This window comes from Pipistrellus kuhlii, unplaced genomic scaffold (assembly GCF_014108245.1).
Source record: "Pipistrellus kuhlii isolate mPipKuh1 unplaced genomic scaffold, mPipKuh1.p scaffold_m20_p_1, whole genome shotgun sequence".
Lineage (NCBI taxonomy): Eukaryota > Metazoa > Chordata > Mammalia > Chiroptera > Vespertilionidae > Pipistrellus > Pipistrellus kuhlii.
The window spans coordinates 34,019,779-34,089,499 of NW_023425404.1; the positions used below are offsets into that span (position 1 = coordinate 34,019,779).

The 69,721-nt window shown below is 53.3% G+C and overlaps 2 protein-coding genes across 2 annotated transcripts in view; both read left to right on the forward strand.

Annotated features, from left to right (window-relative positions):
* The first annotated feature begins 4,493 nt into the window (after positions 1-4,493).
* RBPMS2 (RNA binding protein, mRNA processing factor 2) lies at positions 4,494-32,456 on the forward strand. The gene is made up of 8 exons (XM_036439173.2): positions 4,494-4,882; positions 21,102-21,179; positions 21,652-21,690; positions 22,575-22,637; positions 22,962-23,112; positions 23,572-23,723; positions 31,215-31,284; positions 31,531-32,456. The coding sequence occupies exons 1-7, from the start codon at positions 4,784-4,786 to the stop codon at positions 31,275-31,277; spliced, it is 645 nt and encodes a 214-aa protein (XP_036295066.1). The 5' UTR covers positions 4,494-4,783; the 3' UTR covers positions 31,278-31,284; positions 31,531-32,456.
* A 25,517-nt stretch (positions 32,457-57,973) lies between these two features.
* The window catches only part of OAZ2 (ornithine decarboxylase antizyme 2), a 13,503-nt gene continuing 1,755 nt past the window's right edge, over positions 57,974-69,721 (forward strand). Inside the window, 4 exon segments of the mRNA XM_036439277.2 lie at positions 57,974-58,137; positions 67,262-67,337; positions 67,339-67,419; positions 68,629-68,804. Of these exon segments, the coding sequence (XP_036295170.1) occupies positions 58,118-58,137; positions 67,262-67,337; positions 67,339-67,419; positions 68,629-68,804 (353 nt within the window). The 5' untranslated portion in view covers positions 57,974-58,117.

A 69,721-nucleotide genomic window follows, 5' to 3' on the forward strand; every position in this document is an offset into this window, starting at 1 on the left:
GCATTTCTCAGGAGTGAGGCCACCTGAATCTTTCCCAACCCCTAAAAGATACCCCAGATAATACCCCAGATAACCGAGAGGTCCCAGGAATGGTCCAGTGTCATTTCAGCAAAAGGTTATGGAACATCTACCACTGTAAATGCCCATCCCGCATCAAGCTCTCTGCAGAAAGGGAAAGGTGAGGCTGTATTCCCTTAGCAGGGTTTGTGGGTACTTCTCAGAGTCAGAGATCTTCGCACCTGGTAGGTGAGACCGCAAGACAAGGTACTCCCAGCTCAGGAGGACAGAGAAGGCCCTATGAGAGCGTTTGGGAAGGGGAGTGGGTGTGGAAAGACCGGAAGCTGGGGATGAGGTGGGAGGTGGCCTCAGGCAAAGGGAATCGAACGAAATGTGAGAAGCTCAGAGGTCCTGGGAAGCCTGGCACCGGGGGAATAGGGGGCACTGAAGAGGTTGCTAGAGGCTGGGCTACAGGTCAGAGTTGGAGGAGACTAAGTTAAAAGTTCTCACCCACCGGGCAGCTGGCCAGAGCTGTATACCCTGAACTCCTCTCTAGCTCCATTTATATCAACTGAATGTTCACATCAGGGTGGGTGGGACCTTTGCATTTTATAATCTCCAAATCCCTCTGGAATCAGAGATTTCTTTTCTTTCTTTCTTTTTTTAAAAATATATTTTATTGATTTTTTACAGAGAGGAAGGGAGAGAGATAGAGAGCTAGAAACGTCCATGAGAGAGAAACATCGTCCAGGTGCCTCTTGCACACCCTCTACTGGGGATATGCCCGCAACCAACGTACATGCCCTTGACCAGAATTGAACCTGGGACCTTTCAGTCCACAGGCCGATGTTCTATGGCTGAGCCAAACCGGTTTCGGCTGGAATCAGAGATTTCTATTTCAGGGGCTGTGGCGGATACAAGGAGGAATAAGACAGTTGCTGCCTCCAATGTGCTTAAAGGCTGGTCACACATCTAGGAGGATTTCTGAAGCAATTAGGATCTTCATATAAGGTATTTCTCATGAAGGCAAAAGAGAATAAAACTGGAAATGATGCAAATGTCTAATAACAAAATGTCTAATAACTGAGCTAGTTTGGCTCAGTGGATAGAGCGTCAGCCTGTGGACTGAAGAGTCCCAGGTTTGATTCTGGTCAAGGGCTCAGTCCCCAGTAGAGGGCATGCAGGAGGCAGCCGATCAATGATGCTCTCTCATCATTGATGTTTCTCTCTCCCTTTCTCTCTGAAATCAATTTAAAAAATATTTTTTAAAATTATGGCACATCTTATGGGGGTTAACAATAATAAACAATCATGAGTGAACAATTTTTTAAAATGTTCTTGACAAATTTAAGAAAAAAGGGATTCTGAAACTATGCTCAGCACAGATCGCAAATTTATGCACAGACAAAAAGATTGGGAGGAAATATTAATAAATTGCTCTCTAGATGCAGATTGTTTCCTAAACTATTTTATAGCTTACAACTATTCAACCATGTGCATATTTTGTTTTTATCATCAGAAAAATAATAGATATTTTAAAATAATCACCAGCTTCATGTCATGAAAAAAATACGGCAATGGGGGGGAGTGGGGTGTCAATGGATCCTGTGCCATTTGTCACTTCTTTGGGCCTCAGCTTCCTCCTCTGTAAAATGGAAACCTGAAGATGCCCTTCCTCTGAAAAATTCCCAACTAACAGGATGCCTGAGTTTAGAAAACTGGCTAGGTTTCTCCAGCAGGCAAAAAAATAAAAAATAAAAAATGGAGCTGAACTGAAGCAGGAATTTGAGGGAAGTGAGGGTTTGGATTGATAAGGCTGGAAAAGCAGAGAGGAAAGAAAGGGGAGGAGGAGGGAGAGGAGGAATAATCTTGGCAGGACAGAGCTGGTGGTATGCCTGCTGGGAAGATCCAGGGCAGGGGTGGGGGAGGTAATGCTAGGTGGACTGAGGCTTATGAAGGATGGTCAGGATATCCACAGGCTCACAAAGTTGGCTCCATCTGGAGGTGCCAGAGGCTGGAAGAAGCTAAAAACTGTGGGTAAAGTGAAGCACTTCTCATGGAATGGCAGAGCCTGCTTCCTAAGGGAGGCAGTTTCTCTTACATTAGAGCCTGAACCTATTGTTCACAGTGGAGGGGGGTGAGGGGAAAGAAAGAAACCATGGTGCTTCTGGCCTACCCACCAGCAAGCACATAGTAGGTGCTCAACAATGACTTACTGGAAGAACATGTCTTTGGGAAAGAAATTGCCTATTTCTGGCCGGGACCGGTTTGGCTCAATGGATAGAGCGTCGGCTTGGGGACTGAAGGGTCCCGGGTTCGATTCCGGTCAAGGGCATGTACCTTGGTTGCGGGCATATCCCCAGTAGGGGGTGTGCAAGAGGCAGCTGATCTGATCGATGACTCTCTCATCGATGTTTCTAACTCTCTATCTCTCTCTGTTCCTCTCTGTACAAAAATCAATAAAATATATTAAAAAAAAAAAAAGAAATTGCCTATTTCTAGGCCTCAATTTACTTAACTGTGAAGTGGCAGACTAGGGAGATTAAGATTTGTTGTGGAGCCCTAGCTGGTTTTGCTCAGTGGATAGAGCGTTTCAGGGTTTGATTCCAGTCAAGGGCACATGGCAGGGTTGCTGGCTCCATCCCCAGTAAGGATGTGCAGGAGGTAAACGATCAATGATTCTCATCATTGATGTTTCTAACACTCTTCCTCTCCTGTCTGAAATCAATAAGAACATATATATATTTTAAAAATATATATTTTTATTGATATTTTACAGAGAGAAAAGGAGAGGGATAGAGAGCTAGAAACATCGACCAGATGCCTCCTGCATACCCCATATCAGGGATGTGCCCGTAACCACTGTACATGCCCTTGACTGGAATCGAACCTGGGACCCTTCAGTTGGCAGGCCGACGCTCTATCCACTGAGCCAAACCGATTTCGGCAAGAATATATATTTTTAAAAAAGACTTGTTGCAGAGATTAAAGTCAGGAACGTCGTAGACATCACCCTAGAGACTCGCCCGTGGTAGCGGCAGCCTCACTTAGCAGGTGGGCATCGTGAGTCTCCGAGGGCTGAGCCGCTGGTCTGGGGGCTGGGATCCTAACTGGTTGCCTGCCCGCCCAACTTCGCTCCCCCGACCCAGTGCGTCGCGTCCAACGTTACAACCCAGGTGCGGGGACCGGGTTTGCCCGGGAAAGGGAACGGAAACGAGGTGCAGGGAGGCAAACCACGCCGGGCAACGCCGGGTCCGGATCCGGTCCCGCTGGTCTCTCCCGTCCCCACCGGGCCTCTGCCGGGGCTCCCCGGGTCGCCGCTCGCGCTCAGGGCCAGGGGCGCCCGGAGGTCCGGTCCTGGGGCGGCTCCCCGCTCTCGGGCGGCCGCGCTCCCAGAGCGCACCGCGGAGGGGGGACCGGTTTTCACCGGGAGGCGGCGGGGCCGGCCTCAGTCCCGGCGGGCTTTCCAAAGTCGGAGGAAAACCCTCCCTGGCCGCGCCCTGGAGACCGGGGTGGGTCAGCGCGCCGCGCCCCCGCCGCAGGTGGCTCTCCCTCCCCTGCGCCCCGGGCTCCGAACCGGAGGGGAAAAGGGTGTGAGTGGGGGGAGGGAGATGAGAGGGATGAAAGCTGCGGTGAGAGAGGACCCAAAAGCTGGAGGGTGGGAGGAGGGAGAGGAGGGGCGAACGAAACCTCCCCGGCCATGGAGGCACCCCCTGCTGGAGCTTGTAACCATTTGGGCCCTAAAGGCTCGCTTTCCCGCCCGTCCGGTCGGTGACCGGGATGGGGAAGGGAGCGGGCGACCCCGAGTTCCACCCTCGGGGCTGGAAGCCCGAGGCCAGAGGGGAAGTGATTTCCTCAAAGTCACGCCGCCCCTCTGCGCGCAGCCGGGGCCGGAGCCCAGGTGTCCGCGCACCCCCCGCCCCCGCCGTCTCCCCGGAACCCCGCGCCCTGCGCTCCTGGGAGCGCGGACCAGGTCTGGGCGCTGGATTTTGGGGTGACACGGGCGCACCGGGCCTTCTAATCCCGGGTCAGGGCAGGAGCGGAGCCTCCTTCCTGAAGCCGGCGACTCGGAGTCCAGCTGTGGGAGCCCCCACGTGGGGCCGCGGGGGCGGGGAGGGCGAGGGGCGGAGGGGCGCCGGGTGCGCCGCACCCGCTCCGCCGCCCGCGGGCCGGGGCAGCGCGGCCCCTTTAAGAAAGTTCGCCGGGCAAGTTCATCCAAGTTTAAAAACTTTGGTGGAGAAAGATGAGAGCCGGAGAGACAACGAGAGAGAAAGAGGAGGAAAGCCCCGCTGAAGGCGAGCGCGCCGCGGCCCGGCCAGGGCGAGTCCGCAGCGGGCGGCGGCGATTGGCTGCGCGTTCCCCCGGAGACGGCGCGGGGGGCGGGGGGCTGGCCCGGCCCCAGCTGAGGCCGGTTCCGGCCCCCGCCCCCGCCCCCAGCGCCCGCCCCCTCCCCCGCCGCCCGCCCCCCGCCGCCGCCGCCGCCGCGGGCGCACTCGGCGGTCGCAGTGAAAAGGCGGAGGCGGCGGCCGCTCCGGCTCGGCTCCGCGCGCAGTGCCTCCCCCGCCGCACCCCCTCCACGCCGCCCGCACCCGCCAAACTTGATGTGACCCCGGCCCGACGCGGCGGCCGCCCCTCTCACCGCCCCGCGCGCCCCCACCGCCACCCCACCCCGCCCCGCACCCAGGAGCGCACCGCTCACCGCGTCCCTCCCACCCCCTCGCCTGGGCCGGCGCCGCGCTCGCCCTCCGCGCTCCCTTCCTCTCGGCACCCCCCGCCCCCCCGCACCATGAGCAACCTGAAGCCGGACGACGAGCACAGCACCGGCACCGGCACCGGCACCGGCACCGGCACGGGCACGGGCTCCGGCGGCGCCCTGGAGGAGGAGGTGGGTCTGCGCCCCGGGACCGGCCGGGGGAAGCGCGCGGAGGTGGGCGGGAGGGAGGGCGCGCCCGGCCGGTCCGGCCATCGCTCCCGGAGCCTTCCCGCCGCTGCCCTTCGGCCGGGGAGGAGCAGCCTGTGTCCGGCGGGCGGGAGCGCACGGCCCGGACGGCCCCGCCGGGCGGGCATTGTCTCCCCGCCCTCCCGGGCTCGGGGCGGGCCGTGCGCCGGCCGCCGGCCGTGCGTCCCGTGGGGGGCGAGCGGCACCCGCCGCCCCGCGCCTCCCGGTGCCTCTGCCCGCGCGCCCCTCGCCCTCCACTCCCGGCCCCACTCGCTGCCCCTCCCCGGCGCCTCCCCGCGTGGCCGGGACTCCCACCGCGGCTGGAAGGAACGGAGCGGGGTTAGCTCGGCGGGCGGGCGGGCGGCACCGTCCATGCCCTCTCCACCCTGACCCTCCCCGTGACCTTGGAGGCCTGGGGCAGCCGCCGGCACCTGGAATCACCGGAGCTGTGGTGGCGGCGGCGCGTGGACCGGCTTCCCTCCCAGCCCCAGAACCTGGGCTTTGGCGGCGAAGAGGGCAGCCGGCAGTTAATTAAGAGTTGGGAAGGAGATGCCTGAAGACACTTCCCCGTTCTCCTCCCTTCGGTTCCGCCCAGGCAGCCAGGCGAGAACCCCGGAGCTGGCCTGGATGGATTCCGAAAGTAGAAGCGCCCATTTGCTGGCCCACCGACCATGTGCTAAGACTTGGGAGTAGGAGGTGGCTTCGTGGAATCTCCCGCAGCTGGGTGGTGAATGGGATCGTGAAATCAGGGATGTGTGTGTGTGTGTGGGGGGGGGGTGTGTGAGGTGGTGGAAATGGCTCTCAGTGGATGGGGACCAGGAGCTGGGCCACAAAGACAAAAGCTGGTGTAGACAGGGGACAGGGTTTGCAGCTCCCTGAAGGGCCTGGGCCTCTGCTGTGTCACGCCGGGGCCAAGAGACCCTTCCTGCCCCACCCTGCCATGCTCTTGCCCAGGAAACCAAGGACCAGTTATCCATCCTGAGCTCCCTTCCCCTTGGTCTGGGGGAGAAACCGCAGAGCCCCTTGGTGGGGGCTGGTGTTGCTACACCCTCCCCCCCTCCATTCCAGGGATGTAGCAGCTGGCCTGGCCGTGCTATAGGTTTGGTGCAGAATGGCGGCCACAGCCCCACTGCTGGGCTGGGCTCCTCAGAGTGGGAGGGATGGTGGGAGGGTCACACTGCCAGCTCCCACTCTTAGCAATTCAGAGCCTGCTGCCAGCCCCAGTCCACCAATGGCATGACATCTTGAGAATCTAGGTCTAAATTCTGCTTTTTTTTTTTTTTTGGAGCAGGGAGGGGGGAAGCGGGATGCACAACTCTTCACTCTGTGGCAAGGGACGGCCTGACTGTGTCCACTCGTGTGATGTGGGCTCTGGTGTGGTGGAGTTGTTTTGGCTCCTGAAGGTCTTGTCCTCCTTGGATCTTGATGCCCACAGGTCTTGGCGTTTTTGGACCTTAACCCCATCCTGACTCTACCTGGTGGTTCAGAATTGCCCCCTTAGAGCCGGGGGAGGGTGCCAGGGTTGCTGGTGCGTGGGGCCTCTGCTTGGCCTTCGGGTGGGCTGAAATGGAGGGAGAGAATCTGTCTCCTACAAAGCTGGACAGGGACCCAGAATGCCACTTCTGCGAGAGGGTTGACTTAAGCCGGGACCTCACACTGCCCACGAGGCTGGGCTAACCCTCAGACCTACCCCTTTGAAGTGGGAAGGGTGAACCGCGTGGCCAGGCTAGTCTTGGAGAAAACATTTCAGGTATCGGTCACCTTTTCTAAGTGCCTTTTCTGAGAGAGAGGGCAGAATCCTCAAGAAGTGGAATCCTTGCTGCTCCTTGGGAGTGGGGTGGCCGCAGCACCATAGGGGTCAGGGAGTCGGTGCAGCTGGTACTGGTGGAGGGCCCTGTCCATAAAGATCTAAAACTAAGAGCTCTGGGGATCTCCTGGAGCCCAGTGTCTGCCTGGTCAGGGAAGCACAAGGAGTGGCCCCCATCCCCAATTAGCCTTCTGAACAGTGACGGGGCCGAGAGCTTTCTTGCTGGGGTTCCATCTTAGAATGGTGGGTTGAGCTGGAACTGGACTCCTTCTCTTCAGCTTAGATGCCCCCTAGGCGGTTAGTTCTGCTACCTCTCAGAGCCCCCCCCCCTGAGGAATCGGCATGAGTAGTAGGGTTTATTCTCATCGCTCACCTAGGCTGGCTCTTCCTAGCTGACTGTGGAGGTTAACTAAAGCAACCCTAGAAAAATCCAGGCATCCTACTTGGCCCACATAGTACCTCAAATCCTAACAGTGTTAGATCACTGGAGAAGGGTGCATTATCATGGTTCCTGGATGGGGATTCAGTGGGGCTGCTCATCTTTGCATAGCCTTGACTCTTGGACAACTGCTTTGTCTTTATAGCCTGGGCTCTCCCTGCCCACCTTATCCATGGGGCCTTCATCCATGTCATAAATATGAGGTTCCTTTTCTGGATGAGGGTCAGGAATATAGGTGAAAGATCACAGACTGGGGGGTCAGGAGGATTTGCCAGCAAGTGAGGGGATGTTGAATACAATGGTATATAAAATAAGGGGATATGAGCAAGTGATAGGGTGGTGCCACTGAGAAGTTACGAGGTCTGCCCTCCCTGAGACGTGGCTGAGTAAGAGGTTGTTAGTCCAGTAAGGGTGGGAAAGGCATTCCAAAAAGAGAGAATCCTATATAATAAAAGCCTAATATGCAGATTGGGCAGTAGATTGACCTGTAGTTCAACTGCTCGCTATGACGTGCACTGACCACCAGGGGGTGGTAGAGTCCTGGAGGCGCTGCTGGCCTTGATGGGCCCCAAAAAGAGCAGGGCCAGGATCGTGGTGGGATGGTGGAGCAGGAGAGTGGGCAGTGCCAGGCCAAGGCAGGTGCGAACGGGACCCGGTTGCCTGCTGATTGCCCCACAGATAGCAACCAGTGATGGGGGGCGGGGCCGCTGCCCAGCTCCCAGGTACTGAGGGAGCACAGTAGGGGGGGGCGCGCCCCCTCCCCCACACACAGATAGCCCTGCAGACTGCAACCAGCTGTGGCATCGGTGGGAGGGGGAGTGGAGGGCCCAGCCCAGATCTGTTGCCCACACAGGCGGGATGGTGGAGCAGGTGAGGGGGTGGCACCAAACCAAGGCGTGGTGCCAGGCAGAGCTGCGAGGCTGGGACGTGAGCTGGAGTCCCCCACCCATGCACGAATTCATGCACTGGGCCTCTAGTAGCATGTGTAAAAGTGGAGGTTGATTGTGGAACCACAGGGCTCGCTTGGGTGACCACCAGAAGTTTGCCATGTTACAGCATTATTGGGGGGCACATTGTGCTCATGCAAGCTTCAGGGGGCATTGGCATTTTTCTGCCTCCAGGGAAGAACATGTGTTACCCTTGGAAAGCTCGGGAGAGCAGGAGGGATTAAGGGAAGGGTCTGAAGGGGAAGAGCTACGTGTCGGTCTCAATACTCTCCCCCAGACAGGCCATGCGTGGTGCCCAAGCTCTGGAAGGTGCGGGAACACAGCACATGAAGCCTGCTCAGGACTGGCTCTACCTCAGACACAAACACGTCCCGTGTTAGGGATTCCTGAGGGATGGCTGGGTAGTAGAGTGTTTCTGGGGAAAGATGTGTGTGGTTTGTAAACATTCTGTTTTGAAAATTTAGACTTTACTTTCATAACACAAGGTAATACTGTTACAGTAATTAGCCATTGGGGGCCGCCTACCGGAAGGGGAATCTTGGGTTGGAGTGGTTTGAGTTTCCAAAAATGAAAGACTTTGTTGCTGTTGTTTTCATTTTTATGTTAGCCTAGTGATAAACTATAGGAAGACCGATGGATGGCAGCTAAGGGGGTGACAGTTTGACTTGAGGGCCTTGGTCTCTTGCTGTTCTCTCACCCCCATCTTGTCCATTGTGTTTACTGTGGCTGGGTCCAGGTCTGGTACCTCTGGGTCCATCATGTGTCCTCCAGGGGCCTCATAAGAGCCAGCCACATCCCTCGCCCCTGGCAGGACGTCCAGAGTTAGCACTTCAGGTGCATGTGAAGGAATTCTGGGTCCAGCGTGCGACTTGGGCACCTCCCTGGGTTTGTTTTTTTCTCTGCCATCAAAAGATTTGAACAGAGTCTGGGGCTTCTGGGTGCTCTGTCTGCAGGCTTTTATTGGTGTAAGGTAGTGGTCGGCAAACTCATTAGTCAACAGAGCCAAATATCAACAGTACGACCATGGAAATTTCTTCTGAGAGCCAAAAACCGACTTCTGCGCATGGGCCACGAAGTTTCAATCGCACCGTACGTGCGCACCCGCATGTGGTATTTTGTGGCAGAGCCACACTCAAGGGGCCGCAGTTTGCCGACCACTGGTTTAAGGGAAGGGAGGCATCCATGCTTCTGGGCTTTCCCCTGGAGACAGGGCCCAGCGTGGATTCAGGCAGATTCCAGTTCAGGCTCTCCTTCCTGGGCGTTGTGGAAGTGTCGCCTCTGCTCAGATAACTTGTGGGAGAGGCCGTTCTAATAATAGGGAGCCCGTATGTCGTGTCTGTCGTGCCAGGCGTTGCTCTAAGCACGTTACCGTTTGAACTCCAACTCTTACCACAGCCTGTGACTCGCTTACATCATCACCACCGTTTCATAAACGAGGAGTGGACACAGAGGTTAGATAAAGCGCACGCAGCTCGGGAGTGGGTGAGCTGGGATTTGAACCCAGAGTTTCTCCTCAGCACACTGTGCCTGCGGTTCTGTGATGAGGGTTTTTGGTGAGGCGTGGGGGGCAGGGCCAAGCCTTGCAACTAAAGTTCTTGAAGCCTGAGCTTTGGGTGATGCCAGGGTCTCCATAGAAGCTCAGAGACGCCCCAGGCTCATTCCCTTTGCGTCCCAGGGTCGGGTGAGGGGAGCTGCTGGCCCCCGCAGGAGGAATGATTTATCACAGATATTGTTTAGAATTGCCATCTCATGATAATAAAAGCCAGGCCAGGACACCTTTAGTTTCCAGTTCTCTGCAGACAGTTTGCTGACTGCCTTCACACACCCTTGGTACTCTGTGGCTGCAGGCATCTTTTTTTTTTTTTTTTTTTTTAATTTTTTTACAGAGAGGAAGGGAGAGAGAGATAGTTAGAAACATCTATCAGCTGCCTCATGCACACCCCCCACTGGGGATATGCCCGACACCAAGGTACATGTCCTTGATCAGAATCGAACCCGGGACCCTTCATTCCACAGGCAGATGCTGTATCCACTGAGCCAAACTGGTCTCAGCGCTAAAGAAACCATGCTTGTTCTAGAGTGACTGCCTGTCAGTTGCAGGGGGTTGGGATCGCGGGAAGACAGTACTCTCTTGGTTCTCCTTATCTTCTCCTTCCCTAAACACTGACCGCCTGCCTGGGTTCCCCCAGTAAGAGCCGGCTTCTGAACCTCATTCAGTGTTTGCACATCTGACGTCTCCTCCCCATCTTCAGTGGGCAGCTGGCGACCACTGTAAATAGAGGCGAGGCGCGGACCTGCAGGATGCCGAGCCTTTGGCTCTCAGGCTTTGCACTGGACCTCCAGGCGGTCCTGAGAGGTGGAGAAGAGGAGGAGCCTGCCTGCCTGCCTGCCCTGACCACTGAGCGCCTGGTCAGGGGCCGCCCACCTCTCGTTATTCAGAGCTGAAGGAGCGTGCTAGCGTTGGCTGGCTGCCTCCGAAGGGCCCTCACGCCCCTGGCAAAGCCGTGCGGCGGTGGCAGGGCCTGTCCGCCATCAGGAACCACGCTGCTGTGAGGTGGGAACTGTAGACGAGAGTAGAGGCTTCGTGTGCCGGAACCCTGTCTGTGCCCAGGGACCAGCACAGGCTCCTCGGCTTTCTGCTGCTCCCTCTATTCTGTCCTTGGACGGAAAGAATAAGGTTGTCTCCAGGATGTGCCGAGGCTGGACAGGCGGCACTGCTGGCGACGGGTCCTCCCTTCCTGAAGACAGTCCACGGGTGGATCCATCTGTGCGGCAGGCCTCTGCAGTGTAGCGGGGGATTGCGCAGTGGGAGGGTCTGCGGAGGCCCACCTGCCATGGCCTTTGGTCATTTATGGCTGACTGAGCGGAAGCTGGTGGCTGTCACAAGTCATCAAGGCCACCTGCACATTGGACTCCCAGGGAGGCAGGGTAGGGCCTGACCTGGACCAGGCATGGGACATGTGTCTGCAGTATCTAGCTCTCCTTGGGAAGTGTCAACCCCTCCCCCCCTTCCCAAATAGGCTTTTACCGGGCTGAGGGTGGGGAGTCAGAAGAGGTTATTGGAATTGCGCCTCCAACCGTTTTTGAGATCCCTTGTCGCTGTGAAGGCGGAGATGAACTGCCCAGACTGGCCCTGTCCTCTATGGATAGCTGTCATATCCAGGCACCGCTGGGATGGAGGGATCCTGATGTGTCTGTGACAGGGGAGCTCCGACCAGAAGGCAGCTGCCGTCTCTGAATAGAGATCCTCTCTCAACAGGAGCATTCCGCTAGGAAACATCTCTTGTCAGGCATCATCTGCCTCAGTCAGATGACGGGCAGTGTGTTGGGCTCGGTGTTGTGTTCCCAGCACGGCCTGTTCACGCTGAAATAACATCACATGGTTTAAGGGTTAGAGGTATTGATTTGGAGCTGGGTGGGGGTGGGGGTAAGATTCCTTAGGCCAAAGCTTTGAGTCTGCGGGGTGGTGTGTGACCGTGGTACCAAGAACGGGACAAGCGGTAGGTCTGCATTGGCCAACCACCCAGCACCGGGAAGGATGGGAGGTGTATGGTGCCGAAGGGGAGGGAGCCTCCCCTGTGGGCCCTCCATTCTGGAAGCCCTGTGAGTCTGCCCCTCAGAAAGCCTTGGACCCCGGCTCTGCCTGGCATCGAGTGGAAAGCGGGCGCCTGGACATAGCACTGGGTCGTCTGCATGGCACAGTTCATACTGTTGGTCTGGTTCCCTAGATGAAGTATATAGGCTGGTGCTCACAACAGATGTGCTTCTAAGACGGTAAGCCTGTTCCTGGAGCTAGAATTAGCTTGGGGTGTGAGGTCTGAAGTCTTATTATTGAACACTTTATACAAGCCAGCCCAACAAAATATATATATATATATATATATATTCATGCTCTCCCTTTAGAGAACTTTATTATTATTATTATTGATTTTTTACAGAGAGGAAGAGAGAGGGATAGAGAATTAGAAACATCACTGAGAGGGAATCATTGATCAGCTGCCTCTTGTACACCCCCTACTGGGGATGTACCTGCAACCAACGTGCATGCCCTTGACCGGAATCGAACCTGGGACCTTTCAGTTCGTAGGCTGATGCTCTATCCACTGAGCCAAACCGGTTTCGGCTAGAGAACTTTTATCATCCCCGCTTGGTTCCCCACTCCAGCACACACACACAGTCCTGCACACACTGCAGGCTAGAGGGGAAGAGCCCCAACTTCCCAGGAACCTGGACTTGATCCCTAGCTCTGCTGCTGGCTGGCCAGGCACCTAATCCGTGAGCTGGTTTCCCCATCCGTGAAATGGGCCAGTACCACGCTTGCCTATCACATGGAAGGACTGCCAGGCTCATGTGCCAGTGGTAAGCGTGAAAAAGCTAGAAACCATAACGTGCCGCCCACAGCGGGCCTGAGAGCCAAGCCCTGATAATAAGTGATGTGGGCTGCAATTAGCAGGGGCAAGCGACGCTGGGACAGGCCCTGAGCCTGGGACCTTTCACGCCAGACCTGGCTGTCCGAGGGCATTGTTGGCGTCCTGGCCCAGAGCCCCTCGGAGGAAACGAGGGAGCACTGGGGCTGTGGGAGCCGGTGCGTCTAGGCCCCCGTCCACCGTCTGGCTGTGTCTGCTCGCTCTTCAGTCCCATGCTGTTGTTCAGCCCTTATAAGTCCTGGCTCCGCGGGCCATGTCGCCACATTCCATCCACCTCTCGTCAAGTGGCCTCGCTCAGAGGGACTTCTCTGCCTCGGGAGGGGAAAGAGCGACCTGCCCGTGCCAAGCCTAAGCATGGAGCCCAGGCGGAACCCAGCCCCCACCCTACCCCCTCACACAGACACAGAGGAAAAGTCCCAGCCAGGCGGTCTCTGCCTGGGAGGGTGTGACTGCTCTGAGCTTTCTGTCGGGCGGCCCCGGTATTGCTCCAGCAGAGACTCTTCCTCAACCCCCAGGCTCAACGTGGCCAGGGCCTGGCTTCTGACTGCTGCTCTCCTCCCCTCTCCTTCGCCAGCCCCTTCCTCGCCACTTTCTTTGTTTCCCTGCAGACAGAGGGAATGTGTTTAAAACTCTGAGCAAACGGAGGACACCTGCTTCCCGGGTACCTTAGGAGGCGGCGTGTGAAGGACCCTAAGGCCAGTCCACCCCTCTCCTGTGTTGCCCAGGCCGTGAGGAAGGCCAGGAAGCCACCTGACTGGCTGAGACTCTAACCTAGGGGTGTCGAACTCAATCAGAGAAGGGGCCAAAATCTAAAATCCAGCCTAAATCGCGGGCCGAATGGTTTACTGAACAGTCATAAACTGTCATTGTGATGGAAACGCAGCGGAGTGCAGTGACGACAGCGCGGTGCGGGCCACATTGCAAGGCCTGGAGGGACGGATTTGGCCCGCGGGCCTTGTGTTTGACACATGTGCTCTAACCCAAGCTCCCTGACAGGGGTTGAGGCTGTTTTTCTTTCGTGGGCAGGTCTGGTCAGCAGTTGTTTGCTGAGCAGGAGGCTGGACCCGAGTCCCCTGCCTTGGTTCTCAGAGGGGTCTCTTTGCCCTTGGAGGAGCCAGAGCTGGGTGTGAGGATGGCTCGGACAATTTCAAAAAGGGCCTTCACTATCTTTATATCAGGAAAGCTGTCATCTGTGTACAGTGCAGGCTGCACGCAGCTCATAAACCCTGTGAACTGGCTGGCGGGGGTGGGGGCGGGGTTGAGGCTTCCTGGAGCTGCAAGAGCCCAGCTGTCCTGTCCAAGGTGTCGGAGCGGCTTCCCATCCCCTCCCCTCCCCTATGAACGGGGCACAGGGCTCTGCACTCAGTGGCTGGGAGTTGGCAGTCTGGCAGTTTTCCCCTTGACCTCCCTCTAATACACTCTTGTTCGGATTAACCGTGGGATCGTCCAGCGGGACCCCCAATCAGCCTTCCGCGAGGAGCTGTTTCTGCCCTCGTAACTCAGAAGCTGAAGGCCATCTACCGATTCCTGGGTGCCCAGGGCCGACCCCCCTGGGGTCTGAGCGGGCTGGCAGTGTGAAATCCGCGTGTGCAGGAGAGCGTTGGCTGGCTCTGCTTCTGATGTGCTCGGTGACCGTGAGCAGCTCGCCGGACCCCAGGGCCTCGGTTTCCTCGTCTAACAACAAGGTTTCTTCCAGCTCTGATAGCCAGCATTTCAGTCGCCGCTGAGGGCTGGGAGCTGGGAAGGATGTGGGAGGGGCTTAGGAGAGGCTTGTTTTTCCCTTTTCGATTCCGCCCCCCTTCCCCAAGTGGTGTTTTCCTTCCAGATGACACGGGGAGAGCGCCTAAGCCGCCGGGAGGCAGGGACTCAGAGCAAGCGCATTACTTGAACATTTTGATGGAGTGGACAGTTAGGACAGTTTTTCCTTTCCGGGAGGAATTCTAACTTCCAGAGGTGCTAAGGGGTTGCTGCAAAGAGTCAATTTTCAAACACGGTCTTTATCTCTTCGGTAGAATGTTTCTGTTGCCCGAGCCAGGATTCCCCCCAAGTGTGTCTTTCCCTGAGTCCCAGCCTGTGCGGCAGGGATTTGCCTAGAAGGCAGGAGTCCGACTCCCAGGGGCATTTATTTGGGAGTGGGGTGGGGAAGCCTGGGGAGTGGCCTTTGTGGAGAAAGGTTTGCCCTCCAGGCAGGTGGACCTGGAGTCCGGGCTGCAGTCTCGAGGCCGAGGTGGGAAGAAGGCTGTGGTGTCCTTCAGAGTCAGACGATAAGAGGGTCTCTTGGCCGGGGGCATACTGCTGGTTTTGAAGCCGAGTCGAGCCTTTCCATCGCTAATCAAAGCTGGAACGTGGGGAGCGCCTGGGCCACAATACCCTACTGCCGCCTTCGCTGGGGAGTTGTATGTTTAGTGCCGAGAATGAGGGAGGGCTTCTGTGTCCAGAGGTTGGGACACGTTAGAGCTCTGAGCCCTCAGCATCTGGTAAGAGCAGAGTGGCCAGCCTGGCCTCTCGCTGAGTGGGAGACCCCTCCTGACCCCGTGTTCCAGTCCCATCCCACACGGGGGCTTTGCTGTGTAGAACGCCCACTTCCTGCTCCCCTGCCAGCCCCTTCCCTTAATTCCTGCAGGGTCCCCCTGAGCTTGGCCCGAGACCTGAGCAGCCACTGTCGAGGGAGCTGGCCTGGCCTGCGGACACCTGAATGACAGGGCTGCCCATCAGAGAGCAGAGGCAAGAGAGCTGTGGTCCGTCCGTTCCTGTCCGTCCCCGTCCCGTCTCCCCCCGGGGGGGGGGGGGGTGCAGAGCGAGATTGATGGAAGTCAGGAACGGACTGGAAGCATGGCCCACAGAAGCCTGACTGTGCTCTGTTCTGAGGCCAAGGCCTTGGGTGTGTTATCACCTTGCTCCTGAAGGCTTTTGTTTCATTTCATTTTTATCTGGAGATCTTTAAGCAGATTTTGGTTTGTCTGGTAGAAGAGCACATAGATATGAGTTTATCAGAGCTCCTTCTTCCCACTTCCCTTTTCCCTGCACCACCTTAAGCTTTGCCTCTGGGCTGGAGAGGGCTGCCGAGAGCAGGGGAAAGCCTAGGTGATGACCTGCAGGCCACTTCCTGTCACCCAGGAAAGGACTGGGCCGCCTGGGAGCCTGGTCCTCTGTCTTGCTGGGCTTAGAAAGAGCAGCTGAGAGGCTCCTTGTGGGAGGGACATCCCCATCCCAGGGGCCTCACGAACAAGGCTGAGGATGGGGGCCACCCGTTCCTGTGCCTCTGAGGTAATGCCCTTCGCCCCTCCCTGAACCACTGGGAGGGAGATTCAGGGACCATCGGTAAGGAGGTGAGGAGTGGCCAAGAGAGGAACCGTAGGCACCCTAGATCCATCTCCAGCTGGAGGGAAAGAGCCCAGGAACCCACAGCAGAGACCTACAGCCCCAGGAAGTCTGCTAACCAGTGATAGCCTGTGGGCTTACCCAGGGGCCTGGACTGCCCTGCCCCCTCACTCCAGCAGCTTCGGAGGAAGATGGGCGGCAGGACCTGCAGAAGGAAAGAACTGCCTCTGGAGCCGCCAAAGCCTTGCTGGACAAGGGCCCAGCTGTGCCAAAAGGCCAGTGGGCTCCCCTCAGTGGGCCTGGTGCTGGCTGGGTCCTCCAGCAAGGTGGAGTCTGCTCCCAACAACCACGAGGGCCACACAGCCATGTCTGCGATGTCCTGTGTTTGGGCCACCTCTCTGGCCACGTTCTTTGTCCATATGAAACGTGGTGCTTCCAGTGGGTTCCTCGGCAAGTTCCTCCTTCCTCGCTCTGCCCCATCCCGAGCATATCTCCAGTTGTACTTAGGGCATGGCTGTGGTCTGCCATTGAAGATGGCCATTCTATTTTATATTTTAACATTTTTATTGATTTCAGAGAGAAAAGAAGAGGGAGAGAGAGAGAGAGAGATACATCAATGATGAGAGAGAATCATTGATGGGCTGCAGAAGGCATTGATGGGATTGAGCCCATAACCCCAGGCATGTGTTCTGAGCAGAATTTGAACCGTAACCTCCTGGAAGCATCTTCTCCTCGCCAGGCCTGAAGCTGGGGTGCAGATGGCGGCCTCACTGAAGCTGTTTGTTGTCTTTGCCATTTAGGGCATTACCTGCCACGCCGGGCCACGTTTACTCTCAACCACCGCACCACGCTGGCCGGGCGAGGATGGCCATTTTAACAGGGCTGTGGTTGCTTTCCGAGTTTCAGGACTGTGGTTGTGTGGGCACTTCCGGAGAAGGGCCAGGTAAACGAGTGTGGTGACTTCTAGGACCTGGGATTGTGGGAAACACCCCTTCTGCTCCTTCAAATACTGAAGGCAGTTTTGTGTGTTGAATTCTTACAATAAATTCGTGGAATAGGCAGGCAGGACATGAGTTCTCTGATTGGTCTTTTCATCTCGGCATCAATCAGCTGTTGGTATCTGCACCCACCTCAATGAGCCCAGTGAGGCTGGCACCAGCAGGTGGCATGGGAGTTGTCTGTACGGCCGGCCTGAGACACAGGGCGAGTCAACAAGGCCTTGGAGAAGTAACTGATTGTCTCTGTCCCCACCGTCCCTAGAGGATCCTGACTGTACAGTCACCTCGCTTTGTTACCTTCCTCTTCTGAGCCTCAGTTTCCTCATCTGTAAAGTGAGGGTGTTGTAGTTCACCTCCATTGTGCCCTCACCTCAAATATTACCTCCCAGGGAAGGAGGAAAAGGAACCCGTGACCTCCTAAGATCATCTCACCCATGTTGCCAGCTCCAGACTGACCCGGACCTGACCCCTGTCTCGCTAGGCACTTTTTTTTTAATTTATTTTTTTATTTTATTGATTTTTTACAGAGAGGAGGAGAGAGGGATAGCTACGTCGATGAGAGAGAAACATCGACCAGCTGCCTCTTGCACACCCCCTGCCGGGGATGTGCCCACAACCAAGGTACATGCCCTTGACCGGAATCGAACCTGGGACCTTTCAGTCCTCAGACCGACGCTCTCTCTACCAACTGAGCCAAACCGGTTTCGGCTCGCGAGGCACTTTTACGTAAAAGGCTTGGGGTACCTGATAGGCAAGGTTTTCGTGCAGGGAACCACTGTGATTGCAGGAGCCCTACGTGAGCGTGCATTTTGTTGAGCCCCCAGTGCCCGGCGTGGAGTGAGGCGAACTGTTCTCCTGGAGGTCGATGGTGTCCGCGTTGCACAGATAGACAGCTTCGGAGGCAGGAAGCATCTTCTCCTCGCCAGGCCTGAAGCTGGGGTGCAGATGGCGGCCTCACTGAAGCTGTTTGTTGTCTTTGCCATTTAGGGCGTTACCTGCCACGCCGGGCCACGTCTGCCCCGGCCTGGGAGTTTCTTCGGAAGGATCGAGGCGCTGGGGACCCTGCGGGTGCTGAGGCCTGGCGCTGGGAGCTCTGGAGGGTGGGGAAGGTTTGAGCCGTGGCTCCCTTCTCTGGGGCTCTAGAGGCCAGGATAAACTCAGGCGGTGGAAACGATGTGAGGCAGGCGGTTCTGAGGGCCCTGAGGACTTCAGAGGAAGGAGGGGGGAGTGAGGAAGTAGAGGGGGGTGAGGGGTGGCCCGAGCGGCAGCAGGGGCAGCAGCTGGTTTTGGTGCGCGGGGAGCTTGCTGGGGACCCGGAGTAGATGGGCTGTGCAGGACCAGAGGGAGCTGAAGCCGAAAGGCAGAGCGAGGGCTCTGAGACCTCTTCTCCCCTCAGCTTGGGGCTGAGCTCATGCTCCCCTCCACCTTGCTTTGCCAGTTTCTCCTTGTTCTACCTTAGTGTCCGGCTTTGCTGTCATCCTCAACGAGCCCCCAAGGAAGGGCTCCCGCATGGATGTGTGACAGTACTTTTCCTCCCCCCGAGCCTCATGAGGCCACCCACGGCTGACCCACGGCTGGGCAGATTGCTGGTGGCCCCAGGGACTGAGTCAGGGCCCCCGGGTGAACTAAGCTGCGTGAGCCCCCTTGGGCCTCCGTTTCCGTCTGCACAGAGGAGAGTCGGGGATCCCGCCACCTCCGGAGTGACTGAGACCAAGTAAGGACCTGAGAGAACCGTGAGGCCAGCTTTCCTGCGACCTAACTTCCCAGACTTTGGTGCCCCTGCAGAGGGTCTGTGACCTGGCAGACTAACTGCCTTGGCCTCCTTTTGTTTCTGAGAGGCGGCCGGGGACAGGACGGGAGCGCGACTGTGGCCTTGTGAACACTTCAGAACCGAAATGATGGAAACCAGAAGAAAAGGGCTGGAAACATCCGGCCCGGAGGGAAGGCTGGAAACCAGGATCTGAGCTGGGAGGGAGGAAGGGAGGGGAAGATCCCCCATCCTCCCCTCCCCCCCCCCCCCCCCCCAGCAGGAAACTTGGTGCTGAGAACTTGCTATTTCAGGGGGCCTCTGGGGAGGCCTGGCCAGAAAGGAGCCATTTGAGGAAGGGTTTAAAATTAGCCGGGGTGAAACGGGTGGCCCCCGGGGAGAACCGAGGCAGAGGCTTCCGTGGGGTGGCTCTGGTTCTGCATCTTGGACCCAACCCGGGACCCGCCATCCCAGGGAGGAGCGAGAAGCAGGGCCCTGGCTGGGTGCTCAAGTCCTGGCACCTAGAAGCAAGTATCGCCTCTACCTGCCCAGGTGGGTCCCGGATGACCCAAGCAGGCCACTGTCCTTTGGGGGGTTCCAGGGAGGTCAAAGGCCCTCCCATCAGAGCATGGAGGAGGGTGCCTCTGGAGCCCACCCGGAGCCTCAGCTGTCCAGTGTGTCCCAGGTGCTTCTGGGAGCAGGGCCGCACTTAAGCACTGTGTAGACAAGGACACAGAGCTGCAGGCTGTGACGTGTACAGAGCCCACCCCCCCACCCCACCCCGCCCCGGCCCAGGCCTGGGAGCAGAGGCATGTCTGGTTAGGGAAAGGCATGACTGGAAGGAACGATGTGCCCTAAATGGCAAGGGTATGCTTCTTGGCAGAACACTCATGTGAGTGAAGAAACTTGTCCTTACCCATTTGTGACCAGGCATGGGCTGAGGATGGTGACACAGTTGTTTATGCTGGTTCCCACAGTCCCTCCCGGCTCTGTAGCTGAGGATGTGCACGCGCGTGCGTTGGGTGTAACTTTGCCCGGCTGCTCCAGGTTCCTGGTTCGGTCCATTGTCTACAGGAAGGCTGTTGGCCGGGTCCCACAGGCTGTCATGCAGTTCAGGAAGTCAGATTTGGCTGGAGTCACAGGATAGAAGTCTGGTGTCAGACCTGGCTTCCCCACCAGCTTGTCACCATGGTGAGGGCAAGCCTTGTAACTCACAGCATCTCCTGCCTCGTTTGAAGCTGGCAGGATCCTACTCATTCTTCAAAACTCGGCATAATTGTCCCATCCCCGACTCCTCACCCAGGTCTCGGACTCAGTAAACATCTGTGCCGTAGCAGCACTATAGTAGGCGCTGGACATGGAGGCAGGAATGCACCCCATTCCTGCCATCGAAGAGCTTACCTCTGGCCTCAGAAGCAGTGCCCGGGAGGTGGGTGGGTCGGGGTGGGCCCCTTGTTGAAGTCATCGCAGGCTGTAGCGCAGGACTTACGGTCCATTTACATCTTTGCCTCTCCCCTGGACCAGAAGGGACCTCTCAACCTGGGTCTGTGGGTATCTGCTACAAATGATACTCATTTTAACTGGTGCGTTTCGGAGGAGTAAGACACCAGGTGTGCTCAGGGGCTCAGAGGGGGCCTTGATCTGAGGAGGGATCCGGTCTGTGTGCTGGTTAAATGGGGCTCTCTCCCCGCGGCTGCTCCACGGCCGGCAGGCTTGCACAGAGGCTCTCAGCAGGTGCTCGTTCAGTGACACCTGCAGGATATACCTGGAGAAAGGAGAGGGCACAGGAAGGCCTTTGGAAAGTTAAATGCTTGTGCCCTGGCCTAGTTCACATGCTTGTTGCAGTGGTTAGAGCAGCTGCTTGCTCACTGAAGGGTCTCGGGTTTGATTGCTGGTCAAGGGCACATACCTCGACTGTAGGTGTGTGCCAATCAGGGTATGTGCAGGAGGCAACCAGTGTTTCTCATATCTCTCTCTCTTTCTCTCCCCCTCTCTCCCTCCCCATCCTCCCGCTCTTCACCCATTCCATTCCACTCTCTCTAAAAATCAGCCCTAACCAGTTTGGCTCAGTGGATAGAGCATCGGCCTGCAGACTGGAAGGGTTCGATTCCAGTCATGTCCAGGTTGTGGGCTTGATCCCCAGTGGGGGACCATGCAGGAGGCAGCCAATCAGTGATTCTCTCTCATCAATGATGTTTCTATCTCTCCCTCTTCCTTCCTCTCTGAAATCAATAAAAATATATTTTAAAAAATAAAAAATTTAAAGTAAATAATAAAAATCTAAAAACCAATGGGAAAAATATTCTTGGGTGAGGATTAACAACAATAACAAAAAAAGTTAAATGCCATGAATCTCTGAGTATTCATTTGTCTCGGCCTCCAAAGGGGGCCCAGGAAATGCCAGATTCCTCCCTAAACTCTGGGAGGGTTCCAGTTCCTTCCGGAAGGAGGGGCCATCATTGCTGTCCTCTGTCTCCAGGTCCGCACCCTGTTCGTCAGTGGCCTCCCTGTGGACATTAAGCCCAGGGAACTCTACCTGCTCTTCAGGCCGTTCAAGGTGAGTCTGGGCCCAGCCACCCCCGGGCAGAGCCTGGGACAGAGGCGAGGCGTCAGGAGGGAGGACAGAGTATCAGAAACGGTGACCACAGACCTGTCAATCCACATGCTGCTCCCTGTTGATCACTTAGCCCTTCCCAGCCTCTGTTTCCTCATCTGGAAAGTGGGAACATGGAGAATCTCCATAGAGTTTGCCGTATAAGTAATCTTTGAGATTCAGTGTAGCCTTTTCGATTTGCAGAGGGGAAAACTTAATAAGGCAAGATCTGTGCGTCTGGATTACAAGCTGGTGGGGCAAATGGGAATTTATGAGTGAAACGATGGTGACTGCACCAATGCCCACCCTCGTGGTACTCCGTGTGGTGCAGGTGGAGCGTGGAGGGCGCCCGGCAGTGGTGGAGGGCGGAGTGGGCGGCTGGGACGGCACAGCAGTGGCTCTGACCTTCCCTGTTAATGACGGCCTCTCTCTGCAGGGGTACGAAGGGTCCCTGATCAAGCTCACATCCAGACAGGTAATTTCTCTGCCAGGCTTTTCTGGGCTTGGAATGAAGGCTGTGCCTTTTACTCCGTCTTGAGGGAGCTGAGACCTCTCCCTGCATCCTGGCTCTGTCCTGGGCTGGTGGAACAGTGGCCTCCACGGGTCCCCTCTTCTTACCAGTCAGCTCCTGGTCCTCCCTCTCTCACTCTTGAGAAGCCACAACCTGGCTCGAGGCTGAGGGCCATTTGGGGTCTGGACTGAACCTTGGCGAGGTGAAGTTGGAGAAGTTTCAACCTGTTCCCCTTGATTGAATCTGGAACTTCCTCAGGCACTTGATATATTGGAGTCCCCTTCCTGGGAAAACATTAGAACTTACTCATTTTTAAATATGTGTGTGTGTGTGTGTGTGTGTGTGTGTGTGTGTGTGTATTAATTGATTTCAGAAGATAAGGGAGAGGGAGAGAGAGATTGAAACATCAATGATGAGAGAATCAATGATCGGCTGCCTCTTGTGCGTCCCACACTGGGAATCGAACCCACAACCTGGGCATGTGCCCTGACAGGGAATCGAACTGTGACCTTCTGTTTATAGGTCAATGCTCAACCACTGAGCCACGCTGGCTGGGCTGGAACTTGCTCTTAATTACCTGCATGCATTAAAAAAATAAAAATAAAAAGACTTATTGGAAGGGTGATGCTTAGTGCTGTGGGATAAAGCCCTGTTGGCATCATTTCCCACAAGGTGGCACCTGGGTTGGAGACTTTTGGTGCACGAGAGTCTTCCTTAGATCCCACTGAGCTTAGGGTGGACACGGGCAAGAGTTGCTTTTTACTATTTTGGTGTTTTTTTGTTTTGTTTTTGCGGGGGAGATGGAATGGTGGGAGAGGTGCAAGGGTGTTCTCTCTTTTTCCCGTTAGCCTGTTGGTTTTGTGATCTTTGACAGCCGGGCAGGAGCAGAAGCAGCCAAGAATGCGTTGAACGTGAGTAGATGGAGAGCAGGTCTTTCTCTGACCCACGGACCCCTGGGCATGGGGCGTCCTTGTCCTGTCTTCTGCAAACCTCCCCCCACTCCACGCCCAAGGAGCGGACCCGCAGACCTTGTTTCCCAGCCGCCCTGGGCCGAGTCCACGGCTGTGCTGTCTCGGCCAGACGTCCCTACTCACAAGGCAGCGTGTCCTCTGTGCTGGCCCCAGGCGGGCAAGTCTTTCCGACAAGATGGTTTCTGGGGCCCTTCTGTGCCCACTGCAGTGGGCCGTCCGGGTTCTACAGAGTAAAGTCTTTCCCTTCCTTCCCTCCCGTTGTAGGGTATCCGCTTTGATCCCGAGAACCCGCAGACCCTGAGGCTGGAGTTTGCCAAAGCCAATACCAAGATGGCCAAGAACAAGCTAATGGCTACACCGAATCCCACCAGCGCCCACCCCGCCCTCGGAGCACACTTCATCGCACGGGACCCCTGTGAGTGATTGGCGCCCAGCGGCAGCCTGCGCCCTGCCCTGGGCCTGGGCTCGGGGCTGCAGGGGGTTTGTACACAGCACAGGCACTGAGATTCTCACCGGGGCTCAGTCCACCTGCGTGCCCCCTTTGCCAGGAGGCTGCTTGCATCTACAGCTACCTCCGTCTGGGCTCCCCACTTCCGTCCTGCCTGCGGCCTTTGTTGGGCCTTAGACAGGCTCAGCCATCAGACTTCCCTGGTTTCTCTTGGTTGAGATGGGTGGAGGCCCCTCTGAGAGCTTCTCAAAGCAGACAAGACAGTCACCCTGCCAGGCCAAGTAACATGTCCTCTTTCTCTGGTCTTGAGGGGTATCTGGCCGACGAGCTTGTGCTTCAGCCATAGTGCTGAGTCCCCTTGTCTGTCTGGCGTGAGGTGGCGGAAGGGGAGTGTTCTGACGACGGGGCTGTTGTCTCCCTTCGTAGATGACCTGATGGGGACTGCTCTGATCCCCACATCCCCAGAGGCCTGGGCCCCCTACCCTCTGTACAGCACAGAGCTGACCCCGGCTATCTCACACGCTGCCTTCACCTACCCAGCTGCCACTGCTGCTGCCGCCGCCGCCCTGCACGCTCAGGTAAGCTCCCCCCAGGGGGAGGAGCAGGACGGGGCAGAGGGAAGGTCTGAGTCGGCCAGACTTCGTGCCTACCTGGCCTCTGGACCACGCATGTCTCCTGAGCTCAGCAGAGCTGCTGTCTCCCACAGCATGCCTTTAGGATAAGGTGACTAGATGGTCCCACTTTTGGCGGGACAGTCCTGATTTTCTACAACTTTTCCTGCATCCTGAGGCGTTTTAAAAAAAAGTCCCGATTTTTGGAAAGATTGGAAAGATTCTTTCCAAAAATCGGGACTTCTTTAAAACGCCGCGGGACACGGGGAAAATTCTTGAAAATCAGGACTGTCCCGCCAGAAGCGGGATGATCTGGTCACCTTACTTGAGGCCTTGGGCTCTGACCGTGAGGCCATGTTGAAGATTTAGGGCAGAGTCCTGCAGACCCGGCTGTGGTTCCACCACCCCCGGCCCCACACTGCACTCTGTGGTGACCGAACCACGATTCAGATCCCAACCCAGGTGTGGTCTCCGGAACCCTCCGCCTGCCTCTGCCTCCTCCTGTCTGTATGAACTTGAGAAAGCTCTTAAAGGTTGCTGTGCCTTGGTTTTCCTAGTTATTTGGAAAAGAATTCTTTTGTGTGCCTCGGGTTGTGAGAATTAAATGTCAGTGCCTGAGAGGTGCTGGAGCTGTACTTGGGAGAAACGTCCCCAGTGCTCAGCGAGGGCTCCTGTTTCCATGGAGCCTGGATGCTCTCCCTCCCGAACCTGCTCTGGGGCCGGAGAGAGGATGTGAGCACGGCCAGGAGGGGCGGGGAGGGCAGAGCTGGCCGGGAGGGCTCTCTGCTCAGCGAGGGCCGGCAGGCGCTGGAGAGGCAGACAGCCCCCAGCCCATTCCCGTGAGGCAGCGACAGGAATGCCAGCTGTGTGGATGGCACTGCCAGGCGGCACAGGAGGGCGGAGCAATGGCGAGCCCACCTCAGCCTCCCGTCCGTGGGGAAGAGGGACCTAGGGGGGCGTGCTGTGTTGTGGAGCAGGAGTGAGCAGAGGCCACAGACGCGTGGGGGCAGCAGAAGGCGATGGGGAGGAAAAGGAAGTGGGAGGCCCGGAGGGCGGAGTTCGCAGGAACTGGAAGCTGCGGTGGGAAGAGTCGGGGCGCTGGCCGGGTCCTCTGCGGCGCTCAGTGACCTCGGGGCTGCCGAGGGCCAGGGCGGAAGGTTCAGGTTCTGGGGCTGTTACCCCAACAAGCCCAGCAGGGGCACTCTCCAGCCACAGCAGCTTTAGATGGTACCACGGGCAGGAGTGTGGGCGCTGGAAAGCTGGTTGGGGGTGGGAAGGTGGTAACAATCTTCCCCAGAGGGAGATGTTGGGGCGTTTACCAGACTCTGGGTGGGCACAGAGTAGTTAGCCCGCACGTTGTCCGTCGTCTCTGACCTGGCGCAGTGTGGGAGGCGGGCAGTTGCACAGTATCCCGGCCACGTGGGGCGTTGAACTGCTGGGGTCCTCACCTGTGATCCCCACTTTGCAGTCCTCACCTCTGATCCCCGCCTTGCTCTGGTTAGCGGCCTGGTCTTTGGCAGGTGGCTTCACCGCTGGGCCTCCGTGCCTTCCTGTGTACGGTGAGCGGGCCAGAGGTTCTGGCTCATCTGCTCTGAGAGGCTGGGCGGTGCCCGGGACCTCGCAGAGGTGGGAGCTGGGGACAGGAGAGGGCTTTCGCCCTTCTCGGCGGGCCCCGGCTGGCTGAGAGAGGTATGCTGCTCCCTGCTCCGAGGGTTCTGTGCCCCCCTGTGGTCCTCCTTTCCAGCTTCCTCCCCCACTCCCTGCCTTGTGGTTGTCCAACTCTAATCCACTGTCTCATCCACATCCTGGCTCTCTCTTTTAACACCTGTGTGACCTGGGGCAAGTTACTTAACTTCTCTGTGTCTCAGTTTCGTTTTGGAATGATGATGATCATACCTACTTCATACGGCTATCCAGAGGGAAGACTAGAGGATACCCAGGTATCAGTGGCTGTTATTTAATATCATCGTTGTCTAGTTTCCTCACCTGGAGGCCTCGTTGTGCCTGAGTTCTGTCTCCTGGCTTCCCAGGGAAGGGATGAAGGCTGCTTCAAAGGGTCGTGGCATTTTGGGGGCAGGAGACTAACAGGAGGTTGGCCCAGGCAGTCACTAGTTCTGTCCCTGCTCCTCGCTCTCCGGAAAGCCATGCTCTCCGCAGTGAAACCTGTTGTTGGGACCAGATGCAGTAACAGGCATGAAAGCATTTTCCAAGTAGTAGCATTTTTCCCCTTTTCATTTCCAGAGCCCCTCCCCGCCCCTTCAGCAGGGCTGCCCCAGAAGCGGAGGTTGAAAATGGTAACTAGCCCTAGCTGGTTGTGGTTCAGTGGATAGAGGGTCGGCCTGTGGACGGAAGGGTCCAGGGTTCGATTCTGGTCAAGGGCACATGCCCGGGTTGTGGTCTTTATCGCCAGTAGGGGGCCCACAGGAGGCAGCCGATCCATTCTCTCTCATCATTGAAAGGAACTGTGGGCCACAAGGCTGCGGTGGGCACAGGGGCGGGTCTCAGCTCATCCTTTGCGCCCCTACCTAGCCCCTCTTGCCGCGGACCCCGACCCCTGTCTGCCAGCAGCCTCGCTCTCTCTCTCCGCTGCCGCTCCCACACACTGACGGTGAGGAGCGATTGGGGCCCTTTTGGGCCAGGGCCAGCAGCGGGCGTGAACCGGGAGGCGTAGAAACCCTCGGCTTATCGTGGTCAGGTCAGCAGCTGCTGCTTGCACCTGCTGACAGCACCGAGCGATCGGGACCAGCCCCAGGCCCCAGCAGCAGAGGCCAGCACAGGCAGTGGGTGTGAGCGGCGACTATGGTGCCAACAGTAGGTGCGAGCGGGGGGCCGTCGCCAACAGTGGGTGTAACAGGTGGCTGCAGGCCCTGATCACCCTTCAGGAGCAGGGGGAGCTGGAGAAGCCCTAAGGGGCAGTCGGGGTCATGGCCAGGCACTGGCAGCAGGTGTGAGCAGCGGCTCCGGCTCCAACAGCGGGTGCGAGTGCCCGGCAGGACCTCTGTGCACTGGAGCAGAGAATCTTCAGTAACAGAGGCTTTCCCTGATGACAGTGACCAGCGCCCCACCTTGTCCTGCACTCTGCCGCCTGCTGCTGATGCCCGCCATGTTCTCTGTGTGCCCCCTTGTGGTCAGCACACATCATAGCGACTGGTTGTTCAGTTGGTCTATTTACATATTATCCTGTGTGTGTGTGTGTGTGTGTGTGTGTGTGTATATATGTATATATATAAATACATATATATATATACATATACATATATATATATAAAAGGCTAATATACTAAGTGTTTGACTGTCCAGTTGGTCGCTATGGCATGCCCTGACCAACAGGGGGCAAATGCCCAACCCAAGAGCTGCCGAGCTGCAGTGACTTGGCAGTGGCGGTTCTCAGGTGACACACCCGAAAACCAGAGAGGATATAGCTTGATTCCTCGCAGGGCTGTGTGATTCCACCTTTGGCCGTGGGTTATGTTGTTGCTGGGGCACTGTTGGCCCTGAATGTAGTTTACTGCACACTTGTGTTTGTGTTCCACACCCTGTGTAATAACGACTGTGCAGAGTGCCCTCTCACACTCCCGACCCCTCAGGATGTTGGCGAGCCGGTTTGGGCCTGATCCCCGCAGGCCAGGCCAAGGGACCCCGCCTGCTAGAGGGCCCCTCGCTTATTCCACAGACACTGGGGACTATGGAATGTTGGCTCCAGGGTGTGTCTGGCCCATCTCCCCCAGGCCCACCCTGCTGGCCACCTTCTAATTAATTTCCTTTCAATGTGCACATATCCATGCACCAGGTCACTAGCCCTATAGATACTGTATCAGTGGTCGGCAAACTCATTAGTCAACAGAGCGGCAACCCGCAGCTGGCTTGCAAGCCACAGTTTGCCGACCACTGTCCTATATAATAAAAGGCTATATGTAAATTGTCCCCTCAACTGGGAGTTTGACCAGGAGTTCAATTAGGGGGTGGGGCCAGTCAGTCCACTGCCTGTGGCCCCTCCCCCCAGCCTTCCTGATTGGCCCTGATCTTGGCAGGCCGGCTGGACCCCACCCATGCACAAATTCGTGCACCGGGCCTCTAGTATATATATAAAAGCCTAAGTGACCATCCCACCGGTAGCTATGGTGCACACTGACCACCAGGGGCAGACACTCACTGCAGGAGCTGCTGAGCTGCAGGGACTTGGCAGCTGCAGTTTTTGGGTGATGCTCCCGGAACCAGAGAGAAGGGAGCCCGATTCCAGGGGGTGTCACCCAAGAACTGGCCCCTCACAATCCGGGATCCCTCGGGGGATGTCGGAGAGCTGGTTTCAGCCCAATCGCTGCAGGCCAGGCTGAGGGACTCCACCGGTGTGTGACTCTGTGCACCGGGCCTCTAGTCTATATATATTTAAAAAGAAAATGCCTAAATAAAGGGGTGGACAGTGTTGATCTGAAGAGAATTATTCTGAACCAGGCGACCAACAAAACTGAGTTTTTTATGTCTGGAGGCAAGGAGGTGGCAGCTAAGGGACAAGGGGGGGTGAAAAGCAGTCCTTCCTTTACCCAGGTGGGCACACCCCAAATGCCTGCCCTTTGCCAGGAGCTCAGCCAGAGCCCCAGGGACCGGACCTGCAGAAGGTGCTGGGAGATGGTTCGTCCCCTCTGTCTTGGCTCCACCTTCTGAGCCTCTTGATAGAATCTTCTCCTGCAAGAGGGTGAGGCAGGCAGGGGAGTGGCTGGCAGAGGCCCCCTGGGGTTCCATAAGCATTCGTTATTAGAGCTCTGTGTTTATTGGGAGGCAGGCAGGAGGCTTTTTTCTTTCTTTCCTCTGGCTTATCCTCCTGCTCCCTACAAAGTCGCTACCTTTAGTCCTTAGACTTGATAAGTAGTTAGGTGCGAGTGTGTGTGTGTAAAGCCACGGATAGGAATCTTTTATAAAAATTACTGGATACTCAATCGTTTTAAAACTTAAATTATGAGGACATTGTCCCACATCAATGAGTATAGGCCTATCTTCTAGATGCCCTGCCAGCCCCCCACGGGTGAGTGTGCCCAGCCCCCGTGGACGGTGAGTAGGTTGTGGACACAGTTCTTTGCTGCTGGGAGGCCTTGCGGCAGTGGCACCCTTGCTCGCCCCTCCCTGGGCACCTGTCCTGCTGTCTCCTTATCGTGAATTCCCGGGCCTGCTCCAGGGCCAGCAGGCAGACTGGCCGGTCTGGGCTCAGCGAGCCTGGGTGTTACTATAACTGACTCGGTGAGTGAGGCCCCGTAATTGTCGGCTGTTCCTATTGCTGCTGCTGTGGCTTCGCTCCTGTGCCCCCTTCCCTTCTGGGTGCGTCTTCTCAGTCGGTCCGGTGAGAGGGGACTGAGTCCCTGCCCCTCTCTTGTCGCTGCTGGTCCTCCCAGGACCTGGTTCGTCGTAGACACCAGGGGCCTGTCCGGGTGGGTATCTCAGGACCCCACGTCCCCCCCGTGAGCAGCGAGAGGCCCTGTGAAGGGACCAGCCACTCCCTCCCTCGTGTGCTGGCCCTGGGGGCAGGGGTGCCGGTCTTACTCGGAGCTGGGACAGGAAGGGACTGTGCTTTAGAGACTTATTTTTTTATTCCTCATCTGATGATACGTTCATTGATGTGAGAGAGAGAGGAAGGGCGAGAAAAGTGGAGATAGACAGACATCAAGGCATCGATCAATCGCCCCACCCAGAGATCAAATCCCGCAACCTGGGTATGTGCCCTGACCAGGAATTGAACCTGTAACCTTTTGGTGTATGGACAGTATTTCAACCAACTGAGCCACCCGGCCAGGGCTGGACCGTGCTTCCTTAGAGGACCGGCCCGCCGGCCCAGCTCTGTGTCTGAGGGGAGCGCTCTGTCCACTTCAGAGGGACAGCTGTCTGGAGCTCAGAAATGGGGTCTTTCCTCTACTTCCTCCCCAGGAAGGCGGCTGGCTCATCCCGGGCCAGGGGGACAGCGCTGCTTTGGGGGCGGGAATTCCAGCACCGCGGGGAGGGGGCCGGCTGAGGCGGCTGCAGGCGGCCTCGGCTCCCCAGCGGCGCAGAGGGCCAGGGGGAGGCTCCAGAGTCCCTCCTCCTCCCCCCACGCCCTGTCCTCCCACCCCCAGCCCGCAGGGCACCCACTCCAGGCACTGCCGGCAGCAGTGGAGCTGCTTTCCTCGTCCTGGTGGGCCTCCCACAGAGGGGAGGAGAGGCTTCCTCCCGCGCAGCTGTCAGCGGGAGGGGGAGCCGCTCCAGATGTCCGGAGGCAGGGAAGAGGCTGGAAGAGCGCCTGGCCCCTCTGTGTGGTGTGGGGGCAGCTGTGTCCGGTGACGGCCGTGCCGCAGGCCTGGAGCCCGTTGGTCATTTGCCTAAGACTTTGCCCGGCTGTGTGCTGTGTGCCAAGCATCCGGCATCGTCGGGCGACCAGCCCCTGCCGTCCCGCTGTGTGCCGGTGAGGAGAGCCCTGTGCTGTCAGAGCAGCACCTGGTGTAGGAGGGGGCACAGGAGCAAGTTCTCTGGAAGCTTCCTTCAGCCCCACCCGGCCCGGAGGGCCCAGGGCCCCGTGGGCGGCCGGGTCTGGCGCTGCAGCTGCGGGGGCCCTGTCCGGGAGCCCGGCCGCTCCTGCCTCCGTCGGCTCTTGTGCCGTCCCCTCCTTTCCGAGGGGACCTGGGCCCCGTCCGGTTCTCTCCCCGCTCACGCGGGTGGGACGCCACGGCCCGGCGGGCGCAGGCGGCCTTCCCCGCAGGGCTGGCGTGGCCCCTCGGACAGCCCCCGGGGGAGGGGGTCCTATCCTCCCGGACCGGTCTCTGGGGATCCCGCTGCAGGGCCTCCTGGACAGTGCCAGGCCCCCCTGCCTGCCAGGCCCCGTGGAGGGCTCAGCTGGTAGTTACAAACCTCCAGGCTCAGGAGGGTAATGGCGGAGGGACAGAGAGGTGGAGATGGGGAGGCTGTGGCAGTCCCTACAGACCCCACACGGACTGGAGGCCACCCCAGCGTCGCGCTCTCGTGTGGCGTCCTCCCGTTCTGTCTTCCTGGTGCTCACGGCTGCCTGTGACAGCCATCTCCCGCCCACAGCTGGATGGGGCCCCCGAGATTCAAAGACACCGAGGAGCAAAATCATATCGGGGTTTGGCCTCCTGTTGGGAATTCCGCGCCCTCCCAGCCAAGGGCGCAGGGCCCGTGGCTAGCACCCGGGCCTCCACTGCCGCACCCCACCTGGTCCAGCCGGCTCGCAGCAGCCCGGTCTAGTGGCGTGTCGGTCGCCATAACCGTTCTCTCCTCTCATTGGCCTTTGCCCGGCAGAGGAGGCGGGTGAGGGGCACGCTCCCATTTTCAGGACGAAGACACTGGTGCTGAGGTGGGTGTCTGGCCCGGCGCCTGCCAGCAGTGACGGAACCAGGACTCTGCAGGCACAGAGGGCTGTGCCCCGGGGCTCCCCGTCTGGGCGGGCCGCGCGGCCAGCTCCTGACGTTGCTTCTCTTGCAGGTGCGCTGGTACCCGTCCTCCGACACCACCCAGCAAGGATGGAAGTACCGTCAATTCTGTTAGTTCCTCAGTAAGTGCTGGCCCTGAGGTCCGGGGCGAAGGCCCCAGACCCGGGCTTCCCGCGGGGCCCCGGCTCCCCTCGCTGCGTCCGAGAGCCAGTGCTGCTCTGGGCACCGGGCACTCTGGCTGGTCCTCCCCTTCTCCTCCCGCTGTCACCCACCTGCCCATCCGTCTGGCTCACTCAGCACACTGGGAAGGCCCGGTTCCGCTGCATCCCACACCTCCGCTCACGGCCCTCTCCCCCCTTCCCCTGCAGGTCTTGTTACCACAGCTGGACGCTCCTGCCCCCCGCTGGGGAGGAAGCTGCCCGCGGGCCTGCAGCTTCCACCGGCTGGGCGGGGAGCCGCTGCTTTCCTCCAAAGACTGTGAATTTTAAGCCTGACTCAGTGGACTGCTTCCTGTTCCTCTCCCTCCCCTCCCCCGGCCCCGCCCCGCCCAGAGCCCTCCTCCCAAGGCCTCCGGGGAGGGTTCTGGGACACTCGGACCCGGTGCCGGGGCCTCCCTGGGGCCACGCGAGGCCCGGCCTCCCGTCCGAAAACTTGCTTTTTGTAGCTTCACCTCGGAGAAACAAGGCGTTTGATTTTGCATGTTTTCTGGCATGAATTAAGACACTTACACTTGTGTATATGTGAGTGTACAGTTTGTTCTCACACTGTGTCACCATAGCAACAGGTCCTGGCCTATAATGGTTCATCATTCCTGGTCCCGCTCTCCACACCCCTCCCCTGCACCCGCCCCACTCCTGTGGGACCCGCGCCTGCCGCCAGTTCCACCAGTTCCACCGCCCCACACGTCCCGGCTGGGCAGCCACGGCCGGCCTGGCAGAGGGTTCCTTTTCCGTTTCCCATCGGGGTCCCCCGCTCCCTCCGACGGGCTGGCCGCTGTTCAGAGCATCCCGTCTCTGCCCGTTCCGCTCACCTCTCCACCGCACACCCCACCCCCGCCACGGCTCCTCATTCTTTCCAAACTACGAAACCAACCGAAAAGTGAAAGTATTTTTGTACCCTGTGTAACAAAATATTTATGCATCATAAAGGATTTTTCATGTGTGTGTGCAATTAATTATTGAGGAGACCTTGTTCGCCCCGTCAGATACGTTTAATGTTTAGTTTGAGGCGTGAAGAAGAAAGGGTTTCCATTCTCCGGCCCGAACCTTTGTGTCGTGTCGGGCGTCCGTTTAAGGGGAACGAAGGGAAAATTGTGCAATTTTTGTTTTTTTGTTTTGTGAGCACATCCGTGCTTTGCCTTTGGCCGCGGCTGTGGCTGTCTTGCCGTTTTCAGACTTGGGAGACGAGGTGGCTGTTGTAATTGCTGATCCTGTGAGAATGTGAAACTGGATGATCTATGAAATGCAAAATAAATTTAAAAAAATCATCCACAGTCGCTGCTCTCTGACCTTTGCTTCCGCGGGGTGCAGGCTGCTGCTGGGAGGGCGGAGGTTGAGAGTTCGCGGGAGGAAGTGAAGTGGGCCGGCTGAGCGCGCAGCCTCCCCCTCCTCCCCTCCCTGGCGTGCCTGCAGTCTGCCAGGGAAGTGACTCCGAGGGCCCTACAGCGGATTGGGGCTGTCGGCTCACCTGTGTTTACGTTTTTTAAAAATATGTTTTCAGTGATTTGAGGGAAAGGGGGAGAAGAAGCGAGATAGAAACATCTATCTATGAGAGAAAAACATCCATTGGCTGCTTCCTGCACACCTCCTGCTGAGGACGGAGCCTGCAGCCCGGCAAGTGCCCATGCCCTGACCGGGAACTGAACCAGCGACCTCTTGTTGTGAGGGAGGACGTCCCACCTACAGGACCACACCGCCGAGCACCACCTGTGTGTGATTCATTCACTTCGTGTTCAAGTTCTGAGGACGGAACCGGAGGGCGGGCGCCCACAGGAAACACCTCCATTGTCCCAGGGGACCCCAGGCCTGGCCCTTCGTGGCCTGGAGCGTTAGGCCTGGAGAGGAGGACTGGCCAGGGGGCTGGGCTCGCTGGGCAGCGGCCCTGACGCAGGCTTTGTGAGGCTGTGCGAGGGGAGAGGACCCAGGCATGTGGGCTCAGAGATGGTTAAGTCCCCCGCCCTGCTGGGCCCGGCTGGAGCCGGAGCACGTGTGTGTGGAGGTCAGGGAACCCCTGGGCTGTCCCGGACCCGGTCAGGGTGCCCCCAGCTGTCCCTGCGCCTTCCCCTTGGTGACCGGTGCCTCAGTTTCCTTCCCTGATGTGGCCTGAAACCCTTTCCAGCTCCTGGAGGGTTGGGGCGGGGAACCTGGGCTTTGCTGGTTCTCTTTTCTCTCTGTGTCCCCCTCCCCACGCCCTTCACTGCTCCACGCTGATGCTGTGCTTAGCCTGGGGCTGGCCCTGTCACTTCCCACGTGCACCTCATGTGACTGGGGTGCCCCTCCCACTCCCACGTCGCCCTCTGAGTCCCAGGCCTGGCTGGGCGAGGCCCCGGAGACGGCTGCAGCCCCCACTGGCGCCTGCGCATGGAGAGGGCACAGCACCCCGGGCGGGCGGGCCCCTCAGGAACTGGGTGTCACGTGGTGGGTTACCTGGCCGCTGCGGGAGGCCCTGGGCGGGCGGAGCTGGTGGCCTTGCTGCATTTGGATCAGCCTGGCCAGCCCGCAGCCCCTCCTGGTGCTGGTGGGGAAGCTGCTCAGCCCACAGCCCCTCCCCGGGGCCAGGGCGGCACCTGACCTACTTTCGCTGTCAGGAACCTCTGGGTCTTCCCAGGCGGTGAATTATTTAGCGGGGCCTGGGCTGTGAGAGGGGCTCAGAGCTGCTCTATAATTTAATCCCCCTCCCCCGCTTCCCCGGGGCCGTCTTCACGCTTTGGTGAGCAGCCTCGGGCCTGGGGCTGGGAGGAGGAGCTGGAGGGGGGGAGGCCCAGGCCGCCCCAGAGGGGCTTTTCCAGCTGAAGGGCCTTTTCCAGTGCGGCCCCCACAGAAGCGCCTTGTGGACAGTCCTGTCTGGACTGGACTGGGGGGTTGATGAGCCTCAGATGGTTAAAGGGCTTCCCAGCGAGGGCGCAGCCAGGAGCAGCCAGGCCCGGCTCCCCGTCTGTCCCTGCTGTTTCCAGAAAGCTCCTTGTTCCTTTCCAGGCGTCGAATCCTGACCCGCAGGTGGGAGGCTTCTCTCCCGGGAAGGGTTTCAGGCCCCTGGGAAGACCAGGCTCTCTCGCTCAGAGGTCCCTTCCCAGCAGCACTGGAGACCGTCTCCACGGGCACACAGCCCCACCTCACCCACGCACACGCGCGCACACACACGCACACGCGTGCACACGTGCACGCAGGCACGAGCCTGGGGCCCAGTGGCTGCTGTTGAGGCGCCGGGCACCCAGGCCCTGGCCTGAAGCCGGCCCCACCCGCTGGGACGGGACACTGGGCTGTTGGTTCCTGGCCAGGCTTTTGGGGGTGAGACCTGCACCTCGGAGCCTTCACCGCGAGCAGGTCTCCAGGCCGCCCCAGCTCTCCGGGAACCAGGGCAAGGTGAAGGCGTGGCTCCATCGGGCCTGGAGGGCTCAGGAGGGACCAGGCTCATTTTTCCCCCCACCTTGGTCCCCCCTTGCCCCCGCCAGTGCCTGTCGTGACTCCAGCCCTCGGTCAGAATGTAAGTATCCCTCAGAGCAGGATTAGAGAATGTGCCAGAAGGGACCCTGGGGGGAGGGGGGGAAAGGAGGAGGGAGCCCACCCGCCTCTGCACCCAGGACGGCGGGCCTTGTGCCCCCAACTCCTCAGCGTGCTGCCTCCAGAGCAGAGGAGCAGCTGCAGAGCCGAGGGCCCAGGCCAGTGAGGCAGGGGCTGGGGGATCCCCGCCCTGGGAACACTCCAGGGCCGACAGGAAAGGGACGTGGACGCCTGAGCTGGCTCCCTGGGCCTCCCTGAGCATCAGAGCCCACCCACACCCGCTGGTCAGAGCGGACAGCACCCGAGGGCGCCCTCACCCGCTGCTGCTGCTGCTGGGCTGGGTGAGGGAGAGCCCTGGGGTGTCAGAGGGAGGTCAGTGAGTGAGGCCAGGGGCCCCTCAGTCATTGCCTTCATGGCCTTGGAGCAAGCCCAGCCTGGTCCTCTGCAGGGCCCAGGCCGGCAGGGAGCACACGCAGTGTGTGTGTAAATATAAAAATACATTTAAACATTTTTTTTTTATTATTTCAGAGAGGAAGGGAGGGGAAGAGAGAGATAAACATCAATGATGAGAGAGGATCATTGATTGGCTGCTTTCTGCATACCCCCTGCTGGGAACTGAATCCGCAACCAGGACATGTGCCCTTGATCAGAATCAAACCCAGGCCCCTTCAGTCTGCAGGCTGATGCTCTATCCACTGCGCCAAATCGGCTAGGGCTAAATGTGTATATATTTCTTTATGAATCTGTGCCCTTCTCTCACAGGGTTATTTATTGTGAGGGTTATGATAATATAGGAATGTGCCGAATGCATAACAGGTACACAATAAATGTTTGCTGTTGTTATCTTTAAAAAAAACCCTACGTTTTCATAGTTCATCTTTAACAGATGTAATTGAGTTGGTTCTTTGCACTCCTGGGTCATTTTCCCAATGGACCAATAGTCCTCAAAGGGTTTTAACCCCTCATGTACCTGGAAGGGAGTTGGAGGAGCAAGCAGGCAGAAGCCCCCAGAGCTAGCTTTTGGTATTTTTGGCATCTTTTGATCAAATCATTTTGACAATAGTGGTAGTAACACATTCATAGACTGCTTTATACTTTATACTTTTGTGCCATATCTGGTGATCCTCATCAAAGCCCTGAGATAAGCAAGAAAAGTATCCACTTTTTGTAGCTATGGAAACCAAAGTTAAAAAAGTGACAAGGTCCAGGCCGCTGTAACTCAGTGGTTGAGCGTTGACCTATGAACCAGGATCTCACGGTTCGATTCCCAGTCAGGGCACATGCTCAGGGCAATCTCAACCCCCCAGGGAGGCAGCTGATTGATGATTCTCTCTTCTCATTGATGTTTCTCTCTCCCTTCCTCTCTGAAATCAATAAAAAATATATATTTTTAAAAAGTGCTACAGAAAGCAGAAGGCTCAAGACCCAGGTTTTCTGGTGTCCCCATCCAGAGTGAAATGATCCTCTGAGCTCTGGGTCCCAGGGTTCCACAAAGGCCAGGGCTCCCGGGAGGCTGGAAGATCTCACTGGGACCACAGGAGCCTGGTCTGAAAGGAGCCCATGGTGACCAAACCGCTGTGGTTACAAAATAGGCTACCAACAAAAGTCCAAGTCCACAGCCATTGCTGTGTGTGGGAGGGAGGGAACACCCGAACAAGCGTGATCTGAGTTCAGAAATCTCCCTTTTTTAAAATACCTATTTTTATTGATTTGAGAGAGAGAGAAACGTCGTTCCACTTATTTATGCGTTTATTGGTTGATTCTTGTATATGCCCTGACTGGTGATTGAATCTGCAAACTTAGAGCATCAAGATGATGCTCCAACCAACGGGGCTGCCTGGCCAGGGCTGGGAATCTCTGAAATAGATTTGCTTCTTACTTTGGCCAGAGCAGGATTCTACAGGTGCCAATATTAACGGCCTTGATCTGGGTTGGATTATCTCAGAGTTTTCGAGCAGCTGCCTCTTTACCATGCTGGAGTGAGTCCTTTTAATCAAGATGAACTACTTGAGTTTGTTGTTTTCAGTCACTTATCGTGGGGGTAGGGGAGAGGAGCGAGCCGAGTCCCAGAGGGCCACCATGAAGCACTCGGTCTCTGTTCTTCACCCTCCGATCCTTACCATTGCCCGGTGTGATCTGGAGAACAGCCATCTCCACTTCGTGGACAGGAAGTTCCAGTTCAGCCGAAACCAGTTTGGCTCAGTGGTAGAGCGTTGGTCTGTGGACTGAAAGATCCCAGGTTCGATTCCGGTCAAGGGCATGTACATTGGTTGCGGGCACATCCCTAGTAGGGGGTGTGCAGGAGGCAGCTGGTCGATATTTCTCTCTCATCGATGTTTCTAGCTCTCTATCTCTCTCCCTTCCTCCTCTCTGTAAAATATCAACAAAATATATTAAAAAAATAAAAAAGAAAAAAAAGAAGAAGAAGTTCCAGTTCGGAGAGGGGCCCACGTCATGTTTGGCCTCGAGGAGCCAAGCCAAGGCCCTGAGCTCTGGGTTCACATCATCCCTGGGGAGGGACCACACCCACTTACCCGGCCATTCTCTCTTCGGTCCTTCTTCCTGTCCGCAAACGCTTGTTGAGTGCTCTCTACTGAAGCCTGTGTTGGGTGCGAGGCGGAGACTAAATATAGTTGCTCTTCCCAGGACATAGCCTGGGTCTGGGGTCCAAGCCGTGGAGCGACTTCGGTGGGCAGTAACCGGGAAGGGGAAGTTTTAGATGTTATTGGCTCCAAATGGCTCACTCCCCCAGGATGCCTTCCTACTGCCCTCCACCACCCCGGGAGTCCAGGCCCAACTGGGCCCGTGTTGTAGTGGGTCTGTGCTTGGCTTCTTAGGACACCACGGGGGTGGTTTAGGAGGCGGGTGCAGAGGAAGAGGCACTGTTTCTGACCCCAAGGCCTCTCCTCAGCTCCCAAAGCAGGACACTCAGACCGGAGCCGCTGGTGAGATCGCTCACACAGCAGCCGCACCTGCTTTTCTCTCCAGACCCAGGTTCTCATTCCTGGAGACAACGGAGGAGCGTGCTCCTGGAACAAGCTCATGTCTCGGGGAAGAGAGGGAAGGAGGAGGGAGCTACTGGGTTCCCTCCAGAGCAATCACATCCCCACCAGGCTTTTCCCCAGAGACCCTACTCCCAAATATTTCTTTGCACATACTTTCCATGGGTGTATATATTCATAGTTCTCCTGTCTATGTCTGCCGGGCGAGTTGTGACAAAATTCAACTTCGGTTTCCAAGAACTTTCTCTCAGGGTCCTCAGGAGCCTGTAGGTTGATGGCCAATCCAGGCAGGCGTTCAGGACCCACCCCAGTCTGCTTTCTGGCCCCTTGTTCCCTGTGCATTCATGTCAAAGCATTTGCCGACCACTGTGCAGGCTATGAGATGATCACGGAGGGAGTTTTTCTTCTCTGAAATTGAGCATCGCTTTCATCCTCAAGGTAACGGGGACTCTGTGACCTCATCCCAGCTCTCACTTCCTAACAGGTCCTTAGGCTGCTCTGTGGCCCCAGCAGGACACTTCCTCTCTCTGGCCCCAGCCCGGTCCGGTCCTGCCTCTCCTCATCCTCCATTGCTCCGAGGCCCTACGTTCATCTGTGTTTACATTTCAGGTGACTTGTCTTGGCCCAGAGGGGCTAATGGTGAGGTTTCTGCTTACCTAAGAGCAAGCACCACACCGGAGGCCTCTGCTGGAGCCTCCCTCTTCCCAGGGTCCGGGCGAGAGGAGTGAGGCTGGGGCGCCCTCTTGTGGTAAAAAGAAAAATGGTTACAAGCCTTGTGCAGGGATTCTTTTTCTTTTTTTCCTCTCTTTTCCAAGACGAACTCTTGGCTGAGGCTACTCCAGGGTCCATTTGGTTTTTGGCAAATGCTCTCAGAGGCAGAGTTGGCAGCCAATCAAGAACATTTATGGAGCACCTACTGGATTTGTACGGAGTCTATATTCTAGAAAGCCAGTCCCTGTGTCAGCACTGGGCATACAAAAGTGAATATGAGGCCCCGAGAAATTTGATTCAACCCCTGTTCCCAGATGAAGCAGCCTTGGCCCTCTGAGACAAAGACATGTGCCCAAGTTCATATGCAGAGCTGACATTAGACTCGGGTGTCCTGACTCTGGCTTCATAGAAGATCAAGCCAATTACCTGCAAGCCCTTCCATCTCCCACATTAAGCCCCTCATGGCACAGAGCTCAATACCCACAGCCGATATTTTCCGGGCTTACAGGTCTGATTCCCTCTGTGGTGAAGACTCTACCCACTGGAATGTCATCGATACAGCTCTCTGGGAGCTCAACTCTGGGCTGTTCCTCGTCAGCGCACTATTCCCAGGTGTCACGATATCAGCACTGATGTCATCTGTGCAAACCTCGCTGGGCCCGCAGAGACTGAAGTTCCTTTAGGGTGCAGGTCCCACCACCACCACTTACCAGCATGTCGAGGGGACCCGGTGGTACCTAACCCGGCACTGCTAACTGGCTACTTTTTTTTTTTTTTTTTAATATATTTTATTGATTTTTTTACAGAGAGGAAGGGAGAGAGATAGAGAGCTAGAAACGTCGATGAGAGAGAAACATCAACCAGCTGCCTCTTGCACACCCCCTACCGGGGATGTGCCCGCAACCAATGTACATGCCCCTGACCGGAATCGAACCTGGGACCTGTCAGTCTGCAGACCGACGCTCCATCACTGAGCCAAACCGGTTTCGGCTAACTGGCTACTTTGTGTTGGCGAGACAATCAGACAGGTCTCTTCTCCTCTTTGGACAGGTGTCTTCATGGGAATGAACCTCAATGGAGGTTCCCGCCTGTGACAGCAGTCAGAGCGCCCCAGGGGCGCAGCCGGCTGCCTTACTTAGCAGGCGTTGACTTCCTTGTCCCCAGAGGTCTTTAAGTAGATGCTGGAGTCCTGGCACGTGCCAGATGTTAGCGGGGATGTTCTGGAGGCAGGTCAAGCATGGGTGACGGTCGGCCCAGCCTGATATGTTTTGCCCTTGCTCAATGCCAACCTTAGTCCAGGGGCAGGGCGTGCGGGGGCAGCCTGGGTGACTGGGCGGCAGGAGAGGGGCAACAGCTTGTCCTCAGCCCCAGCCAGCTGCTGCTCACAGGATGGGGGCCCGTGGGGCTTGATGTTTTGATTTTTCAAGAGAAACTGGACATTCACATTTTAATATGAGAATCCCTGATATTGGATGGTAACTACTAACCAGAAAAATGTAAATACCATTGCCTGGGCTAAACCACACTCATTGGTTTGCAACGTAAAGATTTCTCCTAGTTTCTCACTTTTTGCAGTGAGTCTGGGGACAGAGACTGACCCCAAGTTCTCAGCTATCCCCAATCCATGTATATGCCCCGTGTCCTTTCCCTCCTCTGTTCCCTCCTTTTTCTACAGCTTTAGCCATATTTTCTTCATCGGTATCAATCCACGGTCTCCCCATGAGGAACCAGAATGTACTGGCAATGCCTCCAGAAGCCACCAGGGGGCAGCGTTGGATACAGGAAACGATTGGTTTTGGCGGGCAGGCTGAGGATTGTTTGTGATCTCCCTCTCTCTGCCAAGGTTACAGATCTATCTGGAACCCAGATTTGCGGGTTCAGGAAGGCATCTGGGTCGTTCCCTGAGGGTGCAGTGAGGCTCGCTATTCCCCGCTTCGCCTCCCAGAGGGCGCTATTGCCTCACCTCTGGATCAGAGGGTCAACTTACTACCTTGACTTCCTGCCCTTAGCTTCCCCACATGCCCCTCCCACACACACACACAGACACAGACACACACATGCAGACACACACACACACATACACACACACACACACACACATCTCCCATATCCCCCAGCCACCCAGCGGTCACTGATTCTGCCTAAACCCACTGACCACAGTCTTTTTCAAGAGCCCTCAGTGGCTCATCATCACATACAGGTTTTCAGAAGTTTAGTGTCAAGACACTGACTCTAAGACGAAGTAGAGCAGGACTGGAGAGCTTTTCCGTCATCTCGGTTGTAACGGGCAGGCTAGCCTTGTTATTCCAACTTCATAGACGAGGAGGCTGAAGCACACAGCAAAGCAAGCGATTCAGCCATCCAGCAGAGCTCGTGTATGCTCTGACCGTCTTTGCTAGATACCAGCAGTCCTCGGGTTACGTCGTTTTGTGGTTAGATCGCCATCTCCCATTTATTTATATAAAAAAAAGTTCCGTCATTTTGACATAAGTACATATGTGCTTTATGTCTTTTATTATTTATTTACCATAAGTAAAGGTCAGGGATTGTTATCTTTTAAATTATATATATATATATATATATATATATATATATATATATAATTGATTTTTCACAGAGAAGAAGAGAGAGGAATAGAGAGTTAGAAACATCGATGAGAGAGAATCATCGATCAGCTGCCTCTTGCACACCCCTTACTGGGGATGTGCCCACAACCAAGGTACATGTCCCTGACCGGAATCGAACCTGGGACCTTTCAGTCCGCAGGCTGACGCTCTATCCACTGAGCCAAACCCGTTTTGGCTCTTTTAAATTTTTAAAAAATATATATTTTATTGATTTTTTACAGAGAGGAAGGGTTTGATATGGTTTCCATCTTTAAAGAAAATATTATACATATATATATATTATATAATATATAATATATAATATAATATATAATATATATTATATAATATATATATATAAAGGTAACTAACTCATTCTAGCTTATTTGGCTCAGTGGATAGAGCGTCAGCCTGCAGACTGAAGGGTCCCAGGTTCCATTCCCGTCAAGGGCACATACCCTGGTTGCACGCTTGATCCCCGGTAGGGGGCGTGCAGGAGGCAGCCGATCAATGATTCTCTCTCATCATTGATGTTTCTATCTCTCTCTCCCTCTCCCTTCCTCTCTGAAGTCAATAAAAATATATTTAATAAATAAAGAAATAGGTAACTAACTCCCAGTAGCTTCAAAGTGGGTATTGGCCAGTAAGTGACCATGACAGCAGGACCCAGAGGCGGCTCCTGAATCTACGGCCGGTGAAGGCTCCCGGCAGCGGTGGGTGCCCCGAGACACACAAACGGTGTTCCCAAGGGCGCGGGGCAGGGCTGCGCTGAAGGGAGCCCCTGTCTGCGCTCTTCTGTGCCTGAGGATGCCTCTCTTCCCTTCATTTTCAAATTTCTTGTCTCCCGTTCTACCAAAGAAAGGTGTGGTATTCATGGGTGCTGTCCGCCCATTTTCCTGTCAGGTGATTTCCCATCTTTTAGTGGTTAGGTGTGGCCGTGACTTGCTCTGGCCAATGAAATGTGAGTAAAAGCGTGTCCTTCTGGAAGGAAGCATTTCAGAGCCAGTGTAGGCTGCTCCTTCCCTTCTCTCTGCCGTGGCGACATGACAGTTCAGATGGTGGAATCTGGGTCCCTGAGTGACGACGGCATGGATCAGAAACACAAAACAAAACAAACCTCCAGCTCGGGGGGGTAAGGGTTGTGGGAGAGAGGGGAAAAAACTGTTGGTTTAAGCAACTAAAATTCTGAGTTTGCTTGTTAATGTAGCATAATTTAGTTTATACTATATAAGGGCGTTACCTCTTGTCCATCCTAAATCTGCCTTTGCTGTGTTGGTATGTAAAAATCTCTGGGGATCCAAATAAGTACTTTAAAATAGTGATTTCAGCCTAGCCAGTGCGGTGCAGTGGTTGAGTGTTGACCTATGAACTTGGAGGTCACGGTTCAATTCCCGGTCTGGGCACACGCCTGGGTTTCAGGCTCCATCCCTAGTGGGGGGTGTTGCAGGAGGCAGCTGATCAATGATTGTCTCTCATCATTGATGGTTCTGTCTCTCCCCCTTCCTTTCTCTCTAAAATCAATAAAGATATATTTAGCCCTAGCCAGTTTGGCTCAGCAGATAGAGCGTCAGCCTGCGAACTGAAAGGTCCCAGGTTCGATTCCAGTCAAGGGCACATGCCCGGGTTGTGGGCTCAATCCCCAGTGGGGGACTTGCAGGAAGCAGCCAATCCACGATTCTCATCATGGATGTTTCTATTTCTCTCTTCCTCTTCCTTTTTCTCTGAAGTCAATAAAATATGTTTTTTAAAAATAAATAAAAATATATTTAAAATACTTATTTCAAGATTGAGAAAGTGAATGACTGAAAAGGACTATTTAATACATCGTTTTGCAAATCAAAGATTTCCCAATATTTTGCTTTCGGCATTTGAAGGAGGTGAAACATTCAGTTGTCGACTGCAGGTGGTAGTGAGTGACTCTCCAGACTTCTTCCATTTCCTTTTTCTTGTTTATATGAGCTGGATTTATCAGCATTAACATCTATGAAAATTAAATATGGAAATAAATTAATGCTGATAATTCTCATTCTAGCATGTACATACCCAAATATGAGTTGTATCTCTCTTTTTTTTTTTTAATCAATCTTTATTGTTCATAATATTACAAAGGTTCTTCATTTCTTCCCTCCTCCACCAGGTTCCCACCCCACCCTCCGCCCCCTCCCCACCCCCATTGTCCTCATCCATAGGTGCACAGTTTATATTCAGTCTCTTCCGGCATCCACCACTCCCCCTTTCCCCAAGAAGTGTCAGTCCACTCCCCTCCCATATCTCCAACTTTACTACAATCAACAGCTAATATTGTTCATCTGGTTTTTCAATCTCCTTTTTTTTTTTTAATTAATAAACTTTTACACTTCTAAGAATAAATTTTAAAATCTAATAATTTTAAACCTTGTTTTTCTGCCCTGGGAATTGAGAAGCAAACTTGTTTACTGTAAACTTGCCCTTAGGCTATCAAAAGGCGTAGCCATTCAAATGTAAATGAACACATTGTTTAAAGATAGCTGCTGGCTGGAATTGGATTACCTGTTCTGGGTGGGAAGGGCTTGTCCTCCCCTTTCTCCATTAAAATTAAGGTGTTAGCTTTAAAACCTCTTTTTGGCAAGAGACATTAAACTTTCAGAACTTTAAATTTTTCAGATAGTAAATCAGTTACTTAGCATTTTCTCAAATCAATAATACCTCCTTATGCCCAAGGATACACTTCACACAAAAGACATTTCCAAATAGATCAACCAACCTCATCCAGACCCCACACAAGGCACTCACAGATCAACACCCCAGCGCTATACTAACTCAACACATCCAGATCTAAGCCTTCATCACTTGATTCAGCAGACCCTCAAGTTCCCCTAAAAGTTTCCAGCCATGTCTGAGAGGCAGCTGTGGGGCAGGGGCAGGCAAGGAGCGAGCTATTCCGGGCCTGGCCGCTCCCGACCTGGCTGCTCCTGACCCGGCTGCTCCCGGCCTGGCCGCTCCGGGCCTGGATGCTGCTGCTCCAGGCCTGGCTGCTCCCGACCCGGGTGCTCTGGGCCCGGCTGCTCCGGGCCTGGCCGCTCTGGGCCTGGCCGCTCCCAGCCTGGATGCTCCGGGCTTGGCTGCTGCTGTTCAGGGCCCGGCTGCTCTGGGCCCAGCCGCTCTGGGCCTAGGTGCTCCTGGCCTGGCCACCCTGGGCTTGGCCTCCTCCGCCTCAGGCCTGGCTGCCACTGCCCCAGGTCTGGCTGCTCCGGCCTGGCTGCTACTGCTCTGGTTCTGGCTGCTGCTGCTCTGGGCCCGCTGCCACTGCCTTGGGCCTGGCCATTCTGGGTCTGGCCACCACCGTTCCAACATTCTGTCCTTTTTTTTTTTTTTTTTTTTTAACACATTTATGTTACAATGTTGGCTGCTGAGTTGAGTTCTGTCTTAGTCTTCGATTTTTCAAGATCTTTGTATTCTTTCTTAAGTAATTTTACTATCTTTTGCTCTCACTTGATTTCTTCACATTGAAAATTTCTTCGGTTTCTTCCTCCTTGTCCTGGGAGCTCAGCAGGTTGGCCTGTGGCACCCCTTTGTTCTCCGTGGGCTCCTGTGCTGCTTCAGCCTGTTGCCGGGGTCGGCGCCGCCCAGGAAGCAGACCCTGGCCTCGGCTCCGTGGCCTGCGATCAGCAGTTGAGGGTCCAGCAGCACCCCCCTCCCTCCCCCCGCCCCCGGAGGCCCCGTCGCTCGGCTCCTTGGGGGCGCCCTGCTGGCCGGTGTCTGGCAGAGGCTCCTGCTCCTCGTCGCGTTCCTCCCAGTCTGGAGCTTTTTTCTCCTTCCCGCTAGGGGCGTCTAGCATCAGAGTCAACAGACTGTTCTCTGCACACAATATGCATGACTCCGGGGGCTCTGCCCCTCGCCGCTCCCCTGGGACTCCGCCTCACAGCCCTGTCTCCCTCTGTTTGAGCCTGGGTCCCCAGGGTCTGGCCTAGAACTGGGGTTCAGAGCAGTCAGAACTGGGGCTCAGCACAGCTGGAGGTTTTGTTTCCTTCCCGCCAGGGCAATCCAGCATCAGAGTCAACATTCAGTCCTCTGCGCGCAATGTGCGCGACTACGGGGGCTCCACTTTTCGCCGCTCCCCTGGGATTCCGCCTCACAGCCCCGTCTCCCCCTGCCTGAGCCTGGGTCCCCAGGGTCTGGCCCATAATGGGGCTCAGCGCTGCCGGTTCGGGGGTTCAGCCCAGGCTGGGGGTTTTATTTCCTTCCTGCTAGGGAACGCCAGGCAGCACCCAGCCCTCTCCTCCTCTCCGGCTGCGCTCTCTCCGCGCGCGTGTGCGGGCGCGCAGCATGTCTCCGTACCTTAGGCTTTTTTTCAGCTCCTCTGATTTTCCTTCTGGTTTTCTCTTTCCTTCTTGTTGTAGAATTTTCAGTCAGTCGACTACCTGTAGCTCTGGGCAATGTCCACTCTACATTTTAGTTGTATTCCATTGAAATTGTTGTGTGCGGCTGCGGTTAGGTGTTTACCTGTGCAGCCATCTTGGATCGTCCCCTGTATTTCTTATATAATTTTACTCTCTGTCAACATTTATAATGTGTTTATGTTGTTTTCACAGTGAACTTATAATAATGTAATGATAAGTCAATCCAGAATAAAATATTAAACTCTACATCCTTATAGATACAAAAAATAATTTAAAAAATTTTAATTTATATATATTTTTATGACAGAGACATATGGTTTGATGACCAAACATATAGTTTGATGACATTCCCAAGCATAAACTTTATATTACAGTAGGATAACATTATGTGGGGAAAGTAGAAAGAATATATGAGTTCAAGGAGAAAATACAATAATGTAAAATTTCCTTTGTTGGAAAAGAGTTTGCTTATATATTTTATAAATGGTTGATGATGGCTACCAAATCTCTGTGATTCCATTGGATACATTTAATAAGTTTTTTTTTAAGTCCTATACACTAGAAATCACATCCATTGCAACTGTTTAAATATGGTTGGAAAATTTTTTAAATTTAAACATTTCAAGAGAATATAGTTTTCAAAAGCCAGCTTTATTGAGGGGTACATAATTTTACAATTTTGTTTAGGGTGTGCATGAGCTAAATTACTGAAAGATTTCTGTCCTGGGATGGACTGGGTTTGGCTTGGTAGAGGAGGGGGAGGAAGGCATTGTGGGTAGGAGAAAGAGAGAAAAGGGATGGAAGCAGAAATGGGGCATGTTCAGGGAGCTGTGAGCGGACAGTTTGAGACGGGGAGTAACTGAGATAAGCTGGAAAGGTAAATGAGGGTGAGACTAACACTTAAGGCGTTTCTGCTTCGTATTTATTTTATTTTATTATTATTTTTTAAATATATTTTTATTGATTTTTCACAGAGAGGAAGAGAGAGGGACAGAGAGCTAGAAATATCCATAAGAGAGAATCATTGACCAGCTGCCTCTTGCACACTCCCTACTGGGGATGTGCCCCCAACCAAGGTACATGCCCTTGATCACAATTGAACCCGGGACCCTTGAGTCTGCAGGCCGACACTCTATCCACTGAGCCAAACCAGTTTCGGCTGCTGATTCGTATTTATTTTAATTATGCAAGTTATGCATGATACAGTCTTCTTATAAAAATGTAAAACTTTATGGATAGGCTTGGGACCCTCACTTCCATTTCTGGCCCCTTCTGTCTCCCCAGGTGTGACCTTGGTTTTCAGCGTTAGCTCCAACAGATGTGTTTCCATGTGTCCACGCGCACAGGTCCCAGGCCTCTGCCTGAGGGAACGCCTCCAGCGAAGGAGTTTCAGCTTTGTTATAAGGTCATTAGCAACCTGGGGCTGGGGATTGCTCCAAGACGTCACTCCTCTATGCCTTGCTACTGGGATTTGCTCACTGAGAAAATGGCAGTTGTTATTTTGGGGTAAGGGGAGGCATAGGAAGTGATTTTGGCACAGAGTCTGTGGCCTAGTATTGTCAGAAGGTGGCGTTAAGCACCATGCCACTGGAAGGTGTAGGAAATTGTGTGGAAAAGGTGGTGGGAGGACACTAAATCCCACCCTCCTTTGCTCACAGATATGCCTGGCTGAGTAGGAGAGGGATAGAGAGCTAGAAACATCAATCAGCTGCCTCCTGCACACCTCCCACTGGGGATGTGCCAGCCACCAAGGTACATGCCCTTGACCAGAATCGAACCTGGGACCCTTCAGCCCACAGGCTGACGCTCTATCATCCACTGAGCCAAACCGGTTTCAGCTATGCCATCATTCTTTATTGTGATAAGGACACTAAAAAAAACTACGTAAAAATCATGTAAGGGTGATAAGTAACAGCAGCTGGTCCTGCCGGTGTGGCTCAGTGGTTGAACATCGACCCATGCACCAGGAGGCCCTGCTCAGTACTGCCCCCCTCAGGGCACATGCCCGGGAGGCATGCAGGAGACAGCCAGTGGATTTTCTCTCTCCCTCCTCCTTCCTCTCTCTCAAATCTGCAGGATGCGTTTGGCTGTGGGCTGCTGGTGTGTGATCTCGGCTTTGCGACTCCTGCCCGAAGGCAGAACCCTGGCTCACGATAGGATCTCTGGCAGCCGCTGGGCTCCGAGGTCTGTTGGTGACGAGGACTTGGGGCTTCTTGGGGAGACGCTGTGGGAATGGTTGACTTCGCTCCTCACGTCCGGTTCTCACCCGCCTCCCGACATGCAGCTAGCAACAGAGGGCTGCCAGGAAGCCGGGAGCTCAGCATCCTCAGGAGCCCAGGAAGCCGGCCAATCTAGATTCACCAGAAGCCACACTCCTCGGGGGAGTCCAACCTAGGGCCCGAGCCCTGCTCCTGCCTCTCCCAGGGCAGGGCCCAGTGGGAACCGCCTGGGGACCGCTTCCCAGGGGCTTTGTCCTGTGACTAGAGCCAAGCAAGGCCGGCAGACACCAGTGAGAACACACACCCCAGCGCTCCCAAGGCCTTTCCCACGCGGCCCCAGGGTGGCCGGAAGGGCAGCTGGTCGTGGGAATGGATACTCGGTCCTCCCCTCCTCCTGTGGAAGCCCCACCCTGTTCCATTTACTCCTGGCCGTCTCCCCCCACCCCCCCAGGCCCCTTCCACCCGCTTACTGCTTACGACTTCCAGGGAAGGAAATAGCTGAACAATGCGGCACATCAGAGGCCGGGCACAGAGCCCAGGCCGATGGCAAGCTGTGGGCTCCCCAGCTGCTCTCCTCCCCCCCTTCCCCCCCCCCCCTCCGCACCCGCCCTCTAGTTCCTCTCCCTGAAGGTCGGCCTCCCTCAGGCCTCTCCCTCCACCTCCTCGCCGCCCCCATGCGACTTCAGACAACCCTTTCCCATCTCTTTTATTTATCATTTTTAAAAATATGTTTTATTGGTTTTTCACAGAGAGGAAGGGAGAGGGACAGAGGGCCAGAAACATCGATGACAGAGAAACATCAATCAGCTGCTTCCTGCACTCCGCTACGGGGATGTGCCCGCAACCAATGTACATGCCCTTGACCGGAATCGAACCTGGGACCCCCTCAGTCCGCAGACCGACGCGCCACCCACTGAGCCAAACCCGTTTCGGCTCCCATCTCTTTTCTTAATATATATGTTTATTGATTTCAGAGAGGAAGGGAGAAGGAGACAGAGATGGAAACATCAATGAGGAGAGAGAATCATTGCCCAGCTGCCTCCTGCACGCCCCAGGCTGGGAATGGAGCCCGCAGCCCCGGCCTGTGCCGTGACCTGGAACTGAACCGTGAGCCCCTGGCTCATAGGCCGCCGACGCTCTGAGTCCCATTTCTTAGGTTTGCCCCCCCCCACCCCCCGCCATGTGGGAGCCCGTGGTGACCCCACTCCCCCGGGGAGTAATTCCTGGTGGAAGGGGCTGAAGCCAGGCGTGGCTGGGGGTTTTGGCCGGTGACAGTGGGTGGGTGTTTTCCTTAAGTTTTCCTCCAGAGGTGAAGGCAAGTGCCGAGCAGACGGTGCTGGCCCGGAGCACGCAGACCGGAGGGCCGTTGTCTGGAGGAGCCCTCTGAGCCCGGCGGGCAGGGACGAAGCCTCACAGCCTGTGGGGCACCCTCAGGGGAGCGGAACGGGGTTCCCAGTCATTGCCAGCTTCTGGGGCTGGAAGTTGGTGACAACCACGACCTTTGTTTTTCCTGTTGGTAAAAGAACGTTCTGCCCCGTCCCCCTCTCGGATCTAGTGCTTCTAACGGCCTTGCCTTCCGCCAGGCGCTTCCTGCCCGGGAGCCAAGGGCAGCGCCTCACTCGGCTGTGCCACCGCCCAGAGCCAGCCTGCCCTCTCCTCCGGGCCCTGGGTCCCCACGGAGGGAGTGGCCGTGGGATGGAGCCAGACCCTGGGAGGTGACGACAGGCCCATGCTCACTCCCTGCTCCTCCTGCCACAGCCCACGTGGCCCCAGGACACAGGTGCCAGGTCCCCCAAACCAGTCTGTTTCCCCTGACAGCTGGTTTCACCCCCTCAGTGACTTCTGCCCCCGTGTAGCTCGACCGTGTGAAAGCGGCCATGTGGAAACCTAAACCATCACATATATATATATATATATATATATATATATATATATATATATATTATTGATTTTTCACAGAGAGGAAGAGAGAGGGATAGTCAGAAACATTGATGAGCGAGAATCATCAATCAGCTGCCTCTTGCACACCTCCCACTGGGGATGTGCCCGCAACATGCCCTTGACCGGAATCGAACCTGGGACCCCTCAGTCCTCAGGCCAACGCTCTCTCCACTGAGCCAAACCGGTTTTGGCTTCTAAACAGTCTTGAGAGCAGGAAGGAGTCCTGAAGAACGCCAGCATTTAGGTGAGAAGCTGGAGCACAAAGGCACCTGAGCCGAGTCCAAGGTAGGTGACCAGCGAAGGAGGACGGTCCTCGGAGGCCTCTTCCGGCTCCCAGGGCAGCGTGGGCGTTGCCCTGGGAGGGAGCAGAGAGAAACACCCACCCCTGGGTGTCCTGGTCCTCTTACTGCAGCCTTTTAGAACCTCCAGTTGTATATTTTTTTAGTGCCTCAGGCTCCACTTCCACCTTAAAAAGGTGGAATTTAAGTTGTGTCTGTTATCAGCAAAGAAGCTGACCCCCATTCTTCTGGATTCCTGCACTTGCAGGCAGGCCGAGCAGCACACTTTTGCACTAATTGCTTCCTCCTTGTTTCACACGTGTAAACAATGTCTCTCCCACTTTCCTGTGAGCTTTCCGGCTTCACCAACTGTTCGCTGACTTTTCCCACGATACAATTTACCGAACAAAAGGCAGGGAGGAGAGGCGCTGGGTTCATTGCAAAAGAGGTAGGGAGCCCTTGGAAGGCTCAAAACACAATACTGCCACCACTGCGTTTTAAAAACACTTAAAACTATTCATTCCCTGGCAGTTTTGAGGGGAATGGGTTGGAAGAGAGCAAGGAAAGAGACCAGGAGACCAGGAGGAGGCTAAGCAAAGATGGTGGCAGCTGCGATCAGGGTGGGAGAGATGGGGAATAAATGTGACCATTTTGGCTGAAACCGGTGTGGCTCAGTGGATAGAGCGTCAGCCTGAGGACTGAAAGATCCCAGGTTCGATTCTGGTCAAGGGCATGTACCTTGGTTGCGGGCACATCCCCAGTAGGGAGTGTGCAAGAGGCAGCTGATCGATGTTTCTAACTCTCTGTCTCTCTCTCCTCCTCTCTGTAAAAAAATCAATAATATATATATATATATATATATATATATATATATATATATATATATATATATATATATATAATGTTTCTTAAAAAGTGACCGTTTTGGAGAAAGAAATGACAGGACTTGCTATGATGGGCGGGGTGAGAGGGAAAGCGGGGTGAGGGAAGAGAGGAATTCTAACCACAGCCAGGTGTCTGCCTGAGGGCTACTCATGGAGATGGGGAAGGAGGGAGGCCTGGGGAAGGACCCGGTTTGAGGCCACAGGTGGGATCAGGATTTGGGCCTGTGAGGTTGGAGTCAGGCTGACCTTGTCATAGCGCCTGCATGTCTGTAGGTTAAAGGGGGATTCTAGGCTGGAGACACAGGTTTGGGAACCATCGGAGCAGGGATAATAAGTCAGTTACTGGGAGGGAAGGAGCTCATCAGGGATAGAGAGGACAGGTGGAGGCGGTGAGAGGGAAAGGCCGCTCAGGAGAGGACAGTGTCACAGAGAGAAGAGAGGACAGTGTCCCAGGAGGAAAGCAGTGGTCAGAGCTCTGTCTGAGAGGGTTCAAGGGTTCGAGGTTCCTGAGCCAAGCAGCAGGACGGAAAGCCGGCTCTGTCCTGAGGCGGCCCCGGCGTGAGCAGCCCATGGGAGTGGTGGGTGGGTGTCGGCTGGGAACGGGTTAAGGTTTTTTGTAGTTGCTATTTGTTTTCTAAATTTTTATTATGGAAAATGTCAAACATACATAAAAGTTAAAAGCATGGTTCAACAATCATCAACTCATTCTACTGGTTTTATCCATATCCTCTCTCATTTGTGTCTTTTTGGAGCTCCCCTCAGACATTTCATTTCATTCATAAATATTTCGGTGTGTATCATTAAAAGATAAGATTCTAGCCCTCGCTGATTTGGGTCAGTGGATAGAGCATCAGCCTGCAGACTGAAGGGTCCCAGGTTTGATTCCAGTCAAGGGCCCATGCCCAGGTTATGGGCTCAATACCCAGTAGGAGGCATGCAGGTGGCAGCCAATCAATGATTCTCATCATTGATGTTTCTATCACCCTCCCTCTCCCCTTCTCTCTGAAACCAATAAAAATATTTTTTAAGGAAAAAAAAAAAAAAAAAAAAGGTAAGTATTCTTTATAAAACAACCAGACCTAAAACAAAAATAATTATTTCCTTTTTAAATATTGAGGTACAATTGACATATAACATTGTATTAGTTTTAGGTATACAACATAAAGCTTTGATCTATGCATATAATGTGAAATGATTATCTCTACAGCTTTAGTTAACAACCAAAAAGAGTCACACCGGCTACCTTTGGTGGAAAAGTCTCTTAAATCTATTTGAATCTACAGACCCTCCCCACCTTTCCCATTTGGTGAAGAGATTTTTTTTTTTTCCTTTTGAAATTTCCTATATTCAAGGTTTTGCTGATTGCATTCTTTTCTGTAAACCCTAGTGCATTAGAAAGGCCCACTCTGACTCAGGTTAAAGTTTTTGTCTAGAATATTCGTAGGTGATGAACTCTTTCACCAGGGGTACATAACCGTCCTGTGTCTCTCCCCTCTGAACTCTGACAGCTATCGGTGACTTACCCATCCATCGCATTAAGGGTTTGTAAAATGTTGCTGCTTTATTATTCCTTCTTCATTTCCTACCTAATTGGCTACCTTGAGACAGTTTGTAAGGAAATCAAGTTGAAGGCTTGTTTATTACTCTTCCCAGTGTTCAGAGTAACGATCTCATGTCAATACTTCTGTGAACCTAAAGCACAGTCACATAAAGGCAGATTAAATGCTTGACTTGATTCTCTCCCTTTATTTACCAAAGTTCACAAAAAGGAGTTGGATTCTTCAAATTCTCTAAAGGTGGTCAATGATTTTTTCCCCCCTTTTACTTTCCTTTCTCTCGCTCTCTTTTCTCTTTCTTTTTGAGCACCATCAGTAAACACTCATGAATTTTATCATTATAAATTGGCTTTTTATCTGATATTGTCTGGAGAACAGATTTTTTTTTTTTTATATACCGAGAAGTGGGACTGAATTGAATTTACATTTAGGGAATATTTTGTAGATGCTGAAAGTAGATGCTGCACATGCACTATTTTATTTAATCTCCCCCCACCCCTCCTCAGTCTTGGATGGCAGGGCCCATGGTCCCTGGTTTTCACTGAGGAGGAGACAGGCCCTCAGTAGTCATGTGACTGACTAGTCCAAAGTTATACAGCCAGCCAGTGGCCAAGCCCAGAGCTGTCTGAATCACACAGCACTACATAGCTTTTTGAACAAGATCCTAGGGGCACGCAGTCCCTAAACAGGGCCCACGGATTATCTCTCCAGCCTCTGTCTGACCTGTTGTCATGTATTCTCTTCAGACTGGCCTGTTTTTGTTCCCTGGAGTTGCAAGAGCAGTGCCTAGGGCCTAGAATACTCTTCTGCTCTGTAACCCAACTCATATTTTGTTGTTGTTGCTAAATATGTTTTTATTGTATTTACATATGTGATTTTTACCTAACTGTACACTTATCACATTATACATATTATTTTAAAAATTAAATTGGAAATTGTTGAGTTGTATTCCATGGTGTGAATGTATCACAGTTTATTTAACTGTTCACCTGGCTGAAGGACATCGAGGCTGAGTCTAGTTTTTGGCTATTATGAATATATCAATAGCTGCTATGAATATACATGTATGAGTTGTTGTTTTGTTTCATCATCCATCATTATAACCACTTTTTGGCTATTATTGAATATATCAATAGCTGCTATGAATATACATGTATGAGTTGTTATTTTGTTTGTTTTTTAATGATCAATATTCTTTTTAAAAATATGTTTTATTGATTTTTTACAGAGAGGAAGTGAGAAGGATAGAGAGTTAGAAACATCGATGAGAGAGAATCATCGATCAGCTGCCTCTTGCACACCCCCTACTGGGGATGTGCCCGCAACCAAAGTACATGCCCTTGACCAGAATCGGACCTGGGACCTCCCAGTTCGCAGACTAATGCTCTATCCACTGAGCCAAACCGGTTTCGGCTGTTTTTTTGTTTTTTATGTGAACAGTTTTTATGCCTTTGGGATGAATGCCCAGGAGTACAGTTGCTCGGTCATGCCCTGGTTGCATGGTTACTTTTCTAAAAATGGCCAAACTGTTTTTTGTGTGTTTTTTTCCCGAATGGCTAGGTCATCGGTTACGATGAGAGGGTTAGAGGCTCTGCAGAGAGAGAATAGGCATACAAGTTGTCTTAGAGAGTGGAAAAGCAAACTTATTGGAGAAATGTAGCAGGAATTCCCAGGCACTGTTGAGAGCCATTTGAGGGGAGGATGGCAAACATGGAATGAAGACAATCTGCCCGGGGGTGTGATTTTGCTTTAGCAAAAGCACCGAGGAGGCAGATGGTGGATTTATCCAGATTAAGGGTTTTGCCAGGCAAGTACCAAGGGAGGCGAAGAGGCAAGAGAGTGGTTATAATGATGGATGATGGAAGTAAAGCTAAAAGAAACAAAAAAACTAGGGCCGCCCTAGCCAATTTTGCTCAGTGGATAAAGCATGGGCCTGTAGACTGAAGGGTCCCAGGTTTGATGCCGGTCAAGGGCACATGCCCGGGTTGTGGGCTTGATCCCCAGTGTGGGGCGTGCAGGAGGCAGCCGATCAATGACTCTCTCTCATCACTGTTTCTATCTTTCTCTGCTCCTCTCCTTTCCTCTCTGAAATCAATAGAAACGTATTTAAAAAAACAACCACCAAACAACAACAAAAAAAAGGGACAATGAATAGAGAAAATTTAGTGAGGGCAAGGGATGGGAGCTCATGAGAAGGGTCAAAAAATGGCTGAGGGAGGCTTAATTAAGAAAAAGGTTGTTCAGGCAATTAAAGCATTGTCCCAATATGCCAAGGTTGAGGGTTCCGTCCCCTGTCGGGCCACATACAACACTGAATGCAAACATAAGTGGAACAAAAATCAATGTCTCTTCCTTCCTCCCACCCCCATTTCCTCTGTCTCTCTCAAATACATTTTAAAAATTAAACAAAGGTTGTGGAAAGAGAGTCTACATTTTGGAAGAAGTATGGTTTTTGGTGAAAACAAAGTGGAGGGTGCGACTGCAGGAGCAGGCAGCTGCTGTGGCGTGGAAAATATTGCTGGGGTGAGGAGGTCAAGGAAGTGAGAGGAGGATGTTGGAGAGGCCATCGTATGGATGCTGAGCTCACCAAATAAAACAAAACTTAGGGCGGAGAGAGGGGCAGTGAGCCAAGAGTCAAAATGGGTTTTGTAGGAAGGAGGGAGGGGTTTAGAAAAGGCATTGGGAGAGAGGAACATACCCACTTCCTGACTCTGAGGTGCGTGGGAATGAGAGGAAAACGGCATTCCCCTCAAAGGGCTGCTAAAGAAGCAGTATCGCAGAGACCAGTTTGGCTCAGTGGTGGAGCGTCAGTCTGCGGACTGAAAGGTCCCAGGTTCGATTCCGGTCAGGGGCATGTACGTTGGTTGCGGGCACATCCCCAGTGGGGGGTGTGCAAGAGGCAGCTGGTCGGTGTTTCTCTCTCATCGACGTTTCTATCTCTCTATCTCTCTCCCTTCCTCTCTGTAAAAAATCAATAAAATATATTTAAAAATAAAATAAAATAAAGAAGCAGTGTCCTTAAGGGATTTCCAGGTTTCAGGTCAGGCAAGAGATGCAGGCAGCAGCCTGAGAAAAGGCTGAGATATGGGAGAATTCGCTGATCACAGGTTGTAGAGGGCACAGGGAAAGGATGCGCTGGAGACAGGGAGGTAGGAGCGAGCCAGGCAGAATGCCAGCGTGATGAATGAAGTGAATAGGGATGTGGGAATGATGAGATATAGCACTGTCCAGAACTGTCTGTGTTGGTGGAAAAATTTTCACTGGGCAACACCATAACCACTAGCTACATGTGGCTGTTAAGTACATGAAGTGTGGCTAATGGGACTGAGGAACTGAGCTTTTAGCTTTATTTTATTTTATTTTATTTTTAAAAAAAATATATTTTATTGATTTCCCACAGAGAAGAAGGGAGAGAGATAGAGAGCCAGAAACGTCGATGAGAGAGAAATATCAACCAGCCGCCTCCTGCACACCCCCCACTGGGGATGTGCCCGCAACCAATGTACATGCCCCTGACCGGAATCGAACCTAGGACCCTTCAGTCCAAAGGCCTATGCTCTATCCACTGAGCCAAGCCAGGTAGGGATAGCTTTTTGAATTAGAGCAAATAAATTGTTAGCAAAATCTCCCTGAGTTTTCATTCATCTATATAATGGGAATGGGAAGCTGTATATATTAGTGCTTTTAGCATGATACTTAAGTGGTCACTATTACTGACATAATTTAGTTCTCAATGTTTTCTGATTGATCGGTCAAAACCTGTTCTTCAGGCCCAAAGATTACTTGTCCAGGGATGGATTGGCAGAAATGAGCCATCCCAGCTGCCTTGAGGGCCAGAAAAATTGCTCAGGACTCTGGGACTACGAGATGGGGTGAATCAGGGCTGGGTTTAATGGTTCAGTGCTGCTCTGTAAGAATATTCCTACCTCAGACTTGGAAGAGCAGGTAGGGATAGCCAAGGGGACTAGGTGGAGGGGAGGATCCTAAGTGAGCCAGGATAGGGGACCAGCCTGGCTTAAATGTCTAGTGATGATTTTGGCAGTTCTGATATCATTATCACTTCCCATTTGTGTCTGGCAGCTCCACACTTTCTTCATAATTTAAAAACCAAAAGCATGTTGTTTGTCAAGTAGAGAGGGTTCTAATGTGGGACATTTGTGATTTGGGGCTATTATGAACTTGGGGTCACAGTGACCTCTGATCTGGAGTGATTGTGATAGCCTTTTCTATAAAGCACTCCTAATTCCCTAGTTACTTTCTCTGTGGTCTCCTTCAGATGGAGTACTCACCTGATCATATTGTGATGGCCTTTCTGTCTCCCTCTGGCCAGATTATGACATCAAGGCAGGAATTTTGCCTAGTTGATCATTGAGTATTCCCGGACTCTAGCACATGCCTGGAGCACAGAGTAAGTAGCTGTTCAATAATTATTTATTGAATAAATGAATGGGATCCGAGGTGACAGTGCTCTGAGATAATGTGATTTCTCTTGTTTACACTTCGGATTGATTATGAGCAGAGTCGGGAGTTTTGATGATTGTGTTGAGTGCCTTTGATCGTGGCCTGCAATGATGGTGATGAGAGGTCCCTGCACCAGTGATTATGACTTCTTGATAAGGACCCCAGGGGTAACGAATGCAGGTGACTGTGAACAAGTTTGTGATGGTGCCTGTCCGGGGACGGCGATCCTGACCCACAGATCCCTGGCTTCAGATGATCACCAGCCAGTGTCAGGCTTTGACCACTGACCTGAGATACCCCTTCAAGGTGCAGAGACTGTTGATCGCAGCTGACAGCTGAGGCTATTGATTTGCCTTATGAACTGAGGTACCTGAGATCTGATCTGTGGGCCTGAGCTCAGTCTGGCAATGGTGCTAATAATGTGTCTAGTACTCTTTAGAATTCAGATTTTGTTTAATAATAAGTATCCTCCTAGAACCTACAAATGACACAGCCCTTGCCTGTCTTCAAGGAGTCTAGATCAGGTCAAAGCTTAGAAAACTCTACTTGAGCTGAATCCGGTTTGGCTCAGTGGACAGAACGTCAGACTGAGAACTAAAAGGTCCCGGGTTCGATTCCGGTCAAGGGCATGTACCTTGGTTGCGGGCACATCCCCAGTAGGAGGTGTGCAAGAGGCAGCTGATCGATGATTCTCTCTCATCGATGTTTCTCTCTATCCCTCTCCTTTCCTCTCTGTAAAAAAATCAATAAAATATATTAAAAAACCAAAACAAAACAAAACAAAAAACTCTACTTGAAACACAAGGTATCTTCCCGGCAAAGCAGCCACAGCCACCCCCCAACCTTTCTCACCCCGACCCCCACCTCCCGCGCCCGCCCCCTGGTGCGCCTGCGCGGAAGCGAGGCGGGGCGGTGCTTAGCCCTTTGTTGTGGGCCCCAGTTTCCCAGGACACCGCGCGGCGCTGGGCGGGGCTATGCAGATGAGGCGCTCGGGGGCGGGGCGGCGGCGTCGGCGGCGGCCGGGGAGGGTCAGTTGGAGGCAGGCGCTCGCCGAGGCTGGAGCAGGGCTGCGAGCCCGCGGCCTGACAGGGACTTAACCCGCAGAGACCGGCCCCGCGCGCGCAACCCCACACCCGCCCGCTCATCCACCCACCCACCCCCCGCGCCGCCTCCTCCCACCCTGAGCAGAGCCGCCGAGGATGATAAACACCCAGGACAGGTAACGGCCCGGCCCAGGCTCCCCGCCCCCATCCTCCCTCCTCCGCCCGGCGGCCTCCTCCACCCGCCCCCCGGGGGCCCCGGCCGCCCCGCACTGGACCTTCCCCCTCAGCCACCCCAGGCCGAGCCCCACTCTCGCAGCGGGGCCTCCTTCCGTCTCAGCCCCCCCCACCCCCCGCCAGCCTTGCCCATCCCCCCTCCCCCATCCGGGCCTCCTCCCCTGAAAAGCCCCAACCACCCGGGACTCAGTCTTCCAATCGAGCCCCCATTTTCCGTCAGCTCCGTTGGACGGTACCCCACTCCCCAAAGTGGGTTTTCCCCTCACCCAGATTCTCCAAATTGTTTCTCATCTTCTCCACATCTTTCTTTCCCCCCCCCCTTTAAGTCACTTAACCCTATCCTTTGAATCTCTTCTCCACCAAGACCTCTGTCTTACCCTGTCCCCCCTCCCACTCCGCAGGTCAGGCTGCATCCTTCAGGTCCCTGCTGGACCCATCGTCACGTGTGTGTGTGTGTGTGTGTGTGTGTGTGTGTGTGTGTCCCCCGGCCTAATAGTCTTTACAAAGATGGCCAGCCAGCTCTCCCCTTAGTCCCTCATCCAGCTTCATCTTTTCCCTTCCTCTCTCCCTCCCTCAACACCCCTTTCCTGGTTAGGACCCATTTTTCCTGTTTCCCAACCTCATTCCGTTTATTTATCCAACACTTGGGACTTGACCCCTATCTTCCATCCTGTTCCTCTAATAGGATTCCCCCATTCGCTCTTCTAAACACTCCTGCCCTTTACACACTCTCATCTGGAACTCATCTTTACTTTTACTCCTCCCTTCTTAACCGAACCCCATCTTTAAAGCGATAGATCACAGAACTCAACCCACCCTGGCTTTGATGGAAGGCCTACCCTCTTTCCCCACCTCCTGAGCCTCCGCTCTCTGGACACTGGGCCTTTGCAAGTTTCCTCCCTCAAACCCGATCCTGCCTTCCCCTGTTAGTTGGAGAGAAAGGCTGTGCCTCTTTTTGAAAGAGCACCAATGGTTTTCTAAACTTGGATCATTCATGCTTCCTCTTGCTTAAAGGGGCAGAATTCATCCTTCAATTTTCTTCTCTACTTCTCCTCTTTCTCTCCAAGGCGGCTCTTATCTGCCATCTCTTCCTCAAACATACTTTGTGTTTCTGCCGCAAACTCTTGTTTGAAACTGTTCCATAATTCCTGATTCCCCACAATTAAAAAAAAAAGATATTTTTTTCATTGATTTCAGAGAGGTAGGGAGAGGGAGAGACAGGCAGCTCCTGTACACCCCCTACTGGGGATCAAGCCTACAACCCAGGCATGTCCCCCCGCGGCCAGAACGGATCCCTGGCCCCTTCCGTCCCCAGGCTAATGCTCTATCCACTAAGCCAAACCGGCCAGGCCCCACCATTTTTAACACCAGTTGCTTCTTATACATCAGGATGGCTTCCATTTACAATTTGGGTCTAATTGTCTTCCTTCTTTTCCCCCTAGATGTGTGCTGCCAGCTCCAAATTGAGTCTGAACCCCATACCAGCCTCTTTGTCCCCAGATTTGATCTTACGGCCCCTGCCCCTCACTTGGGCCTCATTGTTTTGCAAGCAGATCCATTCTCTGCAAATCCTCCTTAAATTGTGCCTTGGTTTGTTTAAAACTAGACTTTATAGTTCCTCTTACAAACATAGCCTTCCTTATTGCTTTTCTTCACATTGGGCTCTAATTACCAATCAAGGTTTTTCTCAAACTGGGGGTTTCTTTCTCATTAAAATGACCTCGAAATTGCCATTTCCCACTCCTTTGGCAGTACCATCCTTAGATAGTCCAGCCGGGCCTTAAGCTTTCCTTGTATCTCAGTGTTCCTTAACTAGGGCTGCACTTTTGAAAAATCAATCACCTGGGCCCCACCTCAAAGACCCTTCCCATCATATTCCTTTTGTGGGGGTCATCCCTTTCTTAACTGCAAAGGGCCTTGATTTCAGAGATTTCCTTAGTCTTTCCCAGGTACTATCTGAAAATACGCAAGATACTTGCCTCAGCCTTTTAAATTCTCCTACCTCTTGTTACTCAGTTCTTAACCAATAGCCATTTTCGTTCTCAAACTCTACCTAGCCCTCACACTTCTATTGCCTCCATGCAGAAAGAATTTTTTTTTTTAATTATTTTTTTATGGTCCAATTTGACCCATTACCCCACCTCCCAAGCCCTCCACCTCCAGCCCCTTTCTGCTGTTACATTTTCCTTTTCCAAAACTCTCCATGTCCATCTCCCTTTGCAGTCCTGTCTTTTATTCCATGTCTCTAACCCAGCCCCTCCTGGAGCTGAGGAGGTGGACGTGGCTGTATATTCGGATTGTGCTGGATGCAAAAGGTGTTATTTGTGATAGAGAGGGCTGTGTGTTCTGAGGACAGACAGCAGGTATGAGGGGGCAGAATGAAGCTCGGAGGTGGAGGGAAGCAGAGGAACTACAGGAAAACGTTCTTTGCCAGCCTTTATGTTTTTGTCTGGGCTGTGGGATTGGAAGGTGGTGTGGTCTCAGCAGGCATTCTTTGGAGTCCTCATAACTGACGGTGAGGTTGAGAGACCTGAGTTTTAGTTCTGGCTTAGCTAGTGTGCTTACATGTAAAAAGAGGGGGTTGCGTTTGCTTAACTTAGAGATTCCTTCCAGCTCCCTAAGTGGTAAAACAGGCTTGCTTTTCTCCAGGGCCCTTGCTCAGTGTGCTGGTAATCTGAGGGGCTTGGCTGTATGACAGGCAGGTGGAGGGAGGAGCCAGTTGGCTTGCCGGGCCTGGGCGGGAGCAAGGCCTGGGATCTGGCGCCTCCACTGTGGCCTGGGGCGGGGTGTTGTTGCAGGGTGTCTGGTTTCTTTGAGTTATGGCAGTCCTGTTTCCATAGCGTGTTTCCCAGCCCCCGGCCTGCCTCTGACTCTGTTCTAAAAGGAATCCTGGTGAGCCTAACTGGGGATTCTGATAAGAGCCGGATGTTCTTCCCTTCCAGTGTTCTTGGTGTTTTGTATCCGCAGAGGGGGGAGCCAGCTAGAGTTTAGTTCCCATTGGGTAGGTGGGGGGGAGGGGGGAAAGGAGTGTGTGAGGGGGATGGGTTTTCCAGCTTCCTTGGCTCCAGTGAAATACTCAGGAGGTGGAGGCTTGGTTTCCTGGAAGAAACAGTTGCAGAGGAGCCTGCAGTATGTTTTGAAAACAAGGCTCTTCCTTTCCAGTTTTGTTCTGATTAGTACCTCCAGAACGTCAGAAGCCCTGATGGTGGGGGAAGGAAGAAGACACAAGTACACGCACTTTTATTACAGTGTTTGAACAAGAGGTTTCAGTCCAAGGAAATCAAGCTTCGAGGCCTTTCTCTTCCTGGATTTGTGGGGGCGGGGAAGATGGACTCTGTCTAGTCTTGCTTTGTACCTGTGACAGTCCGGTATGTGAGAGCTTGCCCTGACTCCATATCCACACAACCAGTCTGTGTCTGATGGGCTTTGCGGAGAAGCGTTTGGTTCTCTCTGCAGGTGGTTTTTCTTGGGGGGACAGGGCACAAGAGCCCGTCAGAGCTGCCTTACTGCACAGTTCCCTGGTGGTGGAATTTCTTCCTCTCCCCCAGAGAGTTCCGTTTAGTTACTCCTATTTATTGCTACTATGGCTTGCTGGATGTGGGGTGGTAGGGAGAGCACGTTTTTGTGTTGTGTGCCTTCAAGTTCACCCCAGAGAGGGGGAGAAAGAGAGACTCGTAGTATAGTCAGGAATCCCCCCAAATTGGAGGTATGCTTCAGAAAGCATTGCGAACTAATAATAATCATTCCTCACTCTGCCAAGAAATCCAAATTTAGCCTCAGAGCTGCTGAGAAATATAAAAAAGGGGACTGAGGATTGGGATAGAGGGATGATGTTACATATGTGCATTTCTGCAGGAGAGGAGTAACCATCCCTTTTTGACACAGTATGTATGCATGTTGATCCATGGATTGGAAGGCTATGAGGCCATAGCTATATGGCCAAGTAGGTGAGCAAGAATTTTGTTACTTGAAGTGAACAAAACAATTTCCTGTTAGCAGCAGAATAAAATGCTTTAAGATAAGCCTTAAGAAAATTTCCTAGGCCTTTGGTACTATATAAACAATGAAGTGATTCAATCCTTGGAAGAGCTGGAACTGGGTGATTACTTGACTGTACAAAGCAGATTGAGGTACTTAAATGTAAATTTAAGGTCTTATTTTAAAGCACGATTACCTAGCTCTCCACCAGGCTCTGGTAGCATAGGTAATTGGGCCCACCTTTGGCAGAAGATGTAACATTATCATCTGTGTAATAAGCAAACCTCAGAGGCACAGAAATTCTAGCTGCCACTGTGTTGTTTCTTGTGGAATCAACCAAAACCCAATTTTGATTTCAGTCTGTGATTCAGAGGGTGATGTCATTTTCTTTAAAATCATGCTTAGCAAGGAGACTCCCTTTGGCACACAGAACAGCCCTACTGAAATGACTTTTGCCTGGCATCGGACCAGAGCCCCTTTCTCATATGGAAAGGGGATTGGCAGCTGGAAATCAGCCTCCACACACACACTAGACTGGAGGTGGCCGTCACCTCCCACCGTTCTTCATATTTCGTTTTAGCTAAGTGTGACGGCGGCCCTGGTTTGGCCCCTCTTTGTGTAGGAACTAGTCATCGGAGCCCTTCCACGCCTCGGAGTCAGAGCAGCTTGTATGAGGGAGTCAGGACCCGGCAGTGTTCTAAGAAGCCAGAGCCAGCAATGGGTCAGAAGAGGAGAAAGGATGAATGAATGCAGAATGTTTGGGAATGTGGTTTTTATGTCTTTTCATTTGATACCACAAGGTAGTAATACCAAGGCCATCTGACCCTCCTCTGACCTGTAATAGAAACCAGAGAGAAAGGGTGTAGACTTGCTGAAGCCGGTTTGGCTCAGTGGTAGAGCGTAGGCCTGAGGACTGAAAGGTCCCAGGTTCGATTCCGGTCAAGGGCATGTACATTGGTTGCGGGCACATCCCCGGTAGGGGTGTGCAAGAGGCAGCTGGTTGATGTTTCTCATCGATGTTTCTAGCTCTCTCTCTCTCTCTCCCTTCCTCTCTGTAAAAAATCAATAAAATATATTTAAAAGAAAAAAAAAAAAAAGAAAGGGTGCAGACTTGAACAAGCTCAAGCCACTATTCAAGTAAAACATGGTCAAAAGTATATGAAGAAGAATATCAATTCAAGTATTTGTTAGATTTAGCTGAATAGAAGTTAGCCACAGAATTACTTTTACATTAAATCTTTATGTAGCAAGCTATACCTTGCTTTGAGCACAGTAATTATAAAAATAAAAACTGGCATAGTCACCCTGGCTGGTATGGCTCATTTAGTTGGAGCACCAAATGGGTTTGATTTCTGATCGAGGCATATACCTAGGTTGTGGGTTCAATCCCTGGTCGGGGCACGTGCGGGAGGCAACCAATTGATGTATCCCTCTCACGTCAATGTTTTTCTCTCTCTTTTTCCCTCTCTAAAAATCAATTAAAAAACAACAACAACAAAACAAAAAAACATGATATAGTCAACTAGAAGTGATTTTGATAGAAGATCCTTTATTTTATCAAGAAATTTAAGATTATCTTCTTTAAATAATAAGCACCCTAGAGATTTAAAAATAGGATTTGAATGATAAAAATGTGATTTACCAGCAGCATTCCCCAGGAATATATATCCATACACTGCTTGTCTATAGCCAGTGTATGGAATTATAACCTGCTAAGCATATTTCAGACAACAGTCTCGGACTGCTTTCAATTCGAGGCAGTAGGATGGGGTATGTTGGTAGATTCATGTGTATCCCAAGGAGTGTTTCCAAGGTCCTGTCCAATAACTGACAGAAGAAAAGGCACTGACAGATCAGCTCTAATCTCCCATCTCCCTTCCGAATTGACTGGGATACCTGACGCCTCATTTCCCGCATGGTGTGCTCTCCTCCAGAAGCAGGGCCAGCCTCGGATGTTTGGGCTCCGTCTAAGACGTTTGATTCTCCTTAATCAGCCTGGTCTTTTCAGCCTCTAGACTGAGTGTGTTAATCATCCTTTTGGTGACAGAGATCAAACCAGTCCTGCCCCCCAGTGAGTGAGCAGGATGTGAGGAAGGAGTGGAAAGCTGGGCATTGGAACCAGTAGAAACATGACCAAACTGAATATGAAATCTGGCCGGTTTGGATCTTGTGACAGGAAGACTTGTGTTTAGAAGCCACTTTCTCTTGTGGTTAAGTTCCTCAAGATCCACTTTTTCTATTGAGGTTGGTGGCATATTTTGCCACAATACCTTTTGAACACTAAAGTCAGTACAAGAAGAGAAGGCTATTGCTGGTAATTTTATGCCTCTTTATTTCTTTTAACTTCTCACATCAGAAATGAAGATCTATAAAAAACCTATTTGCCATTTATAGCAAGCAACTAAAAACAGATCTATTATGATATACGATGAAGATAATTATTGTGATCTATGTAAGCTCAGCCCAACTCCCAGCTGTTTCTCTTCTGGAACTGGAACTGGATACCCACGTGCGGGCCTGAAATACCCTTCCACTCCTCCTTACATACACACTTACACTTGGTTTCTCTATAGATTTTGTGGGGGAGAAGGAAAGAGTCCCCAGGATCCTTGTGTGTGATTGGGGGAGTAAATGATTACCATGGAATAGACTTCTTGCATTTATTTGAAGAGGATTGAAACCAGGATACCAGACATAATGAGCTCATACATTAGTGCTAGACACAGGGCAGGCCCTAGGGATTCATTCTAGGAAGACAGAGGGGATTCTGAATCTATAAAAAGGAAAACCCACCTTATTCTGGACTTTTCAGTGGGTTAGCTCCATTGTCTCTGCCATTTTCAAGTAAAAATTAGCTCAGAATCAAGATGGTGGTTGGAATGCAAGTCAGGAGTTGAATGTAGCTCTCCCATCTAAAACCATTGAGGAATAATTTCTCTGAAACTAGGAGTGTTGAAGTTAAGTGATCTAGTACCAGAATTCTAAAATTACAAGGTCCTTCCTTGGAGATCTGGTTGTTGTTGTTTTTTAAAATATATTTTATTGGTTTTGTACAGAGAGGAAGAGAGAGGGATAGTTAGAAACAGCGATGAGAGAGAATCATCAATCAGCTACCTCTTGCACACCCCCTACTGGGGATGTGCCTGCAACCAAGGTACATGCCCTTGACCGGAATTGAACCCGGGACCTTTCAGTCCGCAGGCTGACACTCTATCCACTGAGCCAAACTGGTTTTGGCGGGAACTGGTTGTTTGATGAACCCACACAGTTCTGGTATATGAGACCACATCTCATCTGTCTACCCCATAGGAGTACTTAGTAGTTCCACTGACCAATACAAGCAAGCCAGCTTTTCTCAGAGGCCTGAAGTGGTCCCTAGGGAATGAGAAGGAAACAATATCATGTGGCTGTGTGTGTGCCTTTGCTTGGGGGAAATCCTCTCCATGTCTTGTTTTTCCCAACTCTGTTCTGTCCCTTAACCCGCTGGAAGGGGAATTAAAACAACTTCTTGTCCCAAGAAGAAAATAAATCCCACCCTTGAAAACAGTAGCATAGTCCTCAGTCATGCCCCTTTCTTAGTCTCTCTCAGTGAGGCCAAGAGTGCTGGGAGATGAGGATGCCTTGAGACTTTCCGGAGGAGGCAGGAGGTGGTGCATGTGGTTATCACCGCAGGTATTGATGTTTTTCTGGGCCCAGTGACACTACCTGGAATGTCATCTCCCAACGAAACTTCCAGCTATAATCTCAGGCCCTCTGTTGAAATCCTTGAGAACGGAGGAGCCATGCTAGAGTAGTGATGAGTTTGAACATCCCGTCTCAGCTGGAATGCTTACACAGGTCCCTGAGTAGTGAGGGTCTCGGAGCTGGTCCTTTGGTTATTGTATCGTTGTCAAGTTAAGTGTGAGTTCAGCTTTGTCACGCTGAGCTGAAGTGAAAACCCCCAGTCTGGCATGCAAAGGACAGAAGGAAGAATGGTGCCTCGTTATTTCACCGCTGGTTTTCAGAGGGGAAGAAAGCCTTGATTTATAGCATTTGTTGATTTCCGGGATGTAAATACTTCCTTATAGTTGATTCAAACTACCAATGTGACATCATTAAACACCCAGTTGGGAAGAGGTGCACAGTCAGGTGAGCGGGCTGAATCATGGTGTACATGCACAGACAGCTTACCTCTTGCATTGTTTCACTTGCCCTTGGCCTGTGGACTGAGCTAGTGTCAGCCTAAGGAGCCATTAAATTGGATTCAAAGAAGGCAGTAGAGCAAATTTGGAGCTCTGTTGGGTCCACCTGAAAATCATGGTGGCCAGTAAGGGCACATACCTCCAGATGATTATTGGCTTCCAGCATGTGCACCTCTTCCCAGCAGTCTCCCACCCCCCAGTATGTACACACTTGAGTATCCATTCGACCGTGTAAACTCCCATGCCGGGTCAGATTCTAGCAACGAAAGGCAAGAAGCCCAGCATTTGATGGCATACCAAAATGCCATAATATCCAATATACCTAATACCCTGTACTATGGTGCACCTCCTCTCTGGGAGCCAAATCCCTGGATGTAATTTAGTTCTCAAACCTAGATGGATTTGGGTAAGTTATTTCTGTCCAGCTACTCTGTTTAGATCAGGGAGAAGGCCATCATTGGAAAAGTGGCCTTGGAAGTTCATTGGTGTGCGGTACCCAGCCACATGACTCCTGGGGCCCACACGCTCTCCAGCCTAAAGCAAAAGTGTAGGCTTTGTGATTTGGCCACGTGGGTTGCTGAGACCATGCTGGGTAAGGAAAGATGCTGCTGGAGGTATAGGGCTGAGCCGAGCAGGCCAGGATCTGGTTCCTCCCAAGGTCTGCAGCACCACTGAGATCCATTTGGTGTGTGACAGGCGCTCTCTGGTCACGTGTCCAGCTGGACTCCCTGTGCCTCTGCAGGATGGTGGGTTCCTTGCCCTTTAAGAGCAGACGTAGTTCTGAAAGCTGAAGCTGTAAGGACTGGCCCAGTGGTGTAGGGAGAGCCAGGGCATGGGTTGGGATGGGATGTTGAGTTAAATCTTCACGTGTTGGTGCTCACTCTGTCCCATTCTCCATCTCTTGCAGTAGTATTTTGCCTTTGAGTAACTGTCCCCAGCTCCAGTGCTGCAGGCACATTGTTCCAGGGCCTCTGTGGTGCTCCTGATGCCCCTCACCCACTGTCGAAGATCCCCGGTGGGCGAGGGGGCGGCAGGGATCCTTCTCTCTCAGCTCTAATATATAAGGTAAGGAGGACCCTGGGGCGGGAGGCTTGGAGCAGGGACTTCTCAGACTCCATTGGGCCGCTGCTTAAGGACAGCAATCACTTCCCTTCATCTGACTCAGGCCAGGCTAGGAGGGGGAATGGGAAGGACTCTGAACTGTGGCTTCTATGTGGCTTTTTGGGAGCGAACACCCTGCCATCTTCTTGGCGGTCAGCACTTCCGTGCCAGTTCAGGGTCTGGAGTGGGAAGGATGTGAGAGCTCTTTCAGGTGCTACTCCTTCCTGTTTCTCTTGAGAAACACCAAGGAGCAGTTTTCCCATTGTCTTCTTTATTTGGCATTCTGACTTGTCCCTTACCAGCCTGCTTGGGACGGTTGGGGGACGGGGAGGGCAGTGTGGAGGTTTATGGTAAGGAGAGGGCACCTTGCATCGCAGTCACCTCAGCCTGGTAGCATATGGCACAGCCCAGGGGCTTTAGAGAACCTGAGAATCTGCCTGGGAATGGCCTGGGCTGGGGCAGCCAGCCCTTTGCTGGCTTTTGCTCTCCTGTGATTGAGGCCTAACGTTGGTTTAGCTTCACCCTAAGACTGGCATTGAAGGGTAGTGTAGCAGGGCAGCTGAGTGTTGCTCTCCTGAGATTGTGGACAAGACATAACATGGACCCTGCAGTCTACCTGGAAGCAGACTTTGGTTAGTTTGGGTCCCAGTCACCCCTCACACGTATTTTGTTTCTAATGTTCCTCTTTCAGAGGGAAGGAAAAAGTATGGTGCTGGGGGGGGGCAGGGGGCATGCATGGGTTTTGATTTAGGGAGACCGGTTAACTGTGCCATTACTAGCTGTGGAGCCTCAGGTCAGTTGCTTAATTGTTCTGGGCCCCTAGTAACTCACATTTAAAATGGGGATATTATATGCCTACTTCAAGTGCTTATTGTGGTCATTGACAAATGGGAAAGCACAAGGCACAGTATTTTGCATCTGGTGGGCACTTGGTAAATATTTCCCTTCCCATCGTGTTGGCTTTTAGCGAACATCAACTAGCTTTAGTGCCTAATGAGTTATGGTTCTATTTAGCTAGCATGGCTCTGTTTAGCTCTATATTTTCATGGTGCTGTCAATCCCATGGTACCCTGAGATTGACTACAGGGGCCTCTCAGCACCACCCATGTAAGGGGAGCCTATGATGTGGCCCGAAATAGTAGTAACAAGGTCCCTGGACTAATCTCTTCCCAGGACGAGAAGCTCACTGTGACCCAGGACCTCCCTGTGAACGATGGAAAACCTCACATCATCCACTTCCAGTATGAGGTCACCGAGGTGAAGGTCTCTTCCTGGGATGCAGTCCTGTCCAGCCAGAGCCTGTTTATAGAAATCCCAGATGGAGTATTAGCTGATGGGAGCAAAGAAGGGTAAGGAGCAGGGGCTGGGGAAGGGAAGGAGCAACTGGGGAAAGAGGTCCCATTCCAGAGAAAGGGATACACTTACTGGGGAGAACCCAACAGTAGGGAGTCTGCCTTCTTCCCTAGCTCTAGGCCACCCGGGCAGATACCATTTTGAAACAGGTTATTTTTACACGGTAAAACAGGCCTGCTCTGGCTTATAATTAAAGCAGATCATTATCACATTAACCAAATCCGTCATTAATCACTCCATGGTTCACTCTTCCCAGCAGACATTAAATCCTTCTTGAGCCACCATACAGTGGTGCAGTTCAAAAGGCCAGGAAGCTCAGAGATCCGATGGGATTTCACTGTATGGGCAAGGCCCCCCAAGCAAGTCAGGTGTGTGGGAAACAGTCCTGAGGACAGAGTTCTCCTGAGCGGCTCCAACCTCTTGAGGAACTCCGTTTGGCAGTGTTAGGGCTCAAGAGTCCTCTCAGTGGCAGGTGGTCATTATCAAACTGGGCAGCTTTGGAAGCCCCTGAAAAACTGGGTTCTCTTCCAAAGCCCCATATGTCTTGTGAACTGTGTTAGTTAAGTTGGTCAGAGGAAGAACCCCTATTCTAGAAGAGATAATCCAGTAACATTTTTTTTTTAATTAATCCTTACCTTAGGATATTTTTTTCCATTGAGCTTTAGTGAGAGTGGAAGGAAGGGGAAAGATAAACACAAAAGTGAGAGAAACATTGATTGGTTGCCTCCTGCAACATGCCTCAGTTGGGGCTAGGGATTGAGCCTGCAACTAAGGTTCGTGCACTTGATGAGAATTGAACCCAGGGCTCTGCAGTTCAAGAGCTGACTTTTAACTACTGAGCCAAACCAGCTAGGGCTCCAAAAACATTTTTCTTAAAGATTGTAGCTTATTTTTGTTCTTTTTTTTTCTGAAT

Bases quoted from the DNA above. Each gene is read 5' to 3' on its own strand.
- RBPMS2 (XM_036439173.2), top strand. From the start codon at position 4,784: ATGAGCAACCTGAAGCCGGACGACGAGCACAGCACCGGCACCGGCACC. The intron at 21,180-21,651 runs GTGAGTCTGGGC...CTCTCTCTGCAG, and splicing joins TGCTCTTCAGGCCGTTCAAG to GGGTACGAAGGGTCCCTGAT. The intron at 23,113-23,571 runs GTGAGTGATTGG...CTCCCTTCGTAG, and splicing joins CTTCATCGCACGGGACCCCT to ATGACCTGATGGGGACTGCT.